The sequence below is a fragment of the Pseudophryne corroboree genome, chromosome 2, assembly GCF_028390025.1.
Source record: "Pseudophryne corroboree isolate aPseCor3 chromosome 2, aPseCor3.hap2, whole genome shotgun sequence".
Lineage (NCBI taxonomy): Eukaryota > Metazoa > Chordata > Amphibia > Anura > Myobatrachidae > Pseudophryne > Pseudophryne corroboree.
In genome coordinates this window covers 281,166,753-281,238,841 of record NC_086445.1, presented here as the reverse complement: position 1 = coordinate 281,238,841, position 72,089 = coordinate 281,166,753, and the positions used below count along the sequence as shown (strand labels likewise).

At 44.3% G+C, this 72,089-nt stretch overlaps 1 protein-coding gene across 1 annotated transcript; it reads left to right on the top strand.

Annotated features, from left to right (window-relative positions):
• Nucleotides 1-22,372: 22,372 nt before the first annotated feature.
• TNFSF11 (TNF superfamily member 11) lies at nucleotides 22,373-69,034 on the top strand. The gene is made up of 5 exons (XM_063952861.1): nucleotides 22,373-22,792; nucleotides 60,332-60,490; nucleotides 61,151-61,196; nucleotides 61,273-61,359; nucleotides 68,071-69,034. The coding sequence occupies exons 1-5, from the start codon at nucleotides 22,628-22,630 to the stop codon at nucleotides 68,496-68,498; spliced, it is 885 nt and encodes a 294-aa protein (XP_063808931.1). The 5' UTR covers nucleotides 22,373-22,627; the 3' UTR covers nucleotides 68,499-69,034.
• Nucleotides 69,035-72,089: the final 3,055 nt, after the last annotated feature.

The following is a 72,089-nucleotide window of genomic DNA, read 5'->3' as shown; positions in this document are numbered from 1 at the left end:
CAATTTTCTTAGCTGTAAACATAGCGGTATTTGTAGCTGCAGGAAATGCTTCGACCCAATTCGAGAAAACATCTATACAAACAAGTACATATTTCAAATTCCGACAAGGGGGTAATTGAATGAAGTCAATTTGTATTACCTGGAAAGGGCCGCCGGCAGGTGGGATATGGGATGGTTCTGTAGGTATTGCCTTTCCAATATTCTTTCTCAGACAGGTAAGGCATGACATTGCTCTTTTACTCGCATGAGAGGAGAATCCTGGGGCGCACCAATAGGCTCTTACCAATTTGCACATTCCTTCCTTGCCTAGATGAGTCAGCCCGTGAGCTGCTTCAGCCAGACATGGAAGATATGCTCTGGGGGCCACTGGTTTACCATGTCCATCCGTCCAGAGTCCTGAGGACTCTTGGCCACATCCCTTTGCCTTCCAGACTGCCTTTTCCTGTGTGGAACACAAATTTTGCATTTTACACAACTTCTGTGTGTTGATGGTATTGAATACCATCAGTTGTGTGGTGTCTGTCTGTATGGGGGTAGCAGCTGCTAACTTAGCAGCTTCGTCTGCTCGGCTGTTACCAAGTGATACCGGGTCTTGGCTATATGTGTGTGCTTTACATTTGATAACAGCCACTCTGTCGGGTTCCTGTATCGCTGTTAGAAGCCTTTTTATGTGAGCTGCATGCGCTACCGGTGTACCAGCTGCCGTCATGAAATTTCTGAGGCGCCATAGGGCTCCGAAATCATGGACTACCCCGAATGCGTATCTAGAATCGGTGTAGATATTGGCTGACTTACCCTTAGCCAATTCACATGCTCTGGTTAGGGCGACCAGTTCAGCAACCTGGGCTGAGTGAGGTGGGCCTAGCGGTTCCGCTTCTATGGTGTCTTGGTCATCTACGACTGCGTATCCAGTACCCAAGTCTCCCGAGTCTGACTGTCTGTGACAACTACCGTCCGTGTAGAACGTGAGTTCTGCATCTTCCAGTGGGTTGTCACTGATGTCAGGCCTTGCGGTAAAATTTTGGGTCAAATATTCCATACAATCATGTGTATCTTCCTTTGTATTAAATCCTCCTTCCCCAGCACTCTCACCTTCCACCCTTTGTGCCTGACCAGGCACACCTGGGAGATATGTTGCAGGATTTAATGCACTGCATCTCCTTATGGTGATGTTTACGGGGGCCATTAGTGCTAATTCCCATCTTGTAAACCTCGCTGATGAGACGTGTCTGGTTTGGGCAGAATTCAATAAGGCTGATACCGCATGTGGCGTATGGATTGTGAGGTTGTGGCCTAGCACGACATCTTCGCTTTTTGTCACTAGCAATGCTATTGCAGCCACGCTTCGCAAGCAAGTGGGGAGGGATCGCGCTACCGTATCTAGCTGAGCACTGTAGTATGCAACTGGCCTGCTGGCATCACCGTGTTTTTGGGTTAGTACGCCTGCCGCGCAACCAGCACTTTCTGTTCCGTATAGTTCAAAGGGTTTCCCATAGTCTGGCATACCTAGTGCTGGTGCCTGCGTTAGGCACTGTTTGAGTCTCTCAAATGCTGTTTCGGACTCGTCTGTATGCGAAATCCTATCAGGTTTGTTCGAGGAGACCATTTCCTGCAAAGGTAACGCTAAAATGGAAAACCCTGGGATCCAATTACGGCAATACCCACACATTCCTAAAAACGTTCTGATCTGTTGCTGGGTTTGTGGCAGGGTCATGTCTCTAATTGCTTGGATTCTATCAGCGGTCAGGTGTCTCAGTCCTTGTGTTAGACAGTGTCCCAAATATTTTACCTTAGTTTGGCATAATTGCAACTTGTCTTTGGACACCTTGTGTCCGGTGTCTGAAAGATGAAACAGGAGCTGTTTCGTATCCTTCAGAGATGCTTCCAGTGAATCTGAACACAGTAATAAATCGTCCACATACTGTATCAATACTGATCCACTGTCTGGTTGGAAAGACTGTAAACAATCATGCAAAGCCTGAGAAAATATACTTGGACTATCTATGAAACCTTGGGGCAATCGAGTCCACGTGTATTGGACTCCTCTGTATGTGAATGCAAACAAATATTGGCTGTCAGGGTGCAGAGGTACCGAAAAGAAAGCGGAGCAGAGGTCAATAACAGTGAAAAATTTGGCAGTGGGAGGGATTTGCATTAGGATGACAGCTGGATTTGGCACTACGGGGAACTGACTCTCAACTATTTTGTTAATCCCCCTTAGATCCTGCACTAGCCTGTAACCCCTCCCCCCACTCTTCTTAACAGGGAAGATGGGACTATTAGCAGTGCTGGACGTTCTTACCAGAATGCCCTGTTGTAGCAAGCGCTCTATTACTGGGTAAACTCCTAACTCCACCTCTGGCTTCAGAGGATACTGTGGGATTTTTGGAGCTATCCTACCATCTTTTACTTGTACAACTACTGGAGCTACGTTTGCCATTAATCCAGTGTCCTGTCCGTCTTTTGTCCAAAGTGACTCTGGTATCTGAGATGTCATCTCTTCTACTTGGGATGGATTCCTATTTGTCATAATGGTATGTGACATTAATTTTGATGGGGAGTCTAACATGTCTCGCACTTCCTGAGCGTGTTTCTCAGGTATGTCCAAGAATACACCTTCAGGAGTACAATAAATGACGCACCCCATTTTACACAGTAAGTCTCTTCCCAGGAGATTGGTTGGTGCCGATGCAGCCAGCAAAAAGGAATGCTTGGTATGCAAAGGCCCTATTGTAATCTCGGCTGGTTTGCTAACAGGGTAGTGCTGGACTACTCCTGTTACTCCCATGGCTGGAATTGTCCTACCAGTGGTTCTCATGCCCACTGTCGAATTTATCACTGACTTGGCCGCCCCTGTGTCTACAAGAAAGTTTAAAGTTTTACCAGCTACATTAATTGCGACCTCGGGTTCACTTTCAAGGTTGGCAATCAATTTCACTGGCTGCAGATTACAGGTATGGCCACACCCCTATTGGGTATGGTGACCTCCCTGAATCCCGCTGGCAGCAACTATTTGTGAGGGAGATAGTTGGGAACTACCAGAGGCATGCCAGTCTCTGTTTGGGGGATATCTTTTTGTTTCCCCTGTATGTGGCTCATAACTCCGTTTCTGCGGACCTTGCTCCCAATGTCGTGTGTCGTGTCGTTGTCTAGGGGGTTGGTATGATCTTTGCGAATTTTTCGCTCTACAGTCTCGTGCATAGTGTCCCTGTCTTTGACAAGAATAACATGTTATCATAGTTGACTTACCCACAGGGTTGGATGGTACATACGCAGGCTGCTTTGTGGTCAGAGCCTGTATACTTACTGACATTAGCTTATCACTCTGCGACTCCCTGTGTCTGGTGATGTTTCGGTCGTGATCAATAGCAGCCTCTCTCAAAGTGGACACTGACAGACCTCGCCAACATGGTTGCGTGGTCTGTACCCTTGCCTTTAATGTTTCCTTCAAACCATCCATTAGTACAGATACTGCTACTTCTCGATGGTTTGGATTTGTCCTAATGTCCTCTATACCAGTGTACTTTGCCATTTCTAATAGTGCCCGGTGAAAATATTCTGCAGCTGTTTCTGACTCTTTTTGTTTAATGGAAAATATTTTGTTCCATTTAACAACTGCTGGGAAATGCTCCTTTAACTGTAAGTTTATCCTTCTTACGTTATCTTTGTTGTACACATCTGTAAGAGGTACATCCAGATCTAGTCCACAATCAGCTAAAAATTGAGCTGAGTCGACATTGGAGGGTAAACAAGCTTTTAGCAATATCTGCCAATCTTTATTATTGGGCTCTAAAGTGTTTCCTAAGTCTGTGATGTATTTTTGGCTGGCAACTAAATCTTTTCTAGGGTCAGGGAATTCAGACACTATGGTCCTTAATTCCATTCGGGAAAATGGGCTGTACATGGCAATGTTCCTTATGGGAGTGGCTCCTGATACATCTGTTTTCCCATTGGGAACTGCTATTACCCTAACAGGAGTAATTCTAACAACCTCATTCTGTGTAGATTCTACAGCTTGTGGTGAAATAGTCTCAGCATAATGCATGGTGCCGTACTTACCAGTTGATACGACCTCACCTATCCCTCCGCTAGGGGCCTTTACTAATCTCGTGGGTGTTGCTGTGCCTACTGTGGTCTCTGCTATGGTGGCTGCTAGAGAGAGCGCTGAAATCGTTGTCGCTTCGTCCTCTTGATCACACTCCTGAGGAAAGTTCAAAACAGGGTACAACTTGCACGGGTTAATACTTGCATGGGTTAATGGGTTAACATTATCATTAACATTTACACAGTTACTAAGTGATTTTGTGTTACACTTTAGTGCGTCTTTCTCCGTAATCAACTTCTCTCCTGATATATATGGTGGCGGCGGGGCCGTGGCAATCAGTTTTCTGTTAGAGCCAGATCCCGCCGCCTGAGCCAAACCTCTCTGTATCTCACCTTCCTGTTGCCACAACTGTAAATAATCATAATGCTGAACTCGTCTCTTTGTTGATTTTATGAGACATATCCTCCTCCTTAAATTTTGTAACACCTCTGGGCTGAAGCTACCTATTCTTGGGAATTTCTCCCGGTCTTGTACCGTCATTCTCTCCCATTCATCACATAAAACCTCTGTGTGACTTCCATATTTCTCACACATGATATACCTGGCCGACCCAATTGGTCGGACCACTGAATCAACCCGAACCGAGGTTGATCGCCCCCTACCTGAACAACTGGCCCCCATAACTCTGCAGGCGTTGCTTGCTCTACCTCTGATCTCTATATCAAGGTCTTCAGCGAACCCTTACAGAAAACCAGATTGTTCACAATAGGCTGACGGTGGCGGTTTACCGAGTACCCCACTCACTCGCCCACGCCGACCAATGCGACCTGATCACACCGATATGGTGCTGGCGCACTCGACCCAGGGCACCTATAAAAACCGTTGTTTACTGGAACATGCGAGGGTTATCCGCAGAACACTTACTCTTTCCAGTAAAGGTGAGGTTTGTCAGATAGTTCCTGAGTGACCAGCGAACTTCCCTTCTTGAAAAATAAAAAATTACACAAATCACGTCAGAATGTACAAATAGCGTTTGTGACCCCTTTACTCTAATGGTACTAGGTCAGATTACTAACTACTGTACACAATTACGTGCGGTCCAGTCGTTCAGTACACAAACAACTAAGCTTGTGTACGGAAAGACCAATGGAATCGAAACTTACGACTGCGAATTCCTTCAGCCAGAGCGTGTACGGCCTATATGGGTCTTGCACCAACCCTTCTCTTGGTGTTGTGCCTCTGAACTGTATAGCGGACTTCCCTGTTTACTGTACCTGGACCTGCTGGTCTACTATGACCTCCTGGTCTTGTTCTGTACGACCTCCTGGTCTGACCTCCTGGTCTTGTTCTATACTGGTCCGCTATACTCTAATGCTCAAATATTATGTTTAACCAAGGATGCCTCCCTAGCCACCGTGCACGTCACTTACACGCGTGTACCTCACGAGTACTCGACTTTTCTTGTGGTTCAACCTTTAAGTTATATAAACTTATGCAATACAAAAACACTCACTCATCACATGTACACTTTTGCTTCTATTTCTATTTCTGCGCAGAAATTTTTTTCTTTAGCCCAGCTGTGTTACCAATTAGGAGCAGGATCTGTTAATTTAAATTTTGGATTTCCAAAAATAGACTTGCGTTATTTATCGCCTGTGGCGCTCTTTACCGCTTTGCGTTACTTACCGCGTTGCGTTAAAAATCAACTTATCGTGACTTGAGCTACGTGGGCGTAACCGGACGCTCCGTTGCGTAATGTACGCTGCGTGCGTCCGCCTTTGGATTGCGTACACAAGTCTTTTGTTAGGGACACGTGTACGCAAAGCAAAGATCCACCGTAACACAATTTATATTTTTTATCAATGTAGATGATCCCTGGTCATCTACCACACAACACACTGACTTCGCCTTATCTCCCAGGCAAAACTGTGTGTTTGTCTATCTTTTAACTATATTACCTTTACTCTTAAACTATGAAATAACAGCAAATCTCTTTTGGCACTTTTTTTATCAACTATAAAACTGGCAGACAGGAGAATGATATACGAAAATGAAACGGAAATGCAGATATATATGTGTGCGTGCGTGTGTACGCAAGACAGAAAAATAAACAGTTTTAAAAGACACTAGCGTTTTGTTCTTACCTCCGGTTCCCGGATTCCTTCAGCACTCTTTTATCTAAGCGAAGCAGACGCTTATCCCGTCAGCACTACGAGACAACCTCCCGCCCTTTGCTGAGGGATAATGTCTGCTGATCTACCTAGTGCAGATATGTGAAGGACAGGACGAGCCGCCAATTGATAAAGCTAAATATTTATCGTGTATATAACCCTTTATGAGGTCTAAGAACACTGTACGCTATCTACGTAAGAAGTACCGTAAGGGTACGCAAGTTGCGTATCGATCGCTTAGCCGTGATCGAGACGCTCAGGCGTCACATTCACTCACGGCCAAGTGATCGCAGGCAGGCAGACTATTGGCTGTTGACTTATCGTAATGATTCGCTATAGCGTAGCAGCGCTCGGGACCACGAGGAGATCACCAGCGATGCAGACGCTCACAACGTTAAACCTTTATATCTATACCTTTAGCAATGAAATACACAGCAAACCTTAATGTAGAGACAAAGTGTAAGTGCAACCTTGTGTAACCTGATTAACTACAAAGCTGCTTGAGTGTCACCGATGCTCAGGGAGTACTTAACACTATAAAGAATACACAGATACCTGGGCTTAGGGTCCGAAACCTATTATGTGTATTATGACTATTATACTTGCAAAAGGAATCACAGTACAAAGCATACACTACAATATAACATAAACCAACTAACCAGATAACTACACGGGAAATACAATACAATACAATTCAAGTCTAATCAAGGAAAAATACGAGAGAAAGAGAAGAGAGGGAGAGAGAGAAATGGCTCACAGTAAAACAATATGATTACGGAGAGAACTTACGCACAAGGGGAACGATCGCATGCGCCTCGATATCCAGCTCCCGATTATCAGCAATGAGAACCGTTGAAGAGAGTGAAGTTGGATATGGTCGGCCTGCTATTTATGCCCCACACACAATACAATTCAATGGTCCCTACAATCTCATTGTTCATTGGACACAGGAATTCGGCTTCGCATTATAACAAAAGGTCATAGGTTGATTCATACAGGTGGGCTGTGACTATTTCCAACTGCTCAGGTGGGAGGGAAACTGGGTTTCCCGCCGCATGGGTAATAAAGTGCAAATAAAGTAAATGTTCATAAACTTCTTATGTCCATAACTATTCGCACGAGCGACTGATCTGCTTCAAACCAACACCGGAATATTTCTAATTAAATATTCTTCCGATGGATACTAAACACCACTGTATTACTCCTGTCTGACCCTTCGTATCAAACAAAGAGGGATTCCTCTGTTCATAAACATTCTATATTAACCAAACTTTCAGAATCTATCAAAGGGACCATGATCTACAAAATACATTATTACTGAAAATATGTTACGATTGAGTCGCCTGCTACAACCACATAAACTCTACCGTAAATACGCATACCATGCACCTGCGGGTGCCCGCGACTGTGAGTATGCGCACGTACGGGAGAGCGTACGCATGCGCAGCACGGACCTGTGTGAGGTGCAAATATGGTTGTGTGCATAGAGATATTTTTCTGACTTTGACAATACCTTTTTAGCTTTTTGTTGAGGCGGGACGCCATCATGTCCACCTGTGGCAGTTCCCATCGATTTGCAATCTGCGTGAAGACTTCCTGCTGAAGTCCCCACTCTCCCGGGTGGAGGTCGTGCCTGCTGAGGAAGTCTGCTTCCCAGTTGTCCACTCCCGGAATGAACACTGCTGACAGTGCGCTTACGTGATTCTCCGCCCAGCGAAGAATTCTGGTGGCTTCTACCATCGCCACCCTGCTTCTTGTGCCGCCTTGGCGGTTTACATGAGCCACTGCGGTCTGACTGGATCAGAACCGGTTGGTCGCGAAGCAGGGTCTCCGCTTGACTTAGGGCGTTGTATATGGCCCTTAGTTCCAGGATATTGATGTGAAGGCAAATCTCCTGCCTTGACCACAGCCCTTGGAAATTTCTTCCCTGTGTGACTGCCCCCCACCCTCGGAAGCTTGCATCCGTGGTCACCAGGACCCAGTCCTGAATGCCGAATCTGCGACCTTCGAGAAGGTGAGCACTCTGCAGCCACCACAGGAGAGACACCCTGGCTCTGGGGGATAGGGTGATTAACCGATGCATCCGAAGATGTGATCCGGACCACTTGTCCAGTAAGTCCCATTGGAAGGTCCTCCTATGGAACCTGCTGAAGGGAATGGCCTCGAATGATGCCACCCTCCTTCCCAGGATTCGAGTGCAGTGATGCACTGACACCTGTTTTGGTTTAAATAGATTCCTGACCAGTGTCACGAGCTTCTGAGCTCTCTCTATCGGGAGATAAACCCTTTTCTGGTCTGTGTCTAGGATCATGCCTAGGAGATGCAGATGAGCTGTAAGAACCAACTGCGACTTTGAAATATATAGAATCCAGCCGTGTTGCTGTTTCACTTCTAGAGAAAGTGATACGCTGTTCAGCAACTGCTCTCTTGATCTCGCTTTTATGAGGAGATCGTCCAAGTACGTGATAATAGTGACACCTTGCTTCCGCAGGAGCACCATCAATTCCGCCATTACCTTGGTGAATATTCTCAAGGACGTGGAGAGACCAAACGGCAACGTTTGAAATTGGTAATGACCATCCCGTACCGCAATTCTGAGGTACGCCTGATGAGGTGGATAAATGGGGACATGAAGGTATGCATCCTTTATGTCCCGAGTCACCATAAAATCTCCCCCTTTCAGGCTTGCAATAACCGCTCTGAGCGATTCCATCTTGAACTTGAACCCTTTCAGGTATATGTTCAGGGATTTTAAATTCAATATGGGTCCGACCGAACCGTCTGGTTTCGGGACTACAACATGGTCGAATAATAACCCCCTCCTTGTTGAAGGAGGGGAACCTTGACCACCACCTGTTGAAGATACAATTTCTGAATTGCAGTTAACACTGTTTCCCTCTCGTGGGGGGAAGCCGGCAGGGCCGTCGGTGAGGGGGCATCTTCTCAAAGTCCAGCTTGTATCCCTGAGACACAATATCTATTGCCCAGGGATCTAACAGGGAGTGAACCCACTTGTGGCTGAACTGACGAAGGCGTGCCCCCACCGGGCCTAGCTCCGCCTTGCGGTGGATTTTTGTAGAGGCCGGGGAAGACTTCTGTTCCTGGGAACTAGCTGTGTTGTGCAGCTTCTTTCCTCTGCCCCCGCCTCTGGCAAGAAAGGACGCACCTCGGACTTTCTTGTTTCTTTATTCGAAAGGCTGCATTTGATAATGTTGTGCTTTCCTAGGCTGTGCAGGAATATAAGGCAAAATATCAGAATTACCAGCTATAGCTGTGTAGACCAGGTCCGAGAACCCTTCTCCACACAATCCTCAGCCTTCCACATGCCTCTTAAGTCGGCATCATCTGTCCATTGCATATTCTACAGGACACGTCAAGCAGAAATCGACATAGCTTTGACTCTAGGACCCAGTATACTCATGTCTCTTTGGGCATGTTTTATATTTATATATATATATATATATATATATCACTTAAGACAGCATCTTTAATATATATATATCTCTATATATACATATATATATATATATATATATATGCATACTAGGGTCTCAATCTCTGCTGATAAGGTACCTGTCCACGCTGCCACAGTGCTATAAACCCATGCCGACACAATCGCCGGTCTGAGTAGTATACTAGAATGTGCACGCTATCTGCAGGATCCCTGAGAAAAGCTAGTGCTACCTTCTGTGCAAACAGGACACCCTAGGGGAAGATTCCCATCACATCCTGGCCCTAGTGGGGAAAGGATACTGCCTGAGAATTTTTTGTGGGAAGCTGCTGTCTCTTGTCTGGAGATTCCCGCTCTTCTTCCTCATGAGAGGAGGGAAATTTACCTCAGCTTTCTTCCCCTTAACATGTGTACCCTTGTGTCAGGGACAGATGAGTCATCAGTGATATGCATATCATCTTTTATTGCAATAATCATATATTGAATACCTTTCAGCCATTTTGGCTGTAACTTTGCATTATCGTAGTCGACACTGGAGTCAAACTCAGTGTCGATATCAGTGTTTATTATTTTGGATAGTGAGCATTGTGAGACTCTGAAGGTCTCTGCGACATAGGGACAGACATGGGTAGATTTCCTGTCTGTTCTCTAATCCTTTGTGCAATAAATTCACCTCAGCACTTACGCATATCCAAACAGGTATCGGCGTTGTCGACGGAGACACCCTCTCACACACATATCTGCTCTATCTCCTCCTTAGGGGAGCCTTTTACCTCAGACATGTCGACACACACGTACCGACACACCACACACACAGGGGATGCTCTATTTGAAGACAGTTCCCCCACAAGGCCCTTTGGAGAGACAGAGAGAGAGTATGCCAGCACACACCCCAGCGCTATATGACCCAGGAATCACACAGTAACTTAGTGTTAACCCAGTAGCTGCTGTATATACTGTTTTTACGCCAAATTTATGTGCCCCCCCTCTCTTTTTCACCCTCTCTATCGTGCAGGGGAGAGCCTGGGGAGCTTCCTCTCAGCGGAGCTGTGGAGAGAAAATGGCGCTGGTGAGTGCTGAGGAAGAAGGCCCCGCCCCCTCAGCGGCAGGCTTCTCCCGCGATTTTGTGTAAAATTAATGGCGGGGGCTCATGCATATAACAGTGTCCAACTGTATATATGCTGCTTTTGCCAGGAGGTACTTAATTTCTGCCCAGGGCGCCCCCCCCTGCACCCTGCACCCTACAGTGACCGGAGTGTGTGGGTTAGTGTGGGAGCAATGGCGCACAGCTGCAGTGCTGTGCGCTACCTCATATGAAGACAGGAGTCTTCTGCCGCCTATTTCGATGTCTTCTTGCTTCTGCCGGCTTCTGTCTTCTGGCTCTGCGAGGGGGACGGCGGCGCGGCTCCGGGAACGGACGACCAAGGTTAAGATCCTGTGTTCGAACCCTCTGAAGCTAATGGTGTCCAGTAGCCTAAGAAGCGCAACCTAGCCGCAGTTAGTAGGTTTGCTTCTCTCCCCTCAGTCCCACGTAGCAGAGAGTCTGTTGCCAGCAGAAGCTCTCTGAAAATAAAAAACCTAACTAAAATACTTTCTTATTAGCAAGCTCAGGAGAGCCCACTAAAAGCACCCAGCTCTGGCCGGGCATAGATTCTAACTGAAATCTGGAGGAGGGGCATAGAGGGAGGAGCCAGTGCACACCAGTAGTACTAAATCTTTCTTAGAGTGCCCAGTCTCCTGCGGAGCCCGTCTATTCCCCATGGTCCTTACGGAGTCCCCAGCATCCACTAGGACGTTAGAGAAATATATGGGAGCAACCTGGCAGCATCAGGACCGGAATTGGGTGTCTTCCAGGGAGTTTTGCTGGATTGGTACCTATTAACAAAAATTCTCCAAATGGTAATTAGAACATTCTAAGTACTTATTTACAAACAGTCCTGGTTGCATCCATAACTAGGCATAAAGTTAAACAATCAAGAAACCTTTCCCTAAGTACTGTATTTGTGGGTGACATTTGGCTATACTGTACGTTGGGCAGATGTATCAGCAGTGTAAGGAAAGGAGAAGTGGACATATGCAGAAATTGCCCATAGCAACCAATGAGCCTTGCGATAGCAATTATCAAGCACATTCTACAAAATAATGAGTACCCGCTGATTGGTTGCCACGGGCAGTTTCTCTACTGGTAAACTGCCACACTCTTTACACTGCTTGATACATCTCCCTCCTAGGTTTGCAGCAATTTACTTTGAACAAACTTAAATGGAAGATTTTATCAAAACCTTTGAGAAAAAGAGGAGAAGGCCATAGCAACCAGCTGTCATTTTAACTAGCACAGTCAATAAAATACAGAATCTGTCCGGTTGCTATGGGCTAAGGACTTATTTTGAAACCGCACAGGATGCTGATTATACACTATTAAATTATCATGTACCAACATTAAGGCTGTATCTAAGTAAATTATTTTATAGCACTTGGTTGGCGGTGCTCCCAGACAGATAGTCATCAAAGACTAATATTCAAAGAGAAGTTTTTTACCGAGGCGTAAAAAGAGAAGGGACTATATATGCCTTTTCTGGGGCACACTTTTTTTTATATTGTAGTTAAAAATTAACTTTTATTCTCATTGTTTAAAATTCAAAGCTAGTTGCGACTCTGACATATATAAAACATAATGCATCAAATGGCTGAAAATTAATTAATAAGATAGCGAAAATATAAACAAAAAAAGCGGTTAACCGGGAAATGTTACCCACAATTAAGTCTATCCATAGACTATGTTGGGTTTTATGAACGCTCTATTAGCCACCTCAAACAGTATTCTCAAAAAAAAATATAAGAAAATGCAAATGAAAAAAGAAAAAGGAAAAAATATCCAATTTTTTTCCTTTTTTAAATGTAGGAGTTTATATGTACTCCATTTATTATAAATTGCTTTGTAGCACATGAAATTTCATGACACACCACCAATCAGATGTGTGGGTGACATGAATACCATATTAGAGCAGTGATTTTCAACCTTTTTTTACTCACGGTACACCAAACAATGGGGGTAATTCCAAGTTGATCGCAGCAGGAATTTTTTTTAGCAGTTGGGCAAAACCATGTGCACTGCAGGGGGGCAGATTTAACATGTGCAGAGAGAGTTAGATTTGGGTGTGGTGTGTTCAATCTGCAATCTAATTTGCAGTGTAAAAATAAAGCAGCCAGTATTTACCCTGCACAGAAACAAAATAACCCACCCAAATCTAACTCTCTCTGCAAATGTTATATCTGCCCCCCCTGCAGTGCACATGGTTTTGCCCAACTGCTAAAATTTTCCTGCTGCGATCAACTTGGAATTACCCCCAATATTTTGAAATTCCCAAGGCACACCATCAGTTCCCCACAGACAAAAAAAACAAAAAAACACACATTAGCCCTCACAGCAAAAGAAAAAATTCCACACATACATTGGCCTACACAGAAAATACAATCACATTGCTCACCACATAAATCCTATTGCTCCCCACATGAATTATTCACATTGTTCCCCCCATAAATCCATAAATCCTTATTCTCCCCACATAAATCCTAGTGAAATCCTATTGTTCCCCACAGGAGAAGTAACATAACAAATATTAGCCCCTACCGGTCAGCTGTCCTCCTGCCTATCCCTCAGTGGCAGGAGTGGTTCATAGTGGAGTGCTGCAAATACTGAGCAGTGGGCAGTCGGGCAGGTGTGGATGTGGGTGGGCAAGGAAAGCTGTGGATGCAGGTGGGAACTGGAAGACGTGTATGCAGGCAGGTGGGCTGGCTGGGTGGTGAGATGCGGCGGCCGTGACCTATGATATCACACTGCCGTGTCTTCAAGGCACAGGTCGCAGCCAGAACATGACTGATCCTCTAAGAAGAGCCCAGGCCAACAGTTCACTCTGAAGGTGCGGGAAGCTGCTCTGGCTCCGCGGCACACCTTGCAACTGGTCGCGGCACACTAGTGTGCCACGGCACACTGGTTGAAAAAGCCTGCATTAGAGAATAGGTTAGTAAGTAATCCAAAGTTATGACAAAACGATAATTTGTCTGTTTAATTTACACAAAAATCAGATCTTTTTAAATGGATTTAACAATGCGTCAATAGTGTCTTTATAGCATATGACATTTCCATGACACACCACCCATGGCCGGTTCTGGGGCTCTGTGCGCCCCGGGCGACAAGAGGGGCGTGGCTTCATACAGGGGGCGTGGTCATTTACGCCCCCTGTACAGACTGAAATGATGTGCGTTGTGCGATGACGTCATCGCGCACCGCACAGCAAAGGACCTCTCCACGAAGGGAAACTAGACGCGTACGCGGGCAGCGGACAGCGGGGGGCACAGCAGCAGCGGATCTTGCCCTGGTGCGGCACCCTGCGCCCTCCGGAAGGCTGCGCCCCGGGCAAAAGTCCTGCTTGCCCGTGGCAAGATCCGCTACTGACACCACCAATCAGACGTGTGGGTGACGTGAGTACCACATTGAAAAATAGGTTCCGTAAGTAATCCAAAATTATGATAACACGATAAATTGTCTATGACGTACGTTTTGCTGTGAGGAGCTTGATCACGGTCGCCTAGTGACAAATCTCCTCCCTTGAGTTTTTATGTCATGGGGGTGCCATTTTGGCTATGATTTCTCCATAGCCTGCAGACTATTTGAAAACCTTATTTGTCACTACTAGCGCTCAATTATGTGATACAGATCTATAGCTAAATTCTTTCTCATTATCCCAATTATAATAAAAAGGAGCAAATTTTGTCCAAACTTCTGGATAAATAGACACAGCAAAGAGACATTTGTAGTGCTTTTCTTGTATATATTATTGTTATTACCCCTTATATACATAATATGTCTATGGGCCAATTTCTGATTTCAAACCAAGCCTCATACTCCTAATTACCATTGGCTTGTGCTTACTACATAGCCTGCAAAACTAATTGCAGACCTTGTTAATAACAGCTGATGACCATTCTAGTGCAGAATATTACTCTGTAGCTAAATTGTCAGCAAACAAAGGGAAAGCAATAACAGCGGAGTTTGTCCATATGTTTGGATAAAGATGCGGATAGGAAAACTGAGGGAAATATTTCTAAAGTCTTATCTCATATTATAGACAATTTATCGTGTTGTCATAATTTTGGATTACTTACGGGGGTGGTCTTCAGTATGCCGAATGTCGGGATACCGGCGCACAGTATACGGCGCCGGAATCCCGACACCCGGCATACCGACAGATATTCTCCCTCATGGGGGTCCACGACCCCCCTGGAGGGAGAATAAATACCGTGCCCGCAGCATGGCGAGCGCAGCGAGGCCGCAAGGGGCTCCTTTGCACTAACCACGCTGTCGGTATGCCGGCGGTCGGGCTCCCGGCGCCGGTATGCTGGTCGCCGGGAGCCCTGCCGCCGGCATACCATACTACACCCACTTACGGAATCTATTTTTCAATGTGGTACTCACGTCACCCACACGTCTGATTGGTAGTGTGTCATAGAAAAGTCATATGCTATAAAGACACTATTGATGCATTGTTAAATTCATTTAAAAAGATCTGATTTTTGTGTAAATTAAACAAATTATTGTTTTGTCATAACTTTGGATTACTTGCTAACCTATTCTCTAATGTGGTATTCATGTCACCCACATGTCTGATTGGTGTTGTGTCATGGAAATTTGATGTGCTACAAAGCTATTTATAATAAAGGGAGTATATATAAACTCCTACATTTAAAAAAGGAAAAAAAATGGATATTTTTTCCTTTTTCTTTTTTCTTTTGCATTTTCTTATATTTTTTTTCTGAGAATACTGTTTGAGGTGGCTAATACCCAGAGGCGTAACTTGGGTAGGGCGAGCAGGGCACGTGCCCTGGGCGCCGTGACGGGCACAGCTAAGGGGGGCGCCCGCGCCGCCATCCAGGGCATTGCTCCCGCCCACGCACCCACAGCCGCCACCGCCTGACGGCCCGCAGTCGTTGCCCGCAGCCGCTGTCATTGCCAGCGCACCTGTACGCCGCCGAGCAAGTCCCGCTGTGGTGCTCGGCAGCATTACTGCTGCTGCCGGGAGCGTGACCGCGATGCCAGCGTCACGCTCCCTTAACTTCCACCTGCCGCTGAGTGTTGAGGAGGGAAAAGGGGGATCCCTGCGTTTGAGGGGACGGGCCTGCTGTTGCCGGCGGCACCCACAGACGCTGGCAGAGGAGAGGCCGCGGCCCGGGTCTGAGGAGGACAGCGATGAGGCGGAGGAGGCAGAAGACGCTAGAGAGGTCCCGGTGCGGCCGGTGATGGAGGCCTCTAGGGAGTCGGAGGAGGATGAAGGGGAAGAGGCCGAACTTCTGCCTGCCGCTGAGAGGTTAGGAGGGGGAAGGGGGGGGGGACACTAGACAGTGACACACAAAGAGACTACCCCCCCTCTCCCCCTCTTCTATGCCTCTCTATGTTTATAGTATTATAGTATACCCCTCTCCCCCATTCTATGCCTTTTTTTGTTTATAGTATAGTATACCCCCCCCCCCCCCCCTTTCCCCTATGCCTAAGAGAGGCATAGAATAGGGGTAGAGGGGTATACTATAATACTATACACAAAGAGGCATAGAATAGGGGGGGGGGGTATATTATACACGAAGAGAGGCATAGAATAGGGGGAGAGGGGGGGTTTACTATACACAAAGAGGCATAGAATAGGGGGGGTATATTATACACGAAGAGAGGCATAGAATAGGGGGAGAGGGGGGTTTACTATACACAAAGAGGCATAGAATAGGGGGGGTATATTATACACGAAGAGAGGCATAGAATGGGGGGAGGTACACAGAAATTGAGACATAGAATAGGGCGGGGGGGTATACACAGAGCAGAGGCAAGTCGCCCCCGCTACTATTGTTGTTGTAAAACTCTGCATCTACTGTATTTATATCCGAGTGCTGCCACAATTGTGTGTGTGTGTATGTGTATATATATATATATATATATATATATATATATATATATAAATAATGTGAATTTTGGCTCATTCAGTCTACTTTAATGTGAATTTTGGGTCATCCTGTGTGCTGTAATGTGAATTTCAGCTCATCCTGTGTGCTTTAATGTGAATTTCGGCTCATCCTGTGTGCTATAATATGAATTTCGGCTCATCCTGTGTGCTATAATGTGAATTTCGGGTCATCCTGTGTGCTATAATGTGAATTTCGGCTCATACCGTGTGCTATAATGTGAAGGTCTAGTATTAAATAGTATAAGAATAGTATAAGGTCTAGTACTAGTATAACCAGTACTAGATAGTATAAGGGGTCCTACTACACTGAAGGACACCCCCCTTTTGAGTGGACACGCCCCCTACTCCAGAGCGCCCGCCCTTCACTTTTCCATATCCTCACTTCAAAACTTCCACTTCAACCACTGCACCTACATCTATACATACACACCCAGACATCTTTATACACAGTAACACCTACTTGTGCATGTGGAATTATAAAGAATGTTCCCCGTATGACATGAAACAGCTGGCGTGTCATGTTGACACATCCTATTTTCAGTGTCCACGCCCCCTCATGGCCATTTTTTTCATAGTACGCCAGTGGCGTGCGCACATACTTTCCTTTTGTATTTTTTTTTTTAGGGGGGGGCGCCATTATTGATCTTGCCCTGGGCTCCAAAAACCCTAGTTACGCCTCTGCTAATACCCCTTTCACACTGCCAATGCCGGATCCCACCCGGGAATTGGAAGCGGGTCCTTCCCGGGTGGGATCCGGCATTGGCAGCTGCGGGTTGCCATAGCAGCGGGGGGGGGGGGGGGGGGGCGGAGACGGCGGCGGCGCTGGGAGATGAGCTCATCTCTGCGCCGCCTCTCCCTATCTAGTAAAAGGGTCCCGGGTCGCATCGACCTGGGAGCCCGTTTATGCAGCCACAGACCCGGTATTCAACCCGGGTAAAACACTACTTTATACCCTGGTTGAATTGCCGGGTCAGGCGACCCGCGATTTCGGCAAAGCCCCTTTCACACTGCATGCCGACCCGTGTCGACCCGGCAATATGCCGGGTCGATACCGGGTTATTTGTGCAGTGTGAAAGGGGTAAAATAGAGCGTCTATAAAACCCAACATAGTCTATGGATAGACTTAATTGTGGGTAACATTTCCAGGTTAACCCCTTTTTTTGTTTATATTTTCGCTATCTTATTAATTAATTTTCAGCCATTTGATGCATTATATATTATATATGTCAGAGTCACAACTAGCTTTGAATTTTAAACAATGAGAATAAAAGCTAATTTTTAACTACAAAATAAAAAAAAGTGTGCCCAGGAAAGGCATATATACTATAGTCCCTTTTCTTTTTACGCCTCGGTAAAGAACTTCTCTTTGAGGGCCAGAAGTACTAAGCTTTGAAAAGTGATACATTTCATGGTTATAAATAGTGATGAGCGGGTTCGGTTTTCGGAAACCGAACCCCCCCGAACTTCACCCTTTTTACACGGGTCCGAGCCATACTCAAGATCAAGATCCACTTCCACCTCGTGCTGAAGCTGCTGCCACTAGTCATGGCCGAGACGATGAAATGCCATCAACGTCGTCTGCCAAGGCCGATGCCCAATGTCATAGTAGAGAGCATGTAAAATCCAAAAAACAAAAGTTCAGTAAAATGACCCAAAAAATCTAAATTGAAAGCATCTGATGAGAAGCGTAAAATTGCCAATATGCCATTTACGACACGGAGTGGCAAGGAACGGCTGAGGCCCTGGCCTATGTTCATGGCTAGCGGTTCAGATTCACATGAGGATGGAAGCACTCATCCTCTCGCTAGAAAAATGAAAAGACTTAAGCTGGCAAAAGCACAGCAAAGAACTGTGCGTTCTTCTAAATCACAAATCCCCAAGGAGAGTCCAATTGTGTCGGTTGCGATGCATGACCTTCCCAACACTGGACGGGAAGAGCTTGCGCCTTCCACCATTTGCATGCCCCCTGCAAGTGCTGGAAGGAGCACCCGCAGTCCAGTTCCTGATAGTCAAATTGAAGATGTCACTGTTGTAGTACACCAGGATGAGGATATGGGTGTTGCTGGCGCTGGGGAGAAAATTGACAAGGAGGATTCTGATGGTGAGGTGGTTTGTTTAAGTCAGGCACCCGGGGAGACACCTGTTGTCCGTGGGACGAATATGGCCATTGACATGCCTGGTCAAAATACAAAAAAAATCAGCTCTTCGGTGTGGAATTATTTCAACACAAATGCGGACAACAGGTGTCAAGCCGTGTGTTGCCTTTGTCAAGCTGTAATAAGTAGGGGTAAGGACGTTAACCACCTCGGAACATCCTCCCTTATACGTCACCTGCAGCGCATTCATCATAAGTCAGTGACAAGTTCAAAAACTTTGGGTGACAGCGGAAGCAGTCCACTAACCACTAAATCCCTTCCTCTTGTAACCAAGCTCCTGCAAACCACACCACCAACTCCCTCAGTGTCAATTTCCTCCTTACCCAGGAAAGCCAATAGTCCTGCAGGCCATGTCACTGGCAAGTCTGACGAGTCCTCTCCTGCCTGGGATTCCTCCGATGCATCCTTGAGTGTTACGCCTACTGCTGCTGGCGCTGCTGTTGTAGCTGCTGGGAGTCGATCGTCATCCCAGAGGGGAAGTCGGAAGACCACTTGTACTACTTCCAGTAAGCAATTGACTGTCCAACAGTCCTTTGCGAGGAAGATGAAATATCACAGCAGTCATCCTGCTGCAAAGCAGATAACTCAGGCCTTGGCAGCCTGGGCGGTGAGAAACGTGGTTCCGGTATCCACCGTTAATTCAGAGGCAACTAGAGACTTGATTGAGGTACTGTGTCCCCGGTACCAAATACCATCTAGGTTCCATTTCTCTAGGCAGGCGATACCGAAAATGTACACAGACCTCAGAAAAAGAGTCACCAGTGTCCTAAAAAATGCAGTTGTACCCAATGTCCACTTAACCACGGACATGTGGACAAGTGGAGCAGGGCAGACTCAGGACTATATGACTGTGACAGCCCACTGGGTAGATGTATTGCCTCCCGCAGCAAGAACAGCAGCGGCGGCACCAGGAGCAGCATCTCGCAAACGCCAACTCGTTCCTAGGCAGGCTACGCTTTGTATCACCGCTTTCCAGAAGAGGCACACAACTGACAACCTCTTACGGAAACTGAGGAAGATCATCGCAGAATGGCTTACCCCAATTGGACTCTCCTGGGGATTTGTGACATCGGACAACGCCAGCAATATTGTGCGTGCATTACATCTGGGCAAATTCCAGCACGTCCCATGTTTTGAACATACATTGAATTTGGTGGTGCAGAATTATTTAAAAAACGACAGGGGCGTGCAAGAGATGCTATCGGTGGCCCGAAGAATTGCGGGCCACTTTCGGCATTCAGCCACCGCGTACAGAAGACTGGAGCACCACCAAACAGTCCTGAACCTGCCCTGCCATCATCTGAAGCAAGAGGTGGTAACGAGGTGGAATTCAACCCTCTATATGCTTCAGAGGATGGAGGAGCAGCAAAAGGCCATTCAAGCCTATACATCTGGCCACGATATAGGCAAAGGAGGGGGAATGCACCTGACCCAAGCGCAGTGGAGAATGATTTCAACGTTGTGCAAGGTTCTGCAACCCTTTGAACTTGCCACACGTGAAGTCAGTTCAGACACTGCCAGCCTGAGTCAGGTCATTCCCCTCATCAGGCTTTTGCAGAAGAAGCTGGAGACATTGAAGGAGGAGCTAAAACAGAGCGATTCCGCTAGGCATGTGGGACTTGTGGATGGAGCCCTTAATTCGCTTAACCAGGATTCATGGGTGGTCAATCTGTTGAAATCAGAGCACTACATTTTGGCCACCGTGCTCGATCCTAGATTTAAAACCTACGTTGTATCTCTCTTTCCGGCAGACACAAGTCTGCAGAGGTTCAAAGACCTGCTGGTGAGAAAACTGTCAAGTCAAGCGGAACGTGACCCGTCAACATCTCCTCCTTCACATTCTCCCGCAACTGGGGATGCGAGGAAAAGGCTAAGAATTCCGAGCCCACCCGCTGGCGGTGATGCAGGGCAGTCTGGAGCGAGTGCTGACATCTGGTCCGGACTGAAGGACCTGCCAACGATTACTGACATGTCGTCTTCTGTCACTTCATATGATTCTCTCACCATTGAAAGAATGGTGGAGGATTATATGAGTGACCGCATCCAAGTAGGCACGTCAGACAGTCCGTACGTATACTGGCAGGAAAAAGAGGCAATTTGGAGGCCCTTGCACAAACTGGCTTTATTCTACCTAAGTTGCCCTCCCTCCAGTGTGTACTCCGAAAGAGTGTTTAGTGCAGCCGCTCACCTTGTCAGCAATCGGCGTACGAGGTTACTTCCAGAAAATGTGGAGAAGATGATGTTCATCAAAATGAATTATAATCAATTCCTCCGTGGAGACATTCACCAGCAGCAATTGCCTCCACAAAGTACACAGGGACCTGAGATGGTGGATTCCAGTGGGGACGAATTAATAATCTGTGAGGAGGGGGATGTACACAATGAAAGGGGTGAGGAATCGGAGGATGATGATGAGGTGGACATCTTGCCTCTGTAGAGCCAGTTTGTGCAAGGAGAGATTGATTGCTTCTTTTTTTGGTGGGGGCCCAAACCAACCAGTCATTTCAGTCACAGTCGTGTGGCAGACCCTGTCGCTGAAATGATGGGTTCGTTAAAGTGTGCATGTCCTGTTTATACAACATAAGGGTTGGTGGGAGGGCCCAAGGACAATTCCATCTTGCACCTCTTTTTTCTTTAATTTTTCTTTGCATCATGTGCTGTTTGGGGACAATTTTTTTGAAGTGCCATCCTGCCTGACACTGCAGTGCCACTCCTAGATGGGCCAGGTGTTTGTGTCGGCCACTTGTGTCGCTTAGCTTAGTCACACAGCTACCTTGGTGCGCCTCTTTTTTTTCTTTGCATCATGTGCTGTTTGGGGACAATTTTTTTTAAGTGCCATCCTGCCTGACACTGCAGTGCCACTCCTAGATGGGCCAGGTGTTTGTGTCGGCCACTTGTGTCGCTTAGCTTAGCCATCCAGCGACCTCGGTGCAAATTTTAGGACTAAAAATAATATTGTGAGGTGTTCAGAATAGACTGGAAATGAGTGGAAATTATGGTTATTGAGTTTAATAATACTATGGGATCAAAATGACCCCCAAATTCTATGATTTAAGCTGTTTTTTTAGTTTTTTTAGTAAAAAACACCCGAATCCAAAACACACCCGAATCCGACAAAAAAATTTCGGTGAGGTTTTGCCAAAACGCGTCCGAATCCAAAACACGGCCGCGGAACCGAATCCAAAACCAAAACACAAAACCCGAAAAATGTCCGGTGCACATCACTAGTTATAAAGTGCCAGCCAATCATCTCCTAACTGCCATGTCACAGGCTGGGCTTGAAAAATGACAGTTAGGATCTGGTTGGTACTTTATCACTGTAAAATGCATCACTTTTCAATGCTTAGTACATCTGGCTCTGAATATCGGTTGCTATAGGCAACTTCACGTTATCTCTCCCAAATGTATCAAACAGATGTGATACATTTCCCAAACACAAGGTGAACTTAGACTGTACAACCATTTATTACAGTGAGAACTGGACTGGAGGAGTAGGATGATGATGATGAGGAGGAGGGCTCCAGCATGAATTAGTGTAATGCCAGGGGGATGGGCTTAGTGTGGAAAACCCAGCAGACTCACGTCACGCACAGCATAGGAAACGTTCCTGTCAGTCTCTGCCCGCAGCATCCCTCAGTGCGGGGAAGGGGCAATGGTCGGAGAGCCCGTCCCGGACGCTGATTGGCTGCGGCACAGGTGCCTCCCCTGCCAGGTGCTCTTTATCTCTGTCCGGCTCCAGCTGCTGGGCGCCCTGCGGAGTGTGTCTTGCGGCTCCTCCTGAGAGCGGCGTGGGGATGAGCCCCGGCAGGTACCTGCGGGGGGCAGCGGAGCTTGGGGGTGCCCCGGAGATCCCGGACCGGTTGCGAACGTTTCCCAAGTCCGTCCTCATTGCACTGGTCCTCCTGGCACTGCTGCAGGTGGGCTGCACCCTGGGACTCTTCCTCTACGTGAAGGCGCAGGTAAGGGGGCGGCATAGCGGGCAGCGGAGGTCACTTATACGGCGCTCACATGCTCCATGTCTTGAAGCTTATATGCTGTCAGCGCTGATGTACTCTATAGCGGGACACTTACTGTATGTATCTATATGTACTCTATAGCAAGAAACTTACTGTATCTATATGTACTTTATAGCAGGACACTTATGTATCTATATGTACTCTATAGCAAGAAACTTTATGCATCTATGTACTCTATAGCAAGACACTGTATATATCTATATGTATTCTATAGCAGGACACTTGTGTATCTATATGTACTCTATAGCAAGACTTATGTATCTATATGTACTCTATAGCAGGACACATGTATCTATATGTACTTTATAGCAGGACACTTATGTATTGGAGAAAGAGCGCTATATAAATAAAAATATTATTATCTATATGTACTCTATAGCAAGACACTGTATATACCTATATGTACTCTATAGCAGTACACTTATGTATCTATATGTACTCTATAGCAAGACTTATGTATCTATATGTACTCTATAGCAAGACACTTACTGTATATATCTATATGTACTTTATAGCAGGACACTTATGTATCTATATGTACTCTATAGCAGGACACTTGCATATCTATAAGTACTCTATAACAGGACATACATTATGTATTTATATGTGCTTTATAGCAGGACACTTTGTTTACCACAATATTGTTTTCTCAACTTTTGTGTCTTAGTACAGTAGCTTCTGTTACATTGGTTATATTAGTGCTGCCAATGAGGAAACTACAGTATAGCACATCTTCCTCTGTTGGATGCACAGCTCCAGTGTAGCACAGCATGCAGCACCTACTGTAGAGAGCCCTGCCTTGCTTGTTGGCTGAAGAAGTTTCTCTAAAATCCGCTTTCACTGAGACATATCTTTCTGATGTGTGTGCACTTCATAGACTCCACACTTCTTGTTTCTGGTTTTTCAGAGAACAACCACATTTCTCATTTTTCTCATTATAAGAACAATTGTTTTTCTTTGAAAAACTGTATATACAGTAGGTCTCAACAGTGGCTGTAAATGCACAATCAATGAGGATAGAATGCTAATGGTAATTCATTGGGGCATCTCTTCTATATATTCTATTCTGTACTTGTTTGGGTCTCGCTTATTAGGCAGACAAAACAAATGTGCACATTTCCTATAACCATAAATTAATAATATTTCAGAAAAGTTAGCATGATTATTGGGTTGGTAATTAAATAGCATGTTCTAATTACATTTACAAAATAAACTTTGCATGGGTTTTCAGTCTTTCCACTTGTTAGATACTTGTAAACTACCGGTAATATGTTAGCTATGACCAAGATAACATTGAGTAATGTTTTATTACATTTCCTGAATATATAAACAAGGAACTGCACAACGTTTGTTTTGCTGTGTTACAACCACAATTATTTGGTTGAACTTAACAACCATATAAACTGACGTGAACATAAATATGTATTTACCAAGCACCCCTAATGTGTGTACCATAAGTGCCCCATAATGTGTGTTCTTTTATTCAAATTATTCACAGCCTGAATGTGTGTGTGTGTGTATATATATATATATATATATATATATATATCTATCCGCTTCTATTTATATATAGAAGAATTATTGGTTAGTTAAGGGTTTGACTAAAGCCTAAATATTATCTCCATGTAACATCTATTCCTAGCATAGGCACACATGCTGTAAGTCCACCATATAACTAGCTGTAATATAGCAGAACAAAAGCAGACTTTGCCTTGTTTTACAGACTAAAGGGTCTGTCTGTCTGTCTGTCAGTGGTGGCAGTGGGACCACATAAACTATCATTTCATAGCACTGTATATTGAAACAATAAGAAATAATGTTAGACCTATTTAGAAAATAGCATCTGCTATCAGGGCCAGGCTCAAACAAGCTTTGCATGGTAAATTGACGCAGCCATATTCCCCATTAAGAATAATGGGGACTCTGGTTTTCTTCATTACTTAGGTGAACGCAGGAAATATCGGTCTCCTGTGTTAAGCTTATATTAAAATTGCCCGATACTATAAAAGGGTCTTTATCATACTGGAACAGCCTGAGTTGGGCTTTATAAACTGGCATTTAGGAGTCTCAATATTCAGAGCAGCCAATAGTTTTTTTATTCTGGTACCAGTTTATAATTGTGCCTTTGAATATACTGTATATACAGTGCCATAACAGGGCTATGTGATGTCAGGATGAGGGGGCAGGGACTTGGATGCTGAACACTGGTGGCTCTCCAGGCTGAAGGATGCAGTTCCAGGACCAGGCACTGATGTCGCATTAGTGATGCAAATAGTACACATTTTTGTCATGATCCTCAACACGGCTAAGTAGCAAAGTCCATGAGCAAAGCTGCATGCGGACACACTTGTATATAAAGTGCAAACAGTTTCACTGCATCTGAAGTGATGGCTCTTGTGTCTGTCTACTATTGACACAGGTATATAGGTGATACAGTATGTTCATTTGCTAGGAATCCTCAGTATATATACTGTGGCAGGAGTATTTGCAATATTACAGTAAATGCCACTGGATTCTACTTCGGAGATTGAATTGAATACAAAGTGTATCTAACTTAGGGCCTAATTCAGAGTTGATCACAGCAGCAAATTTGTTAGCAGTTGGGCAAAACCATGGGGGTCATTCCGAGTTGATCGCTAGTGAAAAATGTTTGCAGCGCAGCGTTGAAGTGAAAAAGCGGCACTTCTGCGTATGCGGTGCAATGCGCACGCGCGACGTACCTTCACAACGGCCGATGTATTTTTACACAAGGTCTAACGACGCTTTTCAGTCGCAGTGCCAGCCGCAGAGTGATTGACAGGAAAGGGGCGTTTCTGGGTGGCAACTGACCATTTTCAGGGAGTGTTCGAAAAAACGCAGGCGTGTCAGGAAAAACGCAGGCGTGGCTGGCCGAACGGAGGGCGTGTTTGTGACGTCAAATCCAGAACTGAACAGTCTGAAGTGATCGCAAGCTAGGAGTAGGTCTGGAGGTCTAAAACTGCACAATTTTTTTTTGTAGCCGCTCTGCGATCCTTTCGTTCGCACTTCTGCTAAGCTAAAATACACTCCCAGAGGGCGGCGGCTTAGCGGTTGCACGGCTGATAAAAACTGCTAGTGAGCGATCAACTTGGAATGCTCTCCCATGTGATCTGGATGGTGGGCAGATATAACATGTGCAGAGCGAGTTAGATTTGGGTGGAGTGTGTCAAAACTGAAATCTAAATTGCAGTGTAAAAATAAAGCAGCCAGTATTTACTCTGCACAGAAACAAAATAAATCGAACTCTCTCTGCACATGTTATATCTGCCACACCTGCAGTGCACATGGGCCCTCATTCCGAGTCGTTCGCTCGGTAAATTTCATCGCATCGCAGTGATTTTCCGCTTAGTGCGCATGCGTAATGTCCGCACTGCGACTGCGCCAAGTAATTTTGCAATGAAGATAGTATTTTTACTCAGGCTTTTTCTTTGCTCCGGCGATCGTAATGTGATTGACAGGAAATGGGTGTTACTGGGCAGAAACAGGCCGTTTTATGGGCGTGTGGGAAAAAACGCTACCATTTCCGGAAAAAACGCGGGAGTGGCTGGAGAAACGGAGGAGTGTCTGGGCGAACGCTGGGAGTGTTTGTGACGTCAACCCAGGAACGACAAGCACTGAACTGATCGCAGATGCCGAGTAAGTCTGAAGCTACTCCAAAACTGCTAAGAAGTTTGCAATCGCAATATTGCGAATACATCGTTCGCAATTTTAAGAAGCTAAGATTCACTCCCAGTAGGCGGCGGCTTAGCGTGTGCAATACTGCTAAAATCGCCTTGCGAGCGAACAACTCGGAATGACCTCCATGGTTTTGTCCAAATGCTAACAAATTTGCTGCTGCGATCAACTCTAAATTACCCCCTTAGTTTAATTAAGGTCTGCCTGTAATAGGAGTGTAATCTTTTATATTTACCCAGTGTGCCCCGATCTCTTAGGTGGAAGTTTGGGCAGGAATAACACTGATGGACAAAGGAGGAATTTTACTTCAGGGAGTAGATTTCTCTGCCCATTACAACATTACTGAATATTGCAAGCAAGAGGAAGGTCACTTTTGTCAAATATTATTTTTTTAACCTCCGATGATAGATAAGCAGAGTCTGTACACCTTTAGCCTGAGAAGTAAATGCAATTGGATACACTATAGTGCACTCTACAGAAATTGCTGTTATAGCGAACTACAGATGGTTAAGTCCTAAACTAGTTTTGATAGGAAAATGTACCTGTAAATAGGCTGCATAGAAACATCCTGTGTACACAATATGTGTTACTTTTTGATATTCCCTATTCATAAAACGGGGAATTGATGCAAGGGATAAGAGTGTTATACTCCCATTATAAAAAAAAAAAAATCACTAGTGCACAACTATGGGCACCATACTACAAAAAGGATATCCTGGAACTAGAAAAGGTTTAGAGATGGGCAACCAAATTGATTAAGGGGATGGAGTCGTTAGAATACAAGGAAAGACTTGATAGGCTAGGCATGTTTACACTGGAGAAAAGGAGATTAAGAGGGGACATGCTTAACATTTACAAATATATAAGGGGCCAATACACAGAGCTAGCGGGGTATTTGTTTTTGGTAAGCTCATAACAAAGGACACATGGACACCCGCTTAGGTTAGAGGAGAGGATACTTTGCACAAAGAGACGGAAAGGTTACTTCATAGTAAAGACAATACGTATTTGGAATTCCCTGCCTGAGAGAGTAGTAATGGCGGACTCAGTCATTACTTTTAAGAATGGGCTAGATAAATTCCTAATGGATAAGGATATACAGGGTTATGGTGGGTAAATCATGCACTATGGCAGTGGTTCTCAAATTGTGTGCCGTGGCACCCAGGGGTGCTACGAGGCTCTTGCAGGGGTGCCTTGGATTGGTGGTCCAGGACCAATTCAAATTATTTATGGTCAATGTAATAGACAAAACCAGTGCTGGTGGCTGCTAATCATAAAATATGTGGCAAACAGAATCAAATCTTGTCCCTCACCACACAATTGAACCTAAGGGTGACATATAAACCCAATGAATTTAATTTAATATTTCTTTCTAAATTTCGCAATAGAAACCTTTGGCTTAGGGTTGCCGTGAAAAACATTCTGATGCTCTAGGGCACCGTGATTTAAAAAAGTTTGAGAACCACTGCACGCTAGTAATAAAATAAAATAATAAAAAAAGAGGAATTGACATAACGTCTAAACATACACCACAGATAAAATTAGTCTTAAAAATCACTAATAGGTTGAACTCAATGGACAAATTGTCTTTTTTCAATCTCAGAAACTATGTTACTCCGGGGGACATGTACTAAGCAGTGATAAAAGTTGGGAAGTGAGCCAGTGGATAAGTTGCCCACGGCAACCAATCAGTACAGACATAACATTTCAAATTTGCATACTATAAAAGTATACAGAGCAGCTGATTGGTTGCCATGGGCAGCTTCTCCACTGGCTCACTTCTACACTTTTATCACTGCTTAGTACATGTTTCCCTATGTTACCAACCATCTCATTTTGGGGACATTAGTCCCAATTTGTGGGAGGTTGGGAGATGTTTACCCTGCTACACTTATGGCTGAATTCAAATGTTTTACCACCGGTAGCCACTAGATGGCACCCAAACAGAGCTATTCAATTGTAGCTCCAGTCATTACGATGGCTTTCGGCGTCTCCAATTGAGCTCACACCCTCCGGAGGTGGTGAGCTTCAATGCGCAAAAAGTTACCTTTTTGGGCGCACTCAATTGAATATCGCCCCTGCAATCTCCCGTCACTTTAGAGGGGAGATCAGGCGCGATAATCAATTGAATTCCGCCCATAGAGAAGGGAATGAGTGTATCATAAAAAATTGTGTTCTTCTGGTAAAAGCGCCCTCTGGCAATGTTGTGGGTAAATTATTTGAAGGGATTCTGAGATGCAGTTCTTAAATGTATTGTGAAAGTAATTTAGCAGTTTTACGGTCTACCTCCTGCACCCATTCCAAACCCTAGTGCTCCAGATTGGGGCACCAGTGAAAACATCCTGGGAATAAAAAAATTCCAGGAGATTTTCAGGAGCCCCTATCTGTAGCTCTAGGGTCAGGATGGGTGCAGGAGGTCAACAGTGACAGTGTCACCAGTGAGTATATCAACCTCACTATGACTGCGCTGGGAGCACAACATTGGTGTAATGTTACTGAGAGCATTTTACCTCAGCGAGTGTAACTTTTTAAACATGCAGGTAAGCTGTATATTTAAAGCTATAACATCTGCACTAGTAAAACTAAGTAGCACTATACCTGTGTTTGGATCCCTGTGCTGTCATAATGAAGTCATCATACTCACTGGTGACATTGTGAGTTTCTACCTCTACCCTAGGCACAACTACAGACAGACATGTTTTCCAGGGCTCTGACAGAAAATCAATGCTGTACTTTACGTAAGGAGGTTGTGAATGGGATGGCATGTTGCTGTAGATTGTAGAGTGGGCCAGATTCAGACCTGAGTGCTGCTGTGCATTTTTGCTAAGCTGGCGATTATCGAACTACTGCGTATGCATCGCAATGCTGTGCACACGTCTCCAAACAGCGACAGGATGGTGCAAAAATTTCGATCACACGGCTCTTTGAAAAGTGATTGACAGGAAGAGTGGGTGGTAACTGACTGTTTTCTGGGAGTGTCAGGAAAAACACAGGCGTTGCCAATAATTTTCAGGGCGGGTGTGTGACATCAACTCAGGACCCGATCAGCCTGATTTCTTCACGCTGGAGGAGTAAGTACTGGGCTGCGCACAGACTGCACACACTGCACAGAATGGGAAAAACATTTGATGGTGAGTGTGATGCGAACGGTTTTGCAACTGCCCGCTGACTGAGGGGAATTTTCGCACAGCGTACAAATGCAATTGCACACTTGCATGTGGCGGATTTTCACTCCCCCTGGGTGGCGACTATCTGATTGCAGCACAGCGATCAGGTCTGACTTAGGCTCATTGATCCTACTTTTCTCACATAAAGCTCTTTTTCAAAGCAAATAATGTAGAATTTGGTTCAATTCTAACTGAGTGTTTTGGATGCCAGTAAGGACATCTTTAAAACCTCTGTGTCACAGATAACAATGGCATGTTATCCCTTATTTATGATGTTGATCTCTAATGACAGAGATTCTCTCTCAAAAATGGTAACACTAGGGGGTAAATTTACTAAGATGGGAGTTCTATGTAAGATGGGATGTTGCCCATAGCAACCAATCAGAGTTCAGGTATTATCTTCTAGAAGGTGCTAAATAAATAAGAAGTAGAATCTGATTGGTTGCTGTAGGCAACATCCCATCTTAAACAGAACTCCCATTTTAGTAAACTTACCCCTAGGTGAGCATCACAGTGAAAGGTTTGCAGCTTGCTTGTCTTGAAGTATTTTGCATGTGGCCAGACAGTCCAGAATTGATACACAGCAGAGCAGGTACAGAGGAGCCAAGTAGCAGGAAAAAGGGTAATCCTATAATCTGGTAACGTTCAGTACACCTCAGAGCAACTCTTTGGCAGACTAGAAATAGGCAGAAGGGAAATCCAGTGACAAGTCCTTCCTTCTCTTCAACAGGTAATTCCATCTACTAGCCTCCTGCAGAACATTGCACACAAATGACTGCTTGTGAATATATGCTTGTCTAGGTCTAATGAAAATGAGAGCTGCAGATTATCACTACTGATTGCACTGAATTACTAATTAGCAAATTGGGTGTTAAGAATTATAGCATTGCTATAGGCATAAGGAATCTGCTTTTTTTTATTAGATTGCTTATGCACATGATGGGTTGCTATTGATAAATTGGAATGTTATCTCCTGAGTATAGGCATGAGGGCGTGACTCTGATAAATCTCAGTGGTTGGTTTGTTAGGTTGTTTTCTTTAAACTGTTTTATTACTAGCCATTGCTGGGGGAGGGATCATTGGAGTTGGGTATAATCAGTATATTCACATGCTTGGTCCATTACTTAACGAGCATTAAGGAGGCTTGGGCCGTAGGCTTGTGGCCATTAATTCAGAGGACGTTATTCAAAGGATAACTACAATTTTAAACATAATTTCAACGTTACACCGACGTTAAACCGAAGGTAAACAGAAGGACACTAGTCAATCCACAATCTGCACCACTGAAGGACTGCTTTCAAACAAATGTGAGTCCAATTTCTCTACACATCAAACTACTCCAGTCTGAGTAACCCTATACACTTATAACTTAAATCTGTGTTTGGAATGCTGCAAGACCTTTTCACTTCATCCGCAACTACACAAATTTATGTCTATACAGTAGTTTACCAAAAACATCTGAATTCTCACCTGTACCAATGTTATCTGTCTTTTTAAACTATGAAAAGACATCCCCAATCTGCTCACTACAGTTCTCTCTTATGCAAACTCATGTATGTTTTTTATGTAATTATTGGCTTGTAATTGGCACTGCATGTGTGGGGAAGTTGCTCAGTGAAACATAGTTTATTATTGCATGCTGTCTGGTGTTTACCTCCTTTGATCATTTGGCCATTTGTGGTCAGGTGTATTACATCTTTACATTTAGTGAGGGGTAGTCGTGGTGTAAAGGATAGAGTGTGATTCCTGATTAGTTAAAAAAAACAACAACTGAGCAACATCACCATACAGGTAATTTCAACTTTAAACTTGTAATTTATTTTGTACTGTCTGGACATGGCTACCAATAACAGATGCACAGACACATTTCTTAAAGCTATGTGTGCAAATGCTAGGAGCTTAGGAGACAAAATTCCAGAGCTAACTGCGATAATGACAAGGGATAACCTGGATTTTGTGCCAATTACAGAGTCATGGTGCAATAAGAATCATGACTGGGACATAGCTATACCAGGATGCAATTTATTTAGGAAGGATAGAATGGGAAGAATAGGAGGAGGGGTAGCAATGTATGTGAAAAAACCCCATAAATGCTACTTTAATTCAAAATATTGAAGATAAAACTAAGGCCCTTTTGGTCACCATAGAAATCGGGGAGAAGGACATTATTCACATTGGGGTGATCTATAGACCAACAAACAAAGAGGAAGGGGGGTGCAAATCCCCACCCCCAAATTCCCTTCCGCACACTGAATATTACCTGTAACCATCCCTGAATCTATCTGGTAATAAAATTCAGAGAATTCGTCACAAATGTTTGCAAACACATGTTTAGCTGCTGGCCACTTCACGGCTTCTCTGATACAGCAGTCCTAACTACTTGATAGCAGTGCCCACATTGGGCCATGTAATTTGTCACAGTACGCCTCATAATAAAGGCCATTACTAAAACAGTTCCAGACTGAGAGCTAACTTACCAGGGAGCCACCCCCAGGATCTCCCATTGGCACTACAAGGAACAGCATGCCTTCCAAATGCTGCTCCCATTCAATGCCTCATGCACACAAGCAGACAAACAGTTTGGAAGCTGCTCAATCATACCTGGAGATAATTATATATCAGGTGCTGGAAGGGGGAGGGGTCACAGACAAACAAACAAAGAGGAAGGGGGGTGCAAATCCCCACCCCCAAATTCCCTTCCGCACACTGAAAATTACCTGTAACCAACCCTGATCTATAGACCATCATGCCAGGGGCCGGATTTGGACTGGAACCTATTGTTGGACATCACTAAAATGGCTTTAAAGGGAGAAGTCATAATCATGGGAGACTTTAATTTACCTGATGTAATTTGGGAGAGGTCTTTTGCAAGTTCAGCTACAAGTGGTAAATTTCTACATTCCTTACAAGGAGCATCTCTAAAGCAATTGGTGTGGGAGACCACTCGCAAAGACTCAATGTTAGATTTAATTCTTACAAATGGTGACAGGATATCCAACATATATGTGGGTGAGCACCTGGGATCCAGTGATCATCAAGCAGTATGGTTTAGTATAAAGACAGGATCCAACTCCTGTCACACAAAAACAAAGGTGTTGGATTTTAGAAATGCTGACTTTGCAAAAATGGGGAGATGCTTAAGTAAATCATTGGCAGACTGGAGGAACTTGGAAGGAGTGCAGGAAAGGTGGGAAAAAGTGAAAAGTGCAATACTAAGTGCAACAGACCTTTGTATCAAAAGTGTTAGGAAAAGCACCAGGAAAAGGAAGCCAGTGTGGTTCACAAAAGAAGTATCAACTAGTGTGAAAACAAAAAAGATGGCTTTTAGGAAATACAAACAGACTCAAAATAATAACGACAAAGAGGTATATCTTAACAGACGGAAGGATGCTAAGAAAGTGATCAGACGTGCAAAGGCAGAAGGTGAGGAGAAAATGGCCCAGTCAGTAGATAAAGGGAGCAAAACTTTTTTTTAAGTATATAAGTGAAAGGAGAAAATCAAATGGAGGAATAATAAGACTTTAGACAGAGAGTGAGCATTTGGTGGAGGGAGACAAGGCAATAGCAGATCACCTAAATAATTATTTTTGCTCAGTATTTACTACAGAAGGAGAAGGGATGGGGCCACAGTTAAGCCGCAAGGACATTCATAAAAATAAGGTAGATGAAAGTACATTTACAGAAGAGAAGGTCCTAACAGAACTTTCAAAACTAAAAGTGGATAAATCAATGAGGCCAGATGGGTTACACCCAAGGATACTTAAAGAGCTAAAAGATGTGCTGGTTACACCTTTAACATAATTATTTAACCAGTCACTAAATACAAGTGCCATTCCAGAGGACTGGAAAAGAGCAAATATAGTTCCATTGCACAAAAGTGGAAGCAAGGAAGAAGCAAGTAACTACAGACCAGCAAGCCTTACATTAGTAGTAGGGAAAGTAATGGAAAAACTATTAAAAGAAAGAGTTGTGGAATATCTTAAATCAAACAACTTACAGGATCCAAAACAGCATGGATTTACTGGTGGGAGATCATGCCAAACAAATCTTATTGACTTTTTTGACTCTGTGACGAAAATAATAGATCAAGGGGGAGCTGTAGATGTAGCATATCTAGACTTTAGTAAGGCATTTGGCACTGTCCCACATCGCAGACTGCTAAATAAACTTGAAAGCGTGGGGGTGGATTATAAAACAGTTAAATGGATAAGAACCTGGTTGCAGGATCGAAAACAGACAGTTGTAGTAAATGGAGTGCAATCTATGGAGGGAAATGTTACCAGTGGAGTACCCCAGGGATCTGTACTTGGTCCAGTTCTCTTTAATATCTTTGTTGGTGACATTGCAAATAGTATTGAAGGGAAAGTATGCCTTTTTGCAGATGATACAAAGATATGCAACAGGGTAGACACACCAGGAGGGGTAAAACAATTGATTGATGACCTAGGTAGGCTTGAGAAATGGTCAAGAACATGGCAACTACAGTTTAATGATAAAAAATGCAAAATCATGCACTTGGGTCCCAAAAACCCAAAGGCTAAATATAGTATCAAGGGTACTATAATGGAAACTACTGAGGAGGAAAGGGATTTAGGAGTCACTATTTCAAGTGACTTGAAGGCAGGAAAGCAATGCAACAAAGCAATGAGAAAGGCAAGTCAGATGCTTGGTTGCATAGGGAGAGGAATCAGTAGCAGGAAAAAAGAAGTGATAATGCCACTGTATAGGTCATTGGTACGGCCCCATCTGGAATACTGTGTCCAGTTCTGGAGACCATATCTCCAGAAGGATATAAATACATTAGATAGTGTACAAAGAAGGGCAACTAAAATGGTGCATGGTCTACATCACAAAACTTACCCAGAAAAGCTAAAAGATCTTAACATGTATAGTTTGGAGGAGAGAAGGGAAAAGGGGGACATGATAGAAACTCAAAGTTCAGGAGGGAAACATTCTTCAAAGGAAGAGAAGTATTAGAATTCAAGGACATACCCTGAGACTGGAGGGTGGGAGGTTCAGGGGAAATTTAAGGAATAATTACTTCATAGAAAGGGTAGTGGATAAGTGGAATAGCCTCCCATCAGAGGTGGAAGAGGCTAAGACTGTAAAGCAATTTAAACATGCTTGGGATAGGCATATGAATATCCTTACAAAGAATTAAGGTTCAAACAGGGTTGAGATTGCCTAAAGGATAGGGGCAGACTAGATGGGCCAAGTGGTTCCTATCTGCCGTCAAATTCTATGTTTCAAATTCTATGTTAAGTTTAGTACACAATAGAGTAGGTATTTAGCAGAGAAAGAGTATAAAAGATGTGTTATCATACATCTTTGCTGCAGTTGCACCAAAACAGCCCCTCTTGGCACGCCAGGTCACGTGAGACTCTGCTAACGTTAACAGCTTTTTTTCCCAGAAAATGTCTTGCCGCGCAATGCGATTAGGACGCACAAGGAGACTGTGCTGATTAATTTGAAATGTGAAGACTGAGTCTCTGAATCTGCATGCCAAGTGCAACAGTGTAATAGCCGCAGCTTTTTTTCAGTACAATGTTGCATTGTGCTTCATATACAGACTCAGTTGCACAGAGACATACAAGTGTCACATATTAAATTAATCCGCACAATCTCCCGGTGCATCCTAGTCACATCACGTTGCGATTAAGATTCATTTTCTGCAAAAAAGAAGCCCAGTGATAGAGTTGCTCGGGACCTGGCAGCTCACTCCCGCTAAGTGTCTCATGCTGCATGGCATATTGAGGCTAGATGTATGAGGATACATCTGTAGCTAATTCACATTTTCTGTTTAGGCTACTGCAGAAATGAGGTTGATCATTTGGTTATTAAATGGGAAACAACAGCATTGTAGGTGTTTGTATTTAATTACATTTTACAGGTAAAAAGCTATGTTCACAGTTAGTAAAAACTATTGAGACACTGTTCTCTCATGTATATAGCACGATATAACATTATTTTATTGTGTACACATATCTCGTATCTGTATTGTAGTATAGTATTAATACATTGCAAATTTACTTACTTTTCTCATAATCCTACATAAATGACAGGGGAGCAGATGTATGAAGCCCGGAGAAGTGATAAAGCAGTGATAAGTGCAAGGTGATAACGCACCAGCCAATCTGCTCCTGTCATTTTTCAAACCCGTAATGATTGGCTGGTGCGTTATCACATTGCACTTATCACTGCTTTATCACTTCTCTAGGCTTAATACATCTGCCCCAGTATGCTGTTTATAAAAAAACCCCAGAGGGGCAGATATATTAACCTGGAGACGGCATAAGTAAGTGATAAACCAGTGATAACTGCAAGATGATAAACGCACCAGCCAATTGGCTCCTAACTGTCAATTTGTATATTGGAGCTGATTGGCTGGTGTGTTTATCACCTTGCACTTATCACTGGTTTATCACTTCCTTATGCCGTCTCCAGGTTAATACATCTGCCCCAACATTGGTAGCTGACTGATTTGTGGTCCTACTTAAGAAAAGTGAGAACTGCTGTTCTATATGACTGTGGAGCCCAGCCCTTATAGAATACAATGCACCTCCCGATAATCTCCTGCTATTCACTAAAGCATTTGTTACTATATAGCATAGTAGGGGTAATTCCAAGTTGATCGCAGCAGGAATTTTGTTAGCAGTTGGGCAAAACCAGGGCCCTCATTCCGAGTTGATCGGTCGCAAGGCGAATTTAGCAGAGTTACACACGCTAAGCCGCCGCCTACTGGGAGTGAATCTTAGCTTCTTAAAATTGCGACCGATGTATTCGCAATATTGCGATTACTAACTACTTAGCAGTTTCAGAGTAGCTCCAGACTTACTCTGCCTGTGCGATCATTTCAGTGCTTGTCGTTCCTGGTTGACGTCACAAACACACCCAGCGTTCGCCCAGGCACTCCCACCGTTTCTCCGGCCACTCCTGCGTTTTTTCCGGAAACGGTAGCGTTTTCAGCCACACGCCCCTGAAACGCCGTGTTTCCGCCCAGTAACACCCATTTCCTGTCAATCACATTACGATCGCCGGAGCGAAGAAAAAGCCGTGAGTAAAATTACTTTCTTCATAGTAAAGTTACTTGGCGCAGTCGCAGTGCGAACATTGCGCATGCGTACTAAGCGGATTTTCACTGCGATGCGATGAAAAATACCGAGCGAACAACTCGGAATGAGGGCCCATGTGCACTGCAGGGGAGGCAGATATAACATTTGCAGAGAGAGTTAGATTTGGGTGTGGTGTGTTCAATCTGCAATCTACTTTGCAGTGTAAAAATAAAGCAGCCAGTATTTACCCTGCACAGAAACAAAATAACCCACCCAAATCTAACTCTTTCTGCACATGTTATATCTGCCTCCCCTGCAGTGCACATGGTTTTGCCCAACTGCTAACAAAATTCCTGCTGCGATCAACTTGGAATTACCCCCAGTGTACAGACAATTTACATTTCAATGGAATTTATGGTTATGATAGACTTTTATTATAAATAGTATTGCAATAACATATGATGATGATTAGAGCAATTTGCAGTTTTCATCAAGTATATGTACTCCTGCATTAATTTATTCATATTTTGTTGTAGAGCGAATTCTGTCATTTGTCATTACAGTATGGCAACAGAGAGCCTGTGGCCTAATCAGAGCAGTATGCAAACACCATGTACTGTACATCTCCGATGGTGTGAGATCTGCGCATCCACGGGAGCTGCACTGCACATATGTAGATCTCGTTCTGCAAGTGCACACACTTTGCCCCCTAAGCTGCATCGTGACTGACATGCTGTAGCTGTTTGGGGGTGTGAATGAGGTGGCGACGGGCACTGTTCTCTAAAACGGGGCTGTGTCGGCCAAGTTTCAGAGGAGTGCCCAAGGCCAGTGGAGGTTTTCCGACCCAGCTACCAAGGCCTGGCAGTGTCATCTGGAGTACCGGACATTGACACTGTGCCCACCTCTACATCAGACCCAGAGTGGGTAACACTGCTGTATATGCTGAATGCAATACAATTGTGGTTCCAGATCTTGACATACAAGAAAGGAAAAGTCTACTGAAGCTTCAATTTTATCTGAGGGGATTATTATCAACTAAAATTAGTGAGTAAAATTAGTGATAAGTCACAGCAAGCAGTGAATTGTGTATTGTGTGTGTGTGTGTGTGTGTGTGTGTGTGTGTGTGTGTATGTATATGTATATGTGTATATATATATATATATATATATAGCCAGAGGTGGTCTGACAGGCAAGAAAAGGCTGAACAGTAGATGTCACTCCAGTGGCATCTCTAAGGTTGGTGTTGCCTGGTACAGTAACCCTTTGGACCTGGGATTTTGCCGGGCCTTGTGGCTCGACTCGGGTTTCGACTATGTTTGAAAAGTCCGACCCTGGTCTGGTGTCTCACTTCCATGACCCTGCCCGGTACCAGGGTTATGCTCGGTACCTGGGTCAAGCCTAAAAAGGGTCTGATTGGTGGGCACAGTAGCACTTGGAGATGACATCATCTCCAAGCATCTACTGTAAGCCGGAAGACCAGGGTCTGGTGTGAACGTCCCGGGAATAACCTGTGTCCGTCACCCATGTGTGAAAGGGGGTGCGTACTGAAACCCTGGCTTCAAACCATGCTCAGTGTTTCATGTCCGAACCAGGTTAAAACCAGGCTTTATGTGTGAAAGGGGTATTAATGTAATGGCAATATAAAATTCTACCATTAATTTACAATATCATATGCATTCATCCTATAATCTCTAGCACCAAGTTACATTACCCTATAACTAGGGCCCCTCTGCCCCACTTACATTTTTCCTAAAGCTAATGCTCCCTACAACTCCCCAGTTACATTTAACCTTTAGGCAGGGATTACCACAAATAGAATGAGAGGAGTCAAGGAAAGCCGGGCATGCCATATGCATGTCATCTATTGAGCTAAGCACTCCGTAACTGCAAAGGAGCAGATGGGCAGCTACTCAGTGATGTTATCGTACATTGCCCCCTCCCAGCTTCCACCATTTTGGTGTAGCACCGGTGTTGCACAGTACGGTCCATGCCCCCCACACCCACTTAGTGACGCCACTGCCTCACCTTACTCCACAACATGCTGAAATATATTAGGTTTGCTACTACTTTAAAATGTTTTTCTGTTCTTGTAAGAAGAATGCTTTAGACAACCACAAGTAAATGAAAGCTGAGTGAAAGTTGAAAATTTTTTGCAAGCTACTACTCTACTTGCTTACACTTTAACCACAAAAATCAGTCACAGGATGTGTGGAGCAGAGACGCAGTGTTTAATCTCAGACTTTCATGACTTATTATGATTTATTATTCCTGCCTAACAATTACATTTATCTTGCAGAATTGTCTCATAGTGTGAATGTTGCTTTATAGAATTCAGACTAGTTTTGAACAGTTAGAACATGTTGCATACCTAGTACAGTATGTAAAACATCATGATTGTAAGCTCCTTGGAGCAGGGCCCACTTCCCTCCTGTTCTCTCTGCCCTCTTCTCTTGCACTTCAGTTACAGCTCTCTTTTACTCAGTGACTGTCTATACCTGCATTTCCTCCTGCTCGTGACTGTTCATCTCTTCCAATGGCTGCCCGCCCCCAGTAGTACGCCGATTACTCCTCTGCTTCCTTACATCTCAGCTGTATTGTGTACTGAGAACTGTGGTGCTAATTGTTACATGCGCTCTGTTTTAGTTTTCTGTGATGTTAAGTTCTGTATACCCTGTATTGCTCTGTGTGTTGTATGTATGGCGCTGCAAAACACTTGTGGCGCCTTATAAATAAATAATGATAATAATAATAATAATAATAATAATAATAATGATAACGTTTACCTGTATTGCTGGTGAGTTGCTATGGTAATTTCTATTATTTTGGATCTAGTAGATCTTAGCAGCTGCATTTAAATTTAGTACTCAAGGGGCAATAAGGGGGTATAGTATGGTTTGCCGGCGGTCAGGGTCCCAGCGACCAGCATACCGACGCCGGAATCCCGAGCTCCGGCATGCCGACAGCTGGGCTAGCGCAAATGAGCCCCTTGCGGGCACGCTGCGCTCGCCACGCTGCGGGCACTGTGGCGCACCAGGGGGGTCGTGGACCCCCAAGAGGGAGAAAAGATGTCGGTATGCCGGCGCCGGTATGGTGGTCGCCAGGAGGCCGGCCGCCGGCAACCTGAAGACCACCCCAATAAGGACTGGCTTGTAAAGGTCTGACTCACTGATTAAGCTAGGCCTGGCAACATGTGTGCCGATCCGACCTTGGAGGCAGCTTTTGTATGCACAACAGATCGCCACCACATGATTTCTCCTTGGAGATGTACATACACGCAGAGCAGTTTCTAGACAAGTCGGCTCCCAGTACAAACAGTAGAAAAATGTGACACCCCTCCCCTTAAACATTCTAAGGGGTCAGTGATAGCGCCCCCCCCCCCAAAAAAAAAAAAGTGGCCTCACTATAATGGGTGTGTCCTTGCAGGAAAAGGCTACCTTACACCCCAGTTTTAAACTCTGCGCCGCCAGACATTTGTAAACACAGGAAAAAAGAAATTCCACCATATTATGCCTCACACAGTTATGCCCCTTGCACCATATGCCCCATACAGTAAATGCCCTTGGCATCATATGGCCTACACCAGAGGTTCTCAAACCGTGGCTCCTGGGGTGCCTCGGGACACTTGCAGGGGTGCCCTGGATTGGTGGTCCAGGACTAATTCAAATTATTTATGGTCAATGTAATAGGCAAAACCAGTGCAGGTGGCGGCCAATCATAAAATATGTGGACAAACAGAAGCAAATCCTGTCCCTCACCACACAACTGACCCTAAGGATGACCTAAACACAATTTACTAAATTTTATATTTCTTTCCAAATGTCACAATAAGAAACTTTTGACCTAGGGGTGCCGTGGAAAAAAATTCTGATACTCTAGGGCGCCGTGATTTAAAAAAAGTTTGAGAACCTCTGCCCTATACAGTAAATGCCCCTTGCACCATATGCCCCACACTGTAATGCCTCTTGCACGATATTATGCCCCTTGTACCATATGCCACTCACAGTAATACCCTTGCACCATGTCCCACACAGTAAATGCCCCTTGCACCATTGCCAACCCCACTACCTGCATGTTGTTAGGGGTTTCACACTGCCGCTGCCTCATTTCTCTAGCTGTCTGCATGCTGCAGCTGTCACTCAGTCCTGGCTGGCACTTCTAGCATCTTTGAAAACTGTCTACTCTGTGGCAGTGGCCATTTTGGGAGGGACATTTACAATAGTATTTCATGCGGACGGCCAGACCTCATGAAATACTATGCAAACAGTGGCCGCAGTCGCCCTGTGCGAATGCACAGCTTTCCTGGCCCTTAAAATGGCCCAGCATACACATTACATCCAAGTTACAGAGGTTTTTCTCATATATAACCAGGCAATCTCATGGACCAGTGGTTCTCAACCTCAAGAGCCGTCAACCTCCAGGGCCATCTTTTCATATGGGCTCCAGGGCCATCTTTTCATATGGGCTTTCATATAGGGCCCTTATACTCAAAGGAGTATAAGGGCCCGAGCCTGATAGCTGAGAGTCCCCTTTTTCCAGGTGTACTAGATTTTTGAAAATCAGTCCTGGGGAATCGGAGATATTCGCCTTCAAAGCAGTGGACCCCATCTGAGCATGTTAATTGCCCTTCCCAGCCAGATATCTTGGGTTCTGTCTGACTTTAGAGTTTTTCCCTTTCAGGTGAACACTGGCACCTTGCCTCTACTATGCCCAGAACCAGAGAAATCAGCCTTCCAGTAGATGATCTCTGCTCCAGCTCCACACGCCTGGTATGCAGTTTTATATTTTCATTGGTTGATTGCTCTGGCTCCCGAACTCTGATCACCAGTACCTCCTGAAAGGTGGGACTCTCTACTTTTTGATCCCATTGAAAGCTAAGGAATCTTTATCCAGGAACTGGATATATTTGCAGTCAAGCAATCTGCCCTCCCACAAGAAAATTATGAATATTAAGCCCATTCCATTATCCACCCCTCTCCTGCGTATTAAACACCCCCTACCACCCTGGAAGTCATATGCCAGGGACCCTTCATTCAGCCTAATGCCTCCTTCTACAGTTTAGTGTTCTCCCTCCCGGCCCATCTCCCACCATCTGAGGAGTAATTAGCAGAAATTACTACTTCAGGTCCTACATGCTGAGCAGAAGATTGAACCCCCCTACTGCCCACTGGACATCAAAGCAGCCGCTGCTAGCACCCCCTACTCCTACCACTGGAGGATGCATTGCTTTGCCCAGGGGCTTACACTGCTGTTAAGATGGCCCTGTCAACCTCAATCCTCAAGTTTTCCCAACAGGTCCTGTTTTAAGGTTTTCTGTCTGTAAAAGCATTTACTGACTCACTGTAAAATAGAATAACTCACGTGTTCATGATTAAAGGAATCCATATAACATAACCTGTTGGTGGTCCTGGAGGAATGGAGTTGAGAGCCACTTCCATATACTAATGTATACTTCATTCAGGCTGTTTTCTATTGCATATGTAGAGTCATGCAGGTGCGGTTGTTCTTCCTACTCCTGTTGCAATGATTTGCTATATGCAATTGTGATTATATGCTAATATGGGCAGAAGCTAACCTGTGCAAGAGGACGCCCACTGCAATAGCATCATTTGCGTACGGCGCCGCATGACTGCAGAAACATTGCTAATATCGTTGCGCATCAGGTCGTCACACAGAGCCTGAATGCCTCTGAAGATGCGCAGGTTGAGCTGCTTTCCTGGAACGCACTGGCTTCTCCAGTAGCAAGTGTGATTGCAGCTGCTAATATATGCACACTCAGAAAACGCTGTCTGAATGGCCATGACACGCCTGCATTCGCATGACCATGCCGCGTTACCACCCCCAAATGCTGACTTTCTGTCACTCTTTTTGCAACTAAAATCTTGCCGTGACCACACTAATATGCATGCACAGTACGAAAACATTGATCGATATGTGTACAATTGCCACTTTGCATCCACACCTGAATGTCCCACATACTCCTTTCCTATACTTTTTAACTAGCACCTTTGAGCCAGTTAGCTCTTTTATTTGCTCTTCACTGCACACTGCAAACAACAAAATCCAATGCTCAGTATTACACTGGTCTGCAACTAATTTCTTTTCTCAATTTATTTAGATACTCCTGTCTGGCTGAAACCATTTACCTGTTGTTGTTGTTTCTAAATATCATCTATGCATTATTCATATCATCTTTTTGTAAATTTGGCTCTAATACTAGCCAGTGCCTCAGTGCATCAGTGACGTGCGGTGAGGTCAGTGACAGATGAGGCACTGACTAATTGTGACCGCCCCCCCCCCCCCCACCAAACCCCCCCAAACAATTTAAACCCCCCTCCCAACACACAGGGGTCCTCTTATTTAAGCTAAACCAGCACCAGGCTGATCCAGCCTGGGGGAGATACTGCCATAGCAGGGGAGACACTCAGTATGGGGTCACCCTGCCATAACATTAAATACCCACCAAACCAGTCAGCCCAGGGATGGAATTCCTCAGAAAGTGGGGACCCCCAAAATTAAAATAGAATCACCCCCTCCTGAGCAACAGCCAGCAGTGCTATGGCCCACACCTCTGGTGGCGGTGGGTGTGGGGTTCATGGTAGGACAATATTGTTCTTTACAGACGGCCTACAGGTCCCAGCAAGCCTGCCCCAGCATGCTGGCACTTGGAGAACCACAAGTGCCAGCATCCCCGGACACTAATGGCCCGCTGGCACCCGTAGTCCACCTGTAAAGAAAATATTGCACTAAAAACTCAACACCTAATGGTTTAATAGTTTACTTTATTATACTGCATCTTCACCCGGGGACAACGGCCTTTAAGCTCTTTTTCATGGCCGCCGCCTCCCCAGGGCTTCCAGGGTCTTCTATCTTCGGGAACTCTTGCCTGTTGAGGGAGCAGGGCGATGACACGACAAGCCGTGATTGGCTCGCATCAGCCAATTTGAAACTAAAAAATTACGCTGAGGCGCCATTTATGAAATGGGTATCCAGCTATCTGCTGCCGCCCTCTGCAGAATAGCTGGCAGGGACTGGATCCTCTCAGATCCAGGTATGCCGCAAGCCACACTTTCTCCGCTGGCTACCGCCGCCACGAATGCCCACAACCCCCGCCGTGTCACACCACCGTATGTGCCCGCTGTATCTGTAGGACTGACGGGCGTGCTTTCATGTGGGCTGAATGCATGCCCCTGTCATTGAGGCACATACTGTATGCTGGTGCTGCTTTTCCGTTATTTTTCAATGAGCATTTACAGCCCATGGCTTGGCCCTGCACCCCTGCCCACCCCCTGCTTCCCAAACGTTACTATTGTCAGCGGGGGGCACCTCTCCTGCTGCCTCCCATCCCCATATGCAGGCATATACACAGGGGGAAGTTATTAGAATAATTCAAAGAAGATATTTATCACAGAATCTGTTTTACAAATATTTTCTTTGTATTATTTTAATTATCATGACAGGGAAGGCACTGCCTCCCGTGCCTCCCTGACTGCACGTCCCTGCACTGCACCACTCTGGTTTGCAGTATAAAGGGAAAAAGGCAATCCTACATAAGGATGGGTGCTACTTTTTGCATATTGATCCAGACAGATTGCAGAGGTTCTTGTTGCGATGTATCATCTAGTCACAGAAATGTTGGCCATGGATCAGGATGTTGTGAAAATGAGAAAATATGTTGTTTTGTGTGGACTGTATATAGGGGATGTAATTGGGTAGGATACCTTTATAGAGGTTGGTGTTTCTGGAGTTTGATAAGGTAGTCTGAAGAGGTGAGTTTTTAGGGAACGCTTGAAGGTTAGGGAGAGCATTCCACAGAGTGGGTGCAGCCTGAAAAAAGTCTTTAAACTGTGAATGTTAGCAGGTAAGCGTGTGGAAAAGAGATGCAGATCTTGCGCAGAGGTCAATCTGGGACTTATTTTGAGATAAGTGAAGAGATGTATGTTGGTGTACTTTGCTTAATAGCCTTATGTGTAAGTAAAAGTATTTTATACAGTTACCTATAGGATACAGGTACACAATAGAACCACTGACAGAGCAGATCCGTAGATGATGAATGTCTAGTGAGGAATATTGGCCTCACAGTTACATTCAGAATGGATAGTGGTGAGTGCTATGTTTTAGAAAAGACCAGTAAGGAGACTACTGCAATATTCAGTGCAGGAGATGATGGGGGTAATTCAGACCTGATCGCTCGCTAGCGTTTTTTGCAGTGCTGTGCTCCGGTCAGAACTGCGCATGCGTATGCACCGCTATGTGCAGGTGCATTGCACGGGTACAAAGCGGATCGCCGCTCAATGAAGGGTTTGTGTGAATAATCCATTCGCATGGGCGATCGCAAGGTGATTGACAGGAAGAAGGCATTTGTGGGTGTCAACTGACCGTTTTCTGGGAGTGTTTGGAAAAACGCAGACGTTCCCAAGCGTTTGCAAGGCGGTTGTCTAATATCAATTCTGGTCCCGGACAGGCTGAAGTGATCGCAGCGGCTGATTAAGTCCTGGGCTGCTCTGAAACTGCACATGATCTTTTTGTACAGTTCGGCTGCACATGCGATCGCACACTTGCACAGCTAAAATACACTCCCCGGTGGTTGGCGACTATGCGAACACAGGACTGCAAAAAACAGCTAGCGAGCGATCAGGTCTGAATTACCCCCAGTGTTGCTATGGATAAGAGGTTTTTGTTTTTTTGAAGTTTTGTGTAAGATATGGTCTTATCCTTGGTAGGTTTTATAGATGTATGTAACATGATTTGGAACAGATTGAATATGGGGAACAAAGGACCGTTCAGAGTCCTGTGGGTTAGGGTTCATTGTCGAGTTATCAAGAGCGATAGAGATATCAGGTAAGTAAGATATCCGGTTGCTGTCTTTTAAATTATGTGTGCTTTGCTCACTCACAATTTATACATTGATTTTATGTCATTTTTGCCTGTTTCCCAAAATACCACCGATTAGAAACACTTAAGCTGAGTATACACCTAGACAATCGCTGGCCCAATCACCCGATATCGGGTGTTTGGACCGACACTTGTATAGCTGTGTATGCAGGACCGCTGCAGGAGTGTTAGCCGATAAACTGCTTACAACTCTGGCTACAGTCTAGATTATCAGGTTGCATCTTATGTGCTGTTTAATATTTTAGATGCCGACCTTCTGATTCCATACAAGAATATACACACTGAGCTATTTCTAGCACTGTGTGTACGGAGCTTACAGGGGGTCAAGCTGGGTGCACAGTACTCTGCTTATTGTGAGCGTTTACTCAATCAGTCGAGTCAGCGCAAAAGTGTGGACCCAACATTTCATAGATCTCCTCTTTGCTAGTTAATTAACAATTGTTATAGATCTATTGGTAACTACTGGTTGCCCTTTACACATCTAAAGGTGTGTACACACGGTGAGATAAATCTGAAAGATTTTGACTATATAGTCAAAATCTTATGAAAAGTTAGTGCATATCTCAAGGTATTAGGCAGCTTGCGATACAAATTCGATCCCGATGCACGCTCCCGTGGGGTCGGTATCGTAAGGCTAGATAGACTGTGCAGGCAAGTCAATCTTGACTATCTAGTGTACTATCTAGTACAAAGTATAGTCAAAATTGGCACTTAGTTGTTCAAGTTTCAATAGAAACATAAAGGAGTGCTGATGGTGTATAGATAAAAAATGTATTTCTAATGTTTAATAAAGTTTAACACAATAAAAACCGTTAAGCCAATAATAACCAGATAAAATGTAACCACAATACTTCTGATTGTATATAACTGTACATAAATTCAGCTATGATCACTCATATTTAAACGTGGTACTGCCGTCCATTATTATCAGGGCCAGTTCAGGGGCTTTTTGCGCCCCGGGCGGCAATAGGGGGCGTGGCTTCATACAGGGGGCGTGGTCAGTTATGCCCCCTGTACTGTAGTAGCGCCGCTGAAAGGATGTGCGGTGCGCGATGATGTCATCGCGCACAGCAAAGGTCCTCTCCACGAAGGAAAACAAGACGCTAAGCGTCTAGTTCCCTTCGTGGAGAGGACCTTTGCTGTGCGGTGCGCGATGACGTCAACGCGCACCGCACATCATTACAGTAAAGGTCCTCTCCACGAAGGGAAACTAGACGCATAGCGTCTAGTTTCCCTTCACAGCGGGCAGCAAGGCAGCGGCAGCGGGGGGCACAGCAGCAGCGGATCTTATCATGGTGCGGCGCCCTCCGGATGGCATCGGCGCCCTCCGGAAGGCGGCGCCCCGGGCAAAAGTCCTGCTTGCCCGTGGCAAGATCCGCTACTGATTATTATACAGTATAAAGTGCAAATGTCCTCCAGAAAATGTGTATATAAGCACTGGTAAGAGAGAGAGTCCCAACTTTTGTGTAGAAATAGCTTGTGCTAGTTCCAAATTCCTCATATAAGAGGTACTGTTCTCACCTGTTTGTTAATTGCGTCCGCTGATTCCCGTCACTGGCTTGTTACAGCAGATGCTGAGAGCGGCTGAAGAAATCCTTCCTAGCTGTAACAGGAGGAGATGCCGCACATTCACAGCATTCAGGTTGCAGACGGGGCTTTCCTCTGCCGTTTGTTTGTGGCAGAGAAACGCGGCACACGGCAGTGTTACAATGTAGCGCCTATGCGCTCCATTGTAACCAATGGTGGGAACTTTCTGCTCAGCGGTGAGGTCACTTTCGGTCAACCGCAGGGCAGAAAGTTCCCACCATTGGTTACAATGGAGCGCATAGGCGCTACATTGTAACACTGCCGTGTGCCGCCTGTCAGACAGTACAGGAGCACACAGCCGATCAGGAGGGTGCTACAACGTAGCGCTCCCTGATTGGCTGAAGAAACCCACTTAGACATCAGTCAGAGTGGGTTTCTGGCATTCGGGGAAAGGGGGCCCATGTGCAAACATAAGTCCCCTTTCAGTGCGTGGCTCGGCTCTCCGTTTTTTTATTTTATTCAAGTACGTGGATTACAAATGGATGCTACGAGGAGCCTGGGACCCTGGATCTGGTAAGTAGAATTTATTCAACAGGTACCCCATGGATTCTACTGGAGAAGAGGACAGACCCTCGTGTGAACATAAGGTAAGTATGTATGTATGTTTGTGTGGATGCATGTAATAAAACTTTACTTTCAAGGTGTGTGTGTATTGTCTTTTTTTGGGTATTTTTTTAGTAGTAATACTACAGGTACCAGCGGGCCCGTTTTTCCGCCGCATGCTGGTACTTGTGGTTCTCCAAGTACCAGCATGCGGGGGAGGCTTGCTGGGCCTTGTAGTACTGCTACTAAAAACAATATCTTTTCATTTTCACAAAAGGCTATCAGCCCCCCATCCGCAGCCAATTGGATGGGGGGGACAGCCTCGGGCTTCACCCCTGGCCCTTGGGTGGCTGGGGGGGGGGGACCCCTTGATTGAAGGGGTCCCCACTCCCCCAGGGTACCCCGGCCAGGGGTGACTAGTTGGATTTTTGATGCCACGGCCGCAGGGCACTATATAAAAGTGACCCCCGGCTGTGGCATTATCTGTCCAGCTAGTGGAGCCCGGTGCTGGTTTTAGAAATACGGGGGACCCCTACTCTTTTTGTCCTCCGTATTTTTGGAACCAGGACCAGGCGCAGAGCCCGATGCTGGTTGCTTAAATATGGGGGAACCCCTGTCATTTTTCCCCCCATATTTCTGCATCCAGGGTCGGCTCAAAGAGCCCGAGGCTGGTTATGCTTAGGAGGGGGGACCCCACGCATTTTTTTTCTCCGTTTTACAGTGTTTATTTAAAAAAAAAAAAAAAAATGAACCCCAGCACGGATCACACAGATCCGGCCGAGATTCATTGTGGTAAAGTCGGCAGTGTTTTGCTAATCACTGCCGTAAAGAACGGGAAAAAAACACGAATGACATCGACATCGGAACAAATGAAAAATCCGAATACGACAGCTTAGTAAATTAGGCGTAATAAATTCAAAAAGTTGCAGTTTTACACTTTCGATGTCATTCGTGATTGAACTTTGACCTTTTTCCGAAAATTACGAATGTTAGTAAATATACCCCATTGTATCCATATTTACTCTGCATTTGAGTGTTACTATTGTTCTGTGATTGTTACACTACTGCAAGAGTGGGTGTGCCTATTGGTTCAGATAATGGATTGCCATCCTCTATTTCCCATGCAAGCACACTGGAAAAGTTGTGTAGATTCTCTGCCATGAGTAGCAATTACTCTACTTGCATAATTTTTCCTGAATTTTGTGTCTAAGTTGCATACAAATTCGCTTGAGGCTCATTCAGGTGTGATTGTATGTGCTATCACTGCTGCTTTAGCGGGTTATTCAGGTTTGTTAGCCAACCAAAAAAGCACACTAATGGGCAAAACCATGTTGCACTGCTGGTGGGGTAGATGTAACATGTGCAGAGAGAAGAAAAGGGTGCGACTAAAATGACAGTAACTTACATAATTTTAGCCTCGCCTCCTTCACATGGACCGCAATTTTTACAATTTTCTCCCTATCCTGCCCACTTCACCAGGGAGCGGGCGGTATTAGGGAGGAGTATACACTGTTCTGGGGATGTGGGGGACTACCTGTAAATCTGGAGTCTTCTGGGAGAGTAGGTAAGTATGTAATGTAGGTGTGGCTTGGGTTAAGATAGAACACAGCTTGGCATGGTGTTTGCACTGCAGGTCAGGAATAGTTCTTATTTGCAAACTTTGCTTTTGATACAACTAATGATTTTTAGTTTAACAGCTGAGAAACTACTACAATTATCGTTGTGAACAGCTATTCCACATATGGCTCTTCTAGCCATGTGCCATCTAAATGGCACTTTACATGACCAGAAAATGCAAGCTGCAGTGCTATACCAGCAGTGACGTTAAAGAAGAAAATGTGATCAGATCTCACAGGATATTATGTTGTGTGGAAGGAAGCTTTTGCAGGCAAACCCAGGTTCCCATGGCGGCTTCTGAGTTTTGCATCTTTTGGCTCGTTTCCTATGAGTTCAAGAACAGGAAGTGGTAGAGAAATGTTTAAAGACTATAAAATGATGGTTCTATTGCCTGAAATTATAAACTGCTTCTCCTGGAATACTTGGCCTCTGCTTTACAGTGACCTTGTGTATAGTGTAATAAACTAATTTATGTATGAGGTAGTCCTTAACCACAATATACACACAGGCAGGCACATCATCCTTAATGCAACTTCAGAGCTCTGTTATCAGCTATGGATGGATTAGGGCAGGCATGGCCAACCTATAGCTCTCCAGTTGTTGCAAAACTACACATCCCAGCATGCCTTGCCACAGTTTTACCATTCCCTCATCGCAAAACTAAGACGGGGCATGCTGGGACTTTTAATTTCACAACAGCTGGAGAGCCACAGGTTGGCTAGGCCTGGATTAGGGGGTTATATAATTACCCGTGACAGTGCAGCAAGCGCGAAAAACAGGTGTTTTTCATGTTTTTCTTTTAAATCACCTTATCCAATTAGGTTCTGTGAAAAATACCTATTTCTCTTACGTCCTAGTGGATGCTGGGGACTCCGTAAGGACAATGGGGACAGACGGGCTCCGCAGGAGACATGGGCACTAAAAAAGAACTTTAGGTATGGGTGTCCACTGGCTCCTCCCTCTATGCCCCTCCTCCAGACCTCAGTTGATTACTGTGCCCAGAGGAGACTGGGTGCATTACAGGGAGCTCTCCTGAGTTTCCTGAAAAGAAAGTATTTTGTTAGGTTTTATATTTTCAGGGAGCCTGCTGGCAACAGACTCCCTGCATCGAGGGACTGAGGGGAGAGAAACAGACCTACTTTAATGTTAGGCTTTGTTTCTTAGGCTACTGGACACCATTAGCTCCAGAGGGAACGAAACGCAGGTCTCACCCTCGCCGTTCGTCCCAGAGCCGCGCCGCCGTCCTCCTCGCAGAGCCGGAAGATAGAAGCCGGGTGAGTATGTGAAGAAAGAAGACTTCAGAGGCGGAAGAAGACTTCAGAACTTCATAGAGGTAACGCACAGTGGTAACGCTGTGCGCCATTGCTCCCACACAGCACACACAGGGCAGTCACTGTAAGGGTGCAGGGCGCAGGGGGGGGGGGGGGGGGGGCGCCCTAGGCAGCAATAAGGACCTCCAAATCTGGCTAAAATAGTGATATACAGGCTGGGCACTGTATATATGAGACCCCCGCCAGTTTTTTGAAATTTTCAGCGGGACCAAAGCCCGCCGCTGAGTGGGCGGGGCTTGTTCCTCAGCACTCACCAGCGCCATTTTCTCCACAGCACACCGCTGAGAGGAAGCTCCCTGGACTCTCCCCTGCTTACCATGGTGAAAGAGGGTTTTTAAGAAGGGGGGGGCACATAATTGGCGCAAAAATAGATAACAGCGCTATCTGGGTAAACATATTGTGTTTTTTTTCCCTGGGTCATTAGCGCTGGGTGTGTGCTGGCATACTCTCTCTCTATCTCTCCAAGGGGCCTTAAGGGGGAACTGTCTTCAGTTAAGAGGATTGTGTGGTGTGTCGGTACGCGTGTGTCGGTATGTCTGAGGTAGAAGGCTCTCCTAGGGAGGAGGTGGAGCAAATGACTGTGGTGTCTCCGTCGGCAACACCGACACCTGACTGGTTGGATATGTGGAATGTTTTAAGTGCTAATGTGAATTTATTGCACAAAAGGTTGGACAAAGCTGAGTCCAAGGGATGTACAGGGTGTCAAGCCCTGCCTGCCCCTATGTCACAGGGACCTTCGGGGTCTCAAAAGCGCCCACTATCCCAAATAGTAGACACGGATACCGACACGGATTCTGACTCCAGTGTCGACTACGATGATGCAAAGTTACAGCCAAAATTGGCTAAAAGTATTCAATATATGATTATTGCAATAAAAGATGTTTTGCATATCACAGAGGAACCCCCTGTCCCTGACACGAGGGTTCACATGTATAAGGAAAAGAAACCTGAGGTAACCTTTCCCCCGTCTCATGAGCTGAACGAGTTATTTGTAAAGGCTTGGGAATCTCCAGACAAAAAACTGCAGATTCCCAAAAGGATTCCTTTGGCGCATCCTTTCCCGAATAAGGACAGGATACGGTGGGAATCCGCCCCAAGGGTGGACAAAGCATTGACACGCTTGTCCAAAAAGGTAGCGCTGCCATCCCAAGATACGGCTACCCTCAGGGATCCTGCTGATCGCAAGCAGGAGGCTACCTTGAAGTCCATTTACACACATTCTGGTACCTTACTCAGACCGGCGATAGCGTCGGCTTGGGTTTGTAGCGCTGTAATAGCGTGGACAGATACCTTATCAGGGGAAATTGATACCCTGGATAAGGATACCATGTTATTGAACCTGGGTCATATTAAAGATGCTGTCTTATATATGAGAGATGCTCAAAGAGATATTGGCCTACTGGGTTCTAGAGTCAACGCTATGGCGATTTCTGCTAGACGAGTCCTATGGACCCGGCAATGGACAGGTGATGCCGACTCAAAGAGGCATATGGAGGTTTTACCTTACAGGGGTGAGGAATTGTTTGGGGAAGGTCTCTCGGACCTGGTTTCCACAGCTACGGCAGGTAAATCAAATTTTTTGCCTTATATTCCCTCACAGCCTAAGAAAGCGCCACATTATCAGATGCAGTCCTTTCGGTCAAATAGGAACAAGAGAGTACGAGGATCGTCCTTTCTTGCCAGAGGTAAGGGCAGAGGGAAAAAGCTGCCTACCACAGCTAGTTCCCAGGAGCAGAAGTCCTCCCGGGCCTCTACTAAATCCACCTCATGACGCTGGGGCTCCGCTGAGGGAGTCCGCCCCATTGGGAGCACGTCTTCGACTTTTCAGCCACATCTGGGTTCACTCACAGGTGGATCCCTGGGCAATAGAAATTGTTTTCCAGGGGTACAAGCTGGAATTTGAAGAGGTGCCTCCTCGCCGGTTTTTCAAATCTGCCCTGCCAGCTTCTCCCCAGAAAGGGAGATAGTTTTAAATGCGATTCACAAATTGTGTCTTCAACAGGTGGTGGTCAAAGTTCCCCTGCTTCAACAAGGGAAGGGGTATTACTCAACCCTGTTTGTAGTCCCGAAACCGGACGGTTCGGTCAGACCCATTCTAAATTTAAAATCCTTGAACCTATACTTGAAAAGGTTCAAGTTCAAGATGGAATCGCTCAGAGCGATCATCGCCAGCCTAGAAGGGGGGGATTTTATGGTATCTCTGGACATAAAGGATGCATACCTTCATGTTCCCATTTATCCACCTCATCAGGCGTACCTGAGATTTGCGGTACAGGAGTGTCATTACCAATTTCAGACGTTGCCGTTTGGGCTTTCCACGGCACCGAGGATTTTCACCAAGGTGATGGCGGAGATGATGGTGCTCCTGCGCAAGCAGGGTGTCACAATTATCCCGTACTTGGACGATCTCCTCATATAAGCGAGATCACGAGAGCAGTTGTTAACCAGCGTGTCACTTTCAATGAAGGTGTTGCAGCAACACGGCTGGATTCTCAATATCCCGAAGTCACAGTTGGTTCCTACGACTTGTTTGACCTTCTTAGGCATGGTTCTGGATACCGACCAGAAAAGGGTTTATCTTCCGTTAGAAAAGGCCCAGGAACTCATGACTCTGGTCAGGGACCTATTGAAGCCAAAACAGGTGTCAGTGCATCACTGCACTCCAGTCCTGGGAAAGATGATGGCGTCTTACGAGGCCATTCCCTTCGGCAGGTTCCATGCGAGTACTTTCCAATGGGACCTACTGGACAAGTGGTCTGGGTCACATCTGAAGATTCATCAGTTGATCACCCTGTCCCCCAGGGCCAGGGTATCTCTCCTGTGGTGGCTGTAGAGTGCTCACCTTCTAGATGGTCGCAGGTTCGGCATTCAGGATTGGATTCTGGTAACCACGGATGCGAGCCTCCGAGGTTGGGGAGCAGTCACACAGGGAAGAAACTTCAAGGTCTTTGGTCAAGCCAGGAGACTTGTCTTCACATCAACGTCCTGGAGCTGAGGGCCATATACAACGCCCTTCATCAAGCGGAGACTTTGCTTCGCAATCTACCGGTTCTGATTCAGTCAGACAACATCACCGCAGTGGCTCATGTAAACCGCCAAGGCGGCACAAGGAGCAGAGTGGCAATGACGGAAGCCACCAGGATTCTTCGCTGGGTGGAAAATCAGGTGCAAGCACTGTCAGCTGTGTTCATTCCGGGAGTGGACAACTGGGAAGCAGACTTCCTCAGCAGACACGATCTACATCCAGGAGAGTGGGGACTTCATCAGGAAGTCTTCGCACAGATTGCAAGTCGGTGGGGACTGCCCCAAATAGACATGATGGTGTCCCGCCTCAACAAAAAACTACAGAGGTATTGCGCCAGGTCAAGAGACCCTCAGGCGGTGGCAGTGGACGCCCTGGTGACACCGTGGGTGTTCCAGTCGGTCTATGTGTTTCCTCCTCTTCATCTCATACCCAAGGTGTTGAGTATCATAAGAAAAAGAGGAGTACAGACAATTCTCATTGTTCCAGACTGGCCGCGAAGGGCCTGGTATCCGGATCTGCAGGAAATGCTCACAGAAGATCCGTGGCCCCTTCCGCTAAGACAGGACCTGTTGCAACAGGGGCCCTGTCTGTTCCATGACTTACCGCGGCTGCGTTTGATGGCATGGCGGTTGTTCGCCGGATCCTAGCGGAACAGGGTATTCCGGATGAGGTCATCCCTACTCTGATAAAGGCTAGGAAGGACGTGACAGCTAAACTTTATCACCGTATATGGCGGAAGTATGTTTCTTGGTGTGAGGCCAGGAAGGCTCCTACGGAAGAATTCCATCTGGGCCGTTTCCTTCACTTCCTACAAACTGGAGTGAATTTGGGCCTAAAATTAGGCTCCATTAAGGTTCAGATTTCGGCTCTATCCATTTTCTTTCAGAAGGAATTAGCTTCTCTCCCAGAAGTACAGACTTTTGTGAAGGGAGTGCTGCATATTCAGCCTCCTTTTGTACCTCCGATGGCGCCTTGGGACCTTAACGTGGTGTTGAGTTTCCTTAAGTCACACTGGTTTGAACCACTTAAAACGGTGGAATGAAAGTATCTCACTTGGAAAGTGGTTATGTTGTTGGCCTTGGCTTCGGCTAGGCGAGTGTCGGAGTTGGCGGCTTTGTCTCACAAAGCCCCTATCTGGTTTTCCATGTGGATAGAGCAGAATTGCGGACTCGTCCTCAATTCTTGCCCAAAGTGGTCTTATCTTTTCATATGAACCAACCTATTGTGGTGCCTGTGGCTATGCGAGACTTGGAGGATTCCGAGTCCCTTGATGTAGTCAGGGCTTTGAAACTTTACGTGGCCAGAACGGCTCGTGTAAGAAAAACAGAGGCACTGTTTGTCCTGTATGCAGCCAACAAGGTTGGCGCTCCTGCTTCTTAGCAGACTAATGCTCGCTGGATCTGTAACACAATTCAGCAGGCTCATTCTACAGCTGGATTGCCGTTACCAAAATCGGTTAAGGCCCATTCCACTAGGAAGGTGGGCTCTTCTTGGGCGGCTGCCCGAGGCGTCTCGGCATTACAATTGTGCCGAGCAGCTACCTGGTCGGGTTCAAACACCTTTGCAAAGTTTTACAAGTTTGATACCCTGGCTGAGGAGGACCTCATGTTAGCTCAATCGGTGCTGCAGAGTCATCCGCACTCTCCCTCCCGTTTGGGAGCTTTGGTATAATCCCCATGGTCCTTACGGAGTCCCCAGCATCCTCTAGGACGTAAGAGAAAATAAGATTTTAAACCTACCGGTAAATCTTTTTCTCCTAGTCCGTAGAGGATGCTGGGCGCCTGTCCCAGTGCGGACTGCTTCTGCAAGACTTGTATATAGTTATTGCTTACATAAGGGTTATGTTACAGTTTGTTCAGTCTCGGACTGAGGCTGTGTTGTTTCATACTGTTAACTGGTTCGTATTACCCGAGTTATACGGTGTTAATGGTGTGGGCTGGTATGAATCTTACCCTTGGATTAACAAAAATCCTTTCCTCGTACTGTCCGTCTCCTCTGGGCACAGTTTCTCTAACTGAGGTCTGGAGGAGGGGCATAGAGGGAGGAGCCAGTGCACACCCATACCTAAAGTTCTTTTTTAGTGCCCATGTCTCCTGCGGAGCCCGTCTATCCCCATGGTCCTTACGGAGTCCCCAGTATCCTCTACAGACTAGGAGAAAAAAATTTACCGGTAGGTTTAAAATCGTATTTTTTCGCTTAAAAATAAATAGGTCCACAGCTTTTCACAGGACCTATGTATTTTCGCGGCACTTATTGCGGGTCTAAGGGACACTTATTGATGTTTTGCGTGCCAGAGGCATAATTCTCGATAAGTGCTGTCATCAGGGATAAGTTACGGTTTATCGATGCTAATTGGATGGCCTCTGGGAAACCAATTAGCCACAGTAAATTACCACGGCTAATTGGATACCGCCTTTAGGGGGAGATGTACTAAGCAGTGAAAAGAGTGGAGAAGTAAGCCAGTGGAGAAGGTGCCCATGGCAACAATTCAGCTGCTTTGTATAATTTTATAGTATGCAAATTATAAATGTTACTTCAATGCTGATTGGTTGCCGTGGACAAGTTCTCCACTGGCTTGCTTCTCCACTCTTTTCAATGCTTAGTACATCTCCCCATTAGGGATCTATTCATGAAGCAGTGCAAAGTATGGAGAAGTGAGCCAGCGGAGAAGTTGCCCATGGCAACCAATCAGTGTTGAGGTAACATTTCTAAAATGCATTCTATGTTATGCCGGCGGTCGGGATCCCGGTGCCTAGCATACTGGCACCGGGATTCCGACCATCGGCATGCCGGCAGCGGGGCGAGCGCAAATGAACCCCTTGTAGGCTCGTTGGTGCGCGTATTTATTCTCCTTCCAGGGGGGGTTGTGGACCCCCAAGAGGGAGAATAGTTGTCAATATGCCGGGTATCGGGATTCCGGTGCCGGTATACTGAGCGCCGGGATCCCAACAGCCGGCATACTGAATACCACCCTTAATTTTCAAACTATTTCAAACTATTTTATTCAAGAGAGTACTCTGACACAGAGAAATGTCCATCTTAACTGAAAAACCCTATGGTGATATCTTATGATTATTTACTGTTTTCTTAATATGAGGGTATGTGATATTTAGTCAAAAACTGAGTTGACCTAGTGATGTGCAATAATTTGTGTGTTAATTCTCGTAGTAAAACATGTAGCCAATACAAAAATTTTAAGTTGATAACTTACAGATAATTATTAAAACATTTTTTCATAAAATATTTTCAATTAAAAAAAAAAAAAATCACCATCATTGTTTACATACACCATTGACAAGGAATGTGTTACCACTAAACTGCAGCTGGAAATTTACACTCTTGTGTTGCCCTAACACGAGGGGGCCCATTCAATTGCTGGTCTTTCCGGCCACCACTAGATGGCACCCAACATAGCAATTCAATGTTGCTCCATTTCGGTGCGCATGCGGGCGGATGGTGGTGGTGGTGGGGGGGGGGGGGGGGGAGACACATTTCAGCTCACGGCCTCCTGTTGTGCTTGCTGAAACGTGCGTAAACTCCGTGGTACTTTAGTAAAAATGGAACACGATTACGGAGCATTTAAACACCATATGATAATGGCCTGGTCAACATTCAGTACAACTTGATACAGCTTCCAGCTCGTTGTAACAGAATATTCATGCATACACAATGCAAAACCAGTATAGGTAATCCTAAGTGCAAACAGCTAAAATGAGTTCACCACAAAAAAAAAAAACATACAGTAAATCTCAGGCACTACAGTAGCACTGAATGCCAGCCTCAACATATAAACATAACATGGTGTGTTGGTGTGTCAATGTTTCAGACAACGAAGGGCCCTTTGTAAAGACCACGGTCTCCAAATAAATAAATCTTTTGCACTTTGTTTATTTGGACTTCATGGTCTTGACAAAGGGCCCCTGCATAGTCCAAAACATTGACACACCAACACACCATGTTATTATATAGCCATGAGTGAATAAAACTCAATATTGCCTGGTGAGTGCTCTCTAATAGCCATTGTTTATGTTTTATGGAAAACATGACATCCTGTGTGATACTCCGCTTCTTGGTAATTATATCTGGCAGTGGTATGAGTGTTATTACCGTTTCACTAGGCCAGGCTTGGTGGATCTGCATATGCACGACCTGGCTTACAACTAGTATCCCTGATTACAACTAGTATCCTTGATACAACTAGTATCCCTGACTTGGCCTGGTCTTGGTTTAAAATTCCATTTGAAAAAAAAAAAAGTTAAACTATAGGAATTTTATAGATTTTACCTTCATTATTTTCATATATTCTGGTTTGACAAAAATGCTTTATTAAAATGTAAAAAAACAAACAAACATTTTTTCAGTGAATATTTACTACTACTGTCATTGTGATAAAAGATTGTGATGGTACATGTTCAGCTATCAGTGTTGTTAATAAGGCTGCTTTTGCAGAAAAAAGACAGTGAATAGCACAGCAGTTACCTTTGTTAGGTTGAGAGAAGCCCTATCTCCATGAAAAAGATGTGTCAGCATGATATAATGATGACGGTTATTTAAAGTTATCTTGATTTTATTAACCACCTACTGACATAAGGATGAATTTGGTGCTTTGTACTGTAAATCTGACACTGAACGTTTAATACTGTAACTGCAAAAAAATTCAAATAAGGGTCATATCTGATCACTCAACAGACAGCAGTGGCTAAAGGCAAGCCCTGGTAATTATAACTGCAGTTTCAAAGAGGGATTCTGGAATGAAGAGACCGGACCTCAAGTAATCTATATTGTAAACAAATACATTTTGTCTATCTAATCTATCCTCTCACAGCTAGGGAACTGGCACACTAAATGCATGCCCAGTGGAAATGTGGCATCATTCTGGGTACAGTAAACGTGATTTTTTTTTTATTTTTTATTAACTTTCTTTAACTTACAATATATATAACATAGAAAGTGCAACGGAAAATGCGCTATGTAAAGGTGCACACACACGGTGAGATATTGTCTTTGCCCGATTTTGACTATGCGATTTCCCTTGAACTTCCCCAGAGCCCAGAAGCACAGATATTGTCTATACACACGGTGTGATTTTGGCTATGTGCGATTTTGACTATGGCATACTTTGTACTAGATAGTCAAGATTGACCTGCCTGCACAGTCTATTTTTTCTTGCGATACAGACTCCGCACATCGGTATCGCAAGCTGTGTACACATGGTGCGATATCATACCTCCCAACTTCTAAACTTGCTAAGTAGGAACATCTATGCGTGTCCAAAATTAGGGGCGTGGATTAGCAGAAGGGGCATGGTCTTGCTGGTAGTGGGCGTGACCTCGCAGCAAGAGCCGCGGTCGCAGGCCAGCCACACCACCCATTTCCGTCAGTATGGGGGCATGAACAGTGCTCACTGAGCTGCTGGCCATGCCCCCTGTCCTTCTCTGTCGGGGAATAGACGTGTGCGCATGCATCTATTTACCGCTGCTCTGTTCAGAGTAGCGAGTGACAGGGGGGGATCTCCCATCTCCCCCCCCCCCCCTTCCCCTCCGCAGTCCACTGCGACCCGTGGGTGGGACAGACCGTGAAAAACAGGACTGTCCCAACAAAACCGGGACAGTTGGGAGGTATGCGATATACACTAACTTTCCTTGCAATTTTGACTATATAGTCAAAATCACAAAGTTATATTGCACCGTATGTATGCACCTTTAGACTCTGTTAATAAATAAATATATAAAGAAAGAAAAGTATGTAGCACATCCCTTATACTGAATCCGGACATTATTGTTATTGTATGAAAATATTTGCTACAAAATTAAAATACTAATTCAGTTCTGAGCACTCTAAATAGAGTCCTAAGAGGAGGGCATATGAAGAAACGTGTTTTGTAGGTGGGGTCCTGGATAGAGTTGGAACAGCAAAGTTAGTAGGTGGGGCAAGGTCAGTTTGTTATGATACAAAAATATTTTTGGGAGAAAATAAAAAGGCATGACATACTACACTTGCCATACCATTGTCCAGCTTTTATTTGATCTAACAAAAGGGGGCGATTCAATTGTTTATGCGCACCCTATCTTCAGTCTAAAGTGACGGGAGATCACCTTGGCGGCGCTATTCAATTGTTCTTCTTTTAAAGCGATCATTGCGCTCTTAAGTGTCAGTTTAAGCCGCGTAAATGGCTAAACCTAGCCAAAGTGCAGGGTGTGATGTAAAAAGTCCTGTTTGAGCGCCCAAACGGGTAACTTTTCTCGCACATTTTTGCTCGCCAGCATAGTGAGCAGAAATGCCGGCATCGGCAGCTATTCGCGTCTGAATGAAGCAGCAATTGAATTGCTCCATCATGACACCCGCCAGTGCAAACATTTGAGTACTCCCTAATATCTGAATTGGGTAGGTGTCAGTGTGTAATGAATCTATCTTATTTTGTTATGAAACATGTTAATTTGGTACTGTACCATGTACAGTTCATTGGCATTCAGGATAGTGGGTTTAAGGTGGTCCTACCAGAGCTAATTCTGGTGTAATAATTACAAGATTTTCACATTAACACTACAGTATTTTATTTTTTATTTTTCGAAAAGGTGAATCCAAGCTGGATGAGTGAGGGAGAGATGCAGTGCTGGAGAGCCATTCTGAAGATGAGAGAGACACCGCGCAGCAAGGATGCGTCTTCAGATGATGAAGGGAAGTTAAATCTATCTGATGAAATGAAGCTGGCGTTTAATGCAGCAGTACAGAAGGTATCTTCACTTAACTGAGTTCATGATGTTTTTAAGCAAATGTTAAAAGCTCTTTTGAAGAAGCCACTTCCTGTGTGAAAGCTTTTACAATCTGTTTCCTTCATATTTATTTCACATACTATTTTTGCTCCATACTCCGCCATAATGAGAACCATTAAAAATGTTTCCTATTGAAATAAGTTACTACAATTAAATGCTCAGACAAAAAGGCAAACCTAGATATAACTGTTCTAAATATAGGTATCATTGATCTGTATAGTGACTGTGCACAAGGACAGTAGAATAAAAATGGAGCAGAGTCTATGGTTGCAGCATGTAATGTTTTTTATCTCTGTGGTCCATTATACATTTTAGTCTGTTTTGGTCAGTCTGTGCATAGACCGCTGTACATTAGGGCTTAATGCTCCACAGTACTTTTAGCAAGTGTATGTTCCTCCTGCATTCCATCCAACTAACAGATACTAGTTTGACTTTAAACACTGACAGGGTTATGACCAGTCTCTTATTATCTTCTGCCATATTGCGGTAAGCATAGAAGCAACAAAAAGCTTGCTGTATGATCTTCACTGGCATATCATTTGATATATATGACATTTTTGTTGAGATTCTTCAGTTTGAGTGTTGTTTGTTTGCTTGACATTATATTCTTTAACCTTTTAGGAAGTACAAGGGTCAATTTCAGAAAAACAGCCCCATACAGGAAATAGTAAGTTGAATTATAATTATTTATAACCATTTAATTTATTATGTATGAATTTTTCATTATTTAATTTTATTTACAGCTGTAATGGAAGGATCAGTTTTGCCAAGTAACAACAATCATCAGACATGGCCAATTACGCATCTTACATTAGGCAATAATACCGCAGGTGAGTGGATTTATTTATAGGCAAAATTTAATATTCTTTGTTTTGTTTTTTTATCCTCAAATTCCTGGGATTAGTACTGTAGGTCAAAAAAGTCCAGTAAGCAGAAGTTGGAACAAATATTAAGGTGGCTGCACAATTAAGTGCAATCGTGAAGGGGCTTTAATGGAGTGGGATTTTTCTATTGATTTCTTTTTTTGAGGTACAACCTGACAGATTTATTCAAGAGAAATCACAGAAAGTAAGATTTTTAAACACTGCTCGTCACAAATTTACATCCCATTTTTTAATGTTCTGAATACAAATCTCACAAACTGAATTTCCACAATCTCCCCTAAAATAGCGACAGCAAAAGAGTTATTCAGTTAGCCCCGAAGTGAGCCTGCTAGCAGCACTTATTGGGTATTTTTTGTACGTGTCTGAATAGACAAGAAAAAAAAAATCTCCTATGACTAGGGGGTTAGCGGGTGCTGTGACCCTGCTAACACATGAATCCAGGAGCTTTTGACAAACTCTGTGTATTAATGCATGTTAACAAGTTAAGTTGACGGGCGTTAACAAGGGGCTTGGGTGAAAAAGGGCTGCAATTGTATAGTCCCAGGTGTTAAAGCCCGAGGCTACCATACTTTTTCACCTGCGGTAATTTACAGCGGGAAATTTAATTCCTCTCTAAATATCTCTGCACATTTTACACCTGTCCCACCAGCAGTGCAACATGGTTTTGTCCAGGTGTACAGTTACAGTACTTGCTCTTTTTTGCTTCACTCCCACCTCAGAATCAGGCCAAAAAGCCTAACATACTACTTTATGAATTGTCCCCTTTGAAATAACTAATTAACTCCTTTGGGATGTTCTTGTCCACACACCATTAACAACTGATTTGTTTTGAGAGATCTTTATAGACGGATACAGGGCCGGATTAAGGCTTGTGGGGTTCCCAGGGCAACTAACTTGTGGGAGGCCCTACCAATTAAATTGACAATATAATATACTGGTGATGTTAATGAAAAGTATGTGTAATTACTCCCAGCACCACAAATGTGTTTAATACGCTGTAGTGTCCCTAGTTCAATTCCTTTCCAGAAAAAAATAAAAGTTTATATGTTCCACATTGCATCTATGCTGATGCTGTAGCCATACTGTATGTAGGCCCCTCCCGTGTGTGGAGGTCCTTGGGTAATATCCAAGATGCCCTGTTGTTCCAGCACTGGTTGGACCTCCTATCACTGTGATTCAGATTGTTTTCCTGCACTGTTGACCCTAAGACATACTTGCCTGTTGTCCTGGAATGACAGGGAAACTCAGTTTTCTCCCAGACTTCCGAGAGCATAGACTAGCCTCCCAGATCCTGCCTACTTTCACACTAATGTAATTAGCAGTGAATCCCGTCATTTGCTTCATCCACTGGTCAATGGGACTAGGTCATGCCCCCTTCACCTTCCGCATCTCCCACCCAAGTGTGTTGTAAAAGTGAAGTTGTAATTAATGGACTTATGGTTGCTAAAAATGAAAGCTGCTAGGCAAGATTTGTGTAGCAAGGACATGGGTGTACTAGTAGAGATTCCATTCGTAGGCTCAAAAATCTGTACCAGATTGTGATTTTTTTTTTAAAGATATATTTCAACAGCATTTTTAGAGGAGGCATTCTGATTAGTTATAGGGAAAATTAAGATATTTCCAAAAGGGTGGATGTATCCAAAAGGGCAATGAGTGTAAGGACTATAGGGAAGGTGAAATGTTTTACTTTATAAGAGAATTGTCAGGAATTAAAATCTAGGTTCCAATAAATATAGATGTTCTTTTTTGAGAAGAGTACATGTATTGTATGTTGTAAAAGTGGTACTGCATTATGGCGATTCTCTGTGATGCACGGGACAGCTACACAAATTCAAATGGCTTACATCTCCGAAATACCAAGATTTTAGTGGGTCTTAAGTTATAGGGTAAGGCATTTCTACTAAGCAATTAAGTTTTCATATAAAAACTGTTTTTTTACAGACCAGTAAAAAAAAAAAAAAAAATTAAAAGCGTGTGATGCACTCACTTTCTGGAGAATCGCCCATTATGGGCCCTCATTCCGAGTTGTTTGCTCGCTAGCTACTTTTAGCAGAAATGCAAACACAAAGCCGCCGCCCTCGGAGTGTATCTTAGCATAGCAGAAATGCTAACGAAAGATTAGCAATTGCTAACAAAAGCAATTTCCTTGCAGTTTCTGAGTAGCTCCAGACCTACTCCTATATTGCGATCACCTCAGTCCGTTTAGTTCCTGGTTTGACGTCACAAACACGCCCAGCGTCTGACCAGCCACTCCTCCGTTTCTCCAGCCACTCCTGCGTTTTTACCTGGTACGCCTGCGTTTTTTAGCACACTCCCTGAAAACGGGCAGTTTCTGCCCAGAAACACCCACTTCCTGTCAATCAGCAGAGCGATTGAAAAGCTTAATTCGCCTGTGAGTAAAATAGCATAGTTTTGTGTAAATTTGCTTAGCGCGTGCGCCCTGCTGTGCATACGCATGCGCAGAACTGCCGGATTTTAGCCTATTAGCAATTCTGCTAAAATTAGCAGCGCGCGAACAACTCTGAATGAGGGCCATTATTTTTACCTAATTAAGTATTCTTTATATACGGTTAACATTTTAGTGAATAAGACCTAGTGGTATATTTACTAAAGTGGTTTTTTTTAGAAGTGGAGATGTTGGCCGTAGCAACCAATCAGATTCTACTTATTTATCTAGCACCTTCTAGAAGATAATAGCTAGAATCTGATTGGTTGCTAATGGTAACATCTCCACTTTTAAAAACCCGCACTACAGATACAGATGTTCGCCATCATCCTGTCCAAATAATGTTGACTCCGAAAAGTCATGAAAACAAACCAAAGCAACCAATATTTATGTAGCCATATATTTGCATTCTGGACAGCTGCCTGGGCTAGCCATTCAACGAAGTAGTAAAAACAAAAGACTTTTCCAAAAATCACTGTACAATACAGATGTATTTCCATGAACGCTCCCCTCAATTTATTTTCAATGGCTTTTCCAAAAATTTGGCATTTATGTCACTTGAGCAATCATGTTTGACCACCCAGACATAAGGTCTGTGAGTTCACATAGTAATACTTGACCAGAACTTGGCTAAAATTATTACATGATAACCAAACCATACGATGTCTTGCCAAAAAATTCTGGGATATTTTTATTTTCTTCTTTAAATATATGATTTTTTTTCTAGATTCCAGTCTCCTGTCCTAAATAAATATTGACTGGTCACCCACTTGCCTAATCACTGAGCAGAAGTATACTTTGACATAGTTTCCTTAGTTACTTAAAAGTCCTGTAATGTTTGTATTTTTACAAATAGAAATGTTATCCAATAGTGGTGCACATAGATACCACAATAATAAATTAAAAGGACCATCTTTATTTTTAATTTTTTAATTTTTAATTTTCTAGAATGGAATGTTCACTGTAATAATGATTAAAAGGGAAAATGTAGTGATCTAAAAAAAAAAATTAAAACCATATAAGAAAAGCAGCGTTTGATGCACAATTTTTACACAGATTTATGTAGAAAGACTTTATAGTCCAAGATAGGAATTGGTGTGATGCAGGGGTGTATCTACCCATTGGCCAGGTTGGCACTTGGCAAGGGTGCCACCCGCGGCCAAAGGATAGAAGAGCAGTACTGTCAGACTGTACCTGGTGAGAGTCTGTTACTGCTGGAGCGGCGCTGGTGTCCAGCAGCACAGCACTTGTAATCAGACTCAAATTAAACTACAGCTCCCAGCAGCCCTTGTTGCTGTAGTTTATTTTGAGTCTGATCACAAGTGTGGAGCTGCCGGACACTAGTCTGATCACTAGTGCAGTGCGGTGCTGATGGGCACGCCGGCAGTAACAGACTCTCACCAGGTACACAGCAATTGTTATATAGTACAGTGCTATAGATCTATTTGTTGAAGATAATAAAAAAGTGCCAGTGTTTGGGAGAAGGGACTGTAGTACCTGGAAAACTACATGATTTTCATGCATGTTAGATGTAAGTAAATAGTAAGTAAGTGAAAACTTTAACTTGTTGAGTGTAATAAAGAAAATACATATCTTACCTATTTCAAGGCCATGTTCAAGGAAATGTATATCAGTTAATTGTATAATTGATCATTTTATCTTGGAAGTGATGGCACCCGGATGTTTCTTCGAACAGGAAACAAGTTCTACCATCCAACTAATGGTGTTTGGTTAATGGCTGGGTCCATTTGAGGCTCATCTCACAGCATCTCATTAGCATTTCATTCGGAATGCAGTCAAGATGCCGGCGTTTGGCATCCCGGCAGTCAGAAAGCTGACGCCAGCAACCCCAAAATGCTCGGAATGCTGATGCTGGCAAGGCATCCCAACATAGATAGCGATGCAGAATGCCAAAATCCGGATCGAGTTGGTGCCAAAGTCTCCACTGGCAAGCCGAGTGGGAGGGTTAGGGTTAGGCTGCGAGGGTGGGAGGGTTAGGGTCAGTCTGCAGGGAGGGAGATTAGGGAGGGTGGGTTAGGGTTAGGCATCACTGAAGAGGCTGGGGGGGGGGGGGGGCGGGTTAGTGTCAGGCTTTGGGAAGGGTGGGTTAGGGTTAGGGGGGAGGGATGGTGTAACGTGAATATGAGACACTACTGTGCGGTGTAATGTGAATAAGGGACACTATTGTGGCATAATTTGATTCGGAAGTACTATTGTGTCCACGCCCTTCCCCCACAAGACCATGCCCCGTTTCCAATACTCACACCTTATTTCAAATGTGTGTAGGGGGGTGGGGGGGCAGGGCGCCAGCCCCTTACTTTGCCAGGAGCGCTTGGACCCCTAGATACACCCCTGGTGTGATGAATGCGTATGTTGGGACGAGGAAAAAAAGTCCCCTCAAAGTACTACCCCCTATTGCTCTTGTAATAATCCCTTTAATATAAAATATTAATTCTCCTAAATACTGCTAATTGCTTATCTATATTTTTTCCACTTAAAATAACACATTGGGCCGGATTCAAATATTAAATCTCTGTGGGTAGCGAGCTGAAATGTGGCCAAACGGGTCTTTTCACGCTTGCGCCCATTACTTTAGTCAGGTTTAGGTGCTTAGCGCGCCTAAGCCCGAGTGTAATGGGCGCGATAAGTGGGGGCATTTGAATTTCATCCCTCGATCTCCCGAGAACGGGGGTGTGATAACATTTGAATTCCCCCCAATATTTTTGTCTTTATTACCTTTTTCAGATTTGCACATTTTAGTGACACTGGCATATGCAGGCCAATAATGTGTTTTATATAAAGTGATACTGGACAGAAATATACAGATTTATTTCTGCATGCTATTCAAAGTGCAAATTGATGCCTGATTTGCTGGATTTCCAGCCTCTCTGAGGACATGTAATAAGGTCGCTATATGGGGGTTAATAAGGCATTGTTGTCACCCACTAATATAGGAATTCTCTCCTATATGTCCAGTAGACCCCAGGTTTATCCCTAACATTTCCTGTCTAACATCCCTTGCACACTAGAAGCAAAATCCTGGGTTATTGCACGTGCACCCCTTTTCCACCAAAATGCCGGGTCAGACTCTGTTCACACCACAGGCTTTTCCCCGGCATATTGGTGGGTAGACACATTTCAGACTACACTCGTGTACAGTCTTTCTGATCTGTCTGTGCTTAGAGATGACATCATCTCCAAGCGCCAGTGATCTGGCTCTCTCTATACTTTTAGCACGATCCAGGTCTGTTGACCAGTGTGAAAGCAAACCTCCTGGGACTAAGTCCCTGGTCCCCAGCCCTGCTCCTGACCAGGGTAACGGAGCTTAGACCCGGGAATATGCTGGCTTGCTCAATCCAGCAAATTTGAGAAACAATGGATTCAGTATTACTATTTAGCTGTTACATTAAGATATAAATAAAATGCTTTACATGTGCTATATTGCAGAACATTTGTATCCTCATACGCTTTGTTTTATTATTGCATACTTATGACTGTTCAGTATCAGCCCCTCCACTTGCCCCTTCCACTTGGTGCACAGTGTTGTGCTGCCAAACTTCCCACCAAACCCTGCTAATGCAGTTACCTATGTTCAATTTAAAGAAGCACCCTTCTCAACTAATGCATTCACCCCTCCACCCAGAAATCTGCCTTTGTCGTGTCACTGTGCATTTTCAGAGAAAAAGGTGCTCGGCTCTGGCCGAGTCACACGGGTCTCTCTCCCTGTGTGCAACGACTCATTACATACGGCTAGATGAGGAAGGACACATTTGTATTATCAAGGCTAAAGACACATTAGCAATATTTTCAGACAAAAAGCTGGGGCTTTGACCCTGCTTTTTCACGTTTATTAAACACGGGTGAACCCTGGTGACGACCAGGCTTGAGGCCTTGGCAGTTTGCAACCTGGTAGACCTTTTCACACAGAGACAGGTCCTGGGTACTGCAATATTCTGGGTTTTTCAATAAGTATGAAAGGGTTATCAGTTTAATCTATTGTAAATTGTAATTGTATAGAACCAGAAAAAACCTATACAGAGCCCTCTGTGGGACCTATTGTACTAGTTTTTAATGATGCATCATTTAGAGCAGTAACATCTTAGCCTATTTGTGTCATGTGGCATTACCAAGTGCATAACAGAACGTCTCCATGAAATTAGATTACTGGGGCTATTGATATAATGATTTTCCTGATTCTATTTTTATTTAAGATGGACCATCCATCGTGCACCTGAAGTCTTGGAATAACAAGCTAGGTTGGGCAAATGAACAAAACATGAGCTACAACAATGGAACATTGAAAGTCTTACAAGATGGATTTTATTTTGTCTATGCCAACATTTGCTTTAGACACCACAGAGCAGCACGGAAACTTTCCCAAGATGCATTGCAGCTCATGCTTTATGTCTGTAAAACAAATAAAAGTGGAAGACCTCCTGAAACCTTAATGAAGGGAGGAAGCACTGCAATCTGGTCAAATAATTCAGTGTACAACTTTTATTCTGTCTACCAAGGAGGTGTGTTCAAACTGAGCATCGGAGAGGAAATATTTATCAAAGCTTCAAATGCAGCCCTACTGGACCCTGCTCAAGAAGCAACCTACTTTGGGGCATTCAAGATTCTTCCTATACACCTATAATATTGTATAGTCCTTATTCTGCTTTCTTACTAGATACAAAAAATACAAACATAAGCTTTCCCCAAACTTTAGGGCTACAGTGTTTTGAGGTTTAACCCTAATCTAAAAAGTCCAGGAAACCTTTATCTCAAGTGTACTGTAACATATGAGTACTGGGCATTTACGTAGGGAATAATTTTTATTTTAATAGGACAGTACATATTATACAGTGCCTAATTTATATACAGTAGCAACAAAAAGGAACAACGCACCAAAGTGGGTTTTTTACAGACATTTTGAGAACTTCCTTTAAAGTGTGTTTCGAAGGACCGGATTCTGAGTATTCCTCCTCAGTATACTGACATTCAATGTATTCATGCTGGCATGAGACTTTTTTTTTATTATTTTTCTTTACTAGGTGTGCATATGAAACCTGTAACCAGGCAAGATTTTTTGTTTTATTGCTGAGTTCAGAAAGTAAATTATGCATTTGTTAATTTTCAGTTGCCTTCTATATACTGTATGTGCTATCCATTCTCACTAATGCCCTTATTTATCAATGAGTGATAAATTTCACTGTAAGTGATAAATTGTACCAGCCAATCAGCTCCTAACTTCCATGTCGCAGGCTGGGTTTGAAAAATGGCACTTAGGAGCTGGTTGGCTGGTGCAATTTATCACTCACAGTGAAATTTATCACTCATTGATAAATAAGGGCATTAATGTGAACCACCTATTCTCCTGGAATGTCTAGGAGACGCACACATTTTGGGAGAGTAAATCCAAGAGAATTGAGCAGTCCATGTCGCAATTTATGGTGTCATGTCCCAATTTATGGTGTCATGTCCCAATTTATGGTGTCATGTCCCATGCACATTCATCTCAAACATCTGCCATGTAGAGAGAGTAAGAAGCTGGAAAATATGGTCTATACAAGAAGCATCAGGAAATGCTGTGTTTTCTACCTTCAGAAGTCCTTTACAGAACATATTTAACATTTAATTCCAGTATTTAATAATAGTTACAATACCCTTTGTTGTGTGAGGTGACATTTCCCCTGAACAATTTCAGCTATTCTATTCTTACACTTACTAGATAAACTTTTCAATGACGTGTGGAAGTTTTGACAGGAAAACTAATGCTCCCCCTTAATTCTTTGTAGAAAATGTGCTAGTGGTAGATATGTTGCAAGACATTCTCATACAATGTGACTACGTTGTGAATGTGTGTGGATGAAACTTGGAGATAAAATTCTTTTTGAAATTTCATTTTTAAATCCCATAAAAGTGATTTACTTAATGTTTCACACTGCACCTGTCACCTTACACCTGATTGAGGGTCATGATTGCTGGGGTAGGGGATTTATTTTTTTCTATAATCACCTAAAAAGTTGTAATTTTTTTTTTACATTTTCTCAGATTTTATGATTTCTCATTCTTAGTAGAACATAGAAAAACATATTTATAGGTCTGTCTCTTTAAACCAGGATACTGATGAATTACACATGACTTCACATGACTGGCTGATTTCAAGTCTGTGTTTCACCTGGTTTTAATCAGCTGGAGTGCCTGTGTAATTAATGAGTTTTAAGGTGCATACACACGGTGCGATATAACCTTGCGATTTTGATTATGTAGTCAAAATTGCAAGGAGAGTTAGCACATATCGCACCGTGTGTACACAGCTTGCGATACCGATGCACTGTCCCGAGGGGTCGGTATCGCAAGGTTAGATAGACACTGCAGGCAAGTCAATTTTGACTATCTAGTACTAAAGTATAGTCAAAATCGGCCATACCCAAAATCACACATAGCCAATATCGCTTAGTCAAAATCGAAGATAGCCAAAATCTCACCGTGTGTATGCACCTTTACAGTTTAAAGGGATAGTATGGTAAGCCTACATATTTATGAAAAAAAAATACCCATGGATATGTACACTGTTTGGTACATTGTGCTGCATTCACCATGCAGTAGCAGTAGCTTGAAAGGAGTTGTACAAAGGGATTATAAAATCCTGATGGAATAAATTAGCACTCTTCGAAGGGTCATTCCACATCAGATCGCAAAACAAAAATGAAATATCCACCACCTATCTCAGATTTTTACAAAAATGTTATAGTTAAGAGAGGATGTCAAAACCACTATTTCTGCCAAATATCTCGTGTCTGACAATTAGTTGATTTAAATATTGATTTTTCAATTTGTTAAATTTACTAATCGCGGCTTCTTTATCCAGTTAATTTGAAGTATCACGGGTGTTTATTAAGGAATCACCACAAAATTTGGACCCCTGAGGTAACTTTTCCTCCCAAATCCAAAAATTCAAACCAAATTACTTTATCTGCTGCATGTTTTGCTTTAAGGCAGTGTGCATGTTTTTCTAATAGAATTAAAACCGCTAGGTTCAATCGACATTAGGGATCCCATTTTTTGGGGTGCTTAAAACAGGTATACATTACTACCACCCAAAAAAATCAGTGGTACACCAGTAATCAAGCGTCAACTTGATGATTTTTTTTCTCTCCACTATTAAACAGTGTACCATGCAGCTTTTTTGGGTGGTAAGCACGCAAAAAAAATGGGATACCTACTGTTGATTGAATCAAGCATTTTTAATTCTATTAAAAAAACTTGCGTTTTAGCCTTAACGCAAAACATGAGAAAATGAGGCAGATAAAGTAATTTGGTTTAGATTTTTGGATTGGGGGGGGGGGGGGGGGGAGTTACATTAGGGGTCCAAAATGCATGGTAATTACTTAATTAACACTGGTGATTATTTTTAATTAACTGGATAAAGAGGCCACGATTAGTTAATAATGTAATAAATTGAAAAATCAATATTTAGTAAGCTGTCAGACAGTTGAGATATTTTGTGGAAATAGTTGTTTTGACCTCCTCTCAACTAAATTTTTTTCAGAGAAATCTGAGATGGGTGGTGGACATCCCTGGTTGAACTGACATGGAATGACCCAGAACATAGGGGGTGATTCAGACCTGATCGCTAGGCTGCAAACTTTGCTGTCCTGCGTTCAGATATTCGCCTCCCCCAGGGGGAGTGTAAATTCGCTGTGCAAGTGTGCGATCCTACGTGTACGCAGAGCTACAAAAATCCACTTTGTGCAGTCTCTGCGCAGCCCAGGGCTTACTCCTACAGTGCAATGAGAACAGGCTGATCGGCACCGGAGCTGACGTCAGAAACCCTCCCTGAAAACGCTTGGGCACGCCTGCGTTTTTCCGGACACTCCCAGCAAACGGTCAGTTGCCACTCACAAACAGCTTCCTCCTGTCAATCACCTTGCGAACACCCGTGTGATCGGATTTTTCTCACCATCCCGCCGCTGACGGGCGATGCCCTTTGTTGCTGTCCGACGCGCGTCCGCATTGCGGTGCATATACATGTGCAGTGACTGCATGATCGCCCGCTGTGCGAGAACGCACAGCAGCGATCAGGTCTGAATCGCCCCCATAGTCTCCTACTGCTGCTGGCACAAATCAACCAATAAGTACAGTGGCCCTCATTCCGAGTTGTTCGCTAGCTGTTTTCGTTCGCAGCACACCAATCGGGCAAAAAAAGGCACTTCTGCGCATGCGTATGGTGCGCAATGCGCAT

Coding starts and splice junctions, on each gene's coding strand:
- TNFSF11 (XM_063952861.1), top strand. CDS start 22,628: ATGAGCCCCGGCAGGTACCTGCGGGGGGCAGCGGAGCTTGGGGGTGCC. Junction 22,793..60,331: donor TCCTCTACGTGAAGGCGCAG/GTAAGGGGGCGG, acceptor TTTTTCGAAAAG/GTGAATCCAAGCTGGATGAG. Junction 61,360..68,070: donor ATTAGGCAATAATACCGCAG/GTGAGTGGATTT, acceptor TTTTTATTTAAG/ATGGACCATCCATCGTGCAC.